The sequence below is a fragment of the Lemur catta genome, chromosome 23 (assembly GCF_020740605.2).
Source record: "Lemur catta isolate mLemCat1 chromosome 23, mLemCat1.pri, whole genome shotgun sequence".
NCBI lineage: Eukaryota > Metazoa > Chordata > Mammalia > Primates > Lemuridae > Lemur > Lemur catta.
In genome coordinates, this window is record NC_059150.1 from 4,350,161 (window position 1) to 4,413,139 (window position 62,979).

The window sequence follows — 62,979 nt, forward strand, 5'->3', positions numbered from 1 at the left end:
ACGTCCTCAGTGTTATTTATGGGAATTACACAACCCCCCCCCAGCAATATACTTCTTTACATCACAACAATTAAAACTAATCCTCTTATAAGGCATTTGAATTTATTTCTATTATCTAGACTGCCTCCAAGCTTAGGTTTGTATTTCTAACTTTTCCTCCCCTTCTTCCTCTGTATCACCCCACTTAACTCCTCTGCCATTGCAGACACACCATTTTCACACATCTCTTCAGGAATTTAAAATATTCCAAATTTCTGTGCTTGCTTCAGCAGCACACATGCTAAAATTGGAACAGTAGAGAGAAGATCAGCATGGTCCCTGTGCAAAGATGACTGGAAATTTGTGAGCATTTCATATTAAAAAAATATTCCCCAGTTCAGAGAGTCCCATGGTCATCTCTAGTTTTCAAGCAATCTGAAGGAGCCCAATAAACCTGCATTCTTTCACTATATATACTCTCCCCATCCTCCTCCACCACATTGCCATGAAATGATGCTATGAACTGAAGTAAGAACCACAGTCAGTCTGGACAAGGGAAGGACAAAAGATGGAGAGGCTCTGTGGAAATAATACCCTGTTCACCAGGTGGTGAAGAATCAAGGTAAACACTAAGATACCAGGGCCATGCTTCAGTATTCACTCTTGAGCCAGTGCCAAGACTATATAGGCAGTAGCTGGCTTTCAAATGACTGAATTACTTACAAATATTCACCTTGACATATAGTTGTCCAAGCTGAGTGCCTACATGAGCTCACCTTCTCTTCCAGTTGTCTTAGGTTGAAACTTCTCTCTCTGTTGATGGGGGCAACTGATCCTTAGGATAGAACCCCAAGTTTCCAGACAATCCCTATTTTACATCTCATATCAGAGTCCATTCAGGACAAAGGGCAGAAGGGATAATGGATAAACCCATGGAAGTTGCTCACTCTCCTCTTACCTCCTTGGGGCCGTGTTTCCAGTCCACATTCTACCTCCTCAATAGTTCCCCCTCCATTACCCAGGTCACACAGTTCATCTTGGCCCCCAGCCTGAAACAGACTGCCCAGGGTCACCAGGTTTGGGTTTTGGAGGGACCCAGTTCTTATTGTAGCAGAGGACTTGTTCCTGGTATTCAACATTAGAATTATTTGTTATAGCATTACACTTTGTGTACACATAAAGGTTTGTGTCATAAGTCACAAACTACTCAACATATATAACATTGTTTCTATTTGAGGCAAAATGCATTCTAAGGTTCAACTGACTTCAAGTGAATTTGCTGGGCATTTCTGCCACTTAACTCTAAATTATGATACTTAGACACACATTCCAGGAATTTAATTTTCCAAACACAAGAAAACTTTGGTCACAATTGAAAGGTTAACACTAGTAAAGTTAATATCTTTATTCCCTTACCCTCTGAAGACTAAGCCATGGTCACAGCCACATGGAGATACTCTCCCACCGACCTGTACAACTGTTTTCATTGTCTTTGTCAAAAAGCACTGGAAAAAAGTGCAGTACCTACTCTAATTTTTAACCCACTATTCCTGTGCCAGAAATATAATTCACTTTAACTTCTAATTCCATTTTCAGAAATCTGCATGAACTACTTTAAATTAGTCCCATTAAAATAATACAGCATTCAGCAGAGTTTATTTTAAATTCCCTTCACAATTATTTATTGAACTATTAAAATGTGGTAGACATTGGGCTAAGCACCAAGGGTAAACAGGATATTTATTCTTGGTCCCCATGCTTATGGAATTTAGCATCCTTAGAAGTGAGGAAGTAGAGTCATGGGTTTAATTTTTAAGTGTATATAGGTTTAGGAGATAATGGAAATGAAATGCTATCTGATTTTGAAGGGAAGAACAGATGTTTAGGAAAATGGGCTTTGTATAGAACTATTACATTCTTTTAAAAAACTTATTGTGAAAATATAACATATAATCAGAAAAGTACACAAAAAATATACAGCTCAATAATTTGTTACATAGCCACTATCAAAATTAAAATAAAACACAGAACATTACCAGCATTGCAGAAGCCCTCATGCCCCCTCCAAATCATTACCCCTGTGTTTATCATAAATCAAGTGTCCCTATGCATGGGTCTGTTTCTGAGTTATTTTGTTCCATTAGTCTACTTGTCTATCCTTTTGACAGGCTACACTGTCTATACAATAGAAAAATTTTCCCACTTGTTTTTCTCTATGACTATTTTGGCAATTGCTGGTCCTCTGCATTTTCATATAATTTTTAGAATCAGTTTGTTGAATTTCACACACATACACACACACACACACACACACACACACACACACACCCGTTGTGTGTGTTTGGGATTTACTGAATTTATGTATCAGTTTGGGGAAAGTCGACAACTTTACAGTATTAGTTAGGAGCTGACAAATTTTTTTCTTAAAGGATTAGGTAAGTATTTTAGGCTTATTATTTTTGCTAAGAGGCAAAATTGAAGATAGTGTATAGATACTTATATAACCATTTAAAAATGTAAAAGCTATTTTTAGCTTGAAGGCTCCTAAGCCTTAAAAGATCAGGTGCTAGATGAATGGATTTTTCCTGCAAGCTGTATTTTTCTGGCCCTGTGAATATGTTTTCTTTTAATTTCTCTCAGTAATGTCATTTAAGGTTTTGTGTTGTGGACTTATATATCTACTGTTAGAGTTATGCCTAGCTCCTAGTTTTCTAGTTCTCTCTTCAGCTGTGCCTATTCTGCTGTTAAAACCTTCCACCGAGGCAGGAGGATTTCCTGGGCAAAACAGTGAGACCCTTGTCTCAAAAACAAAACCAAACACAAAACCAAAACCCAGGACAGTGGCCCCTAACATGTTATTATAGTTCTCTGATGCCTTCACACAGATCTTTAAAATATTTCGTCCAGCCTTTTTAGTTGCCCGCCGTGAGATGGCCAGTCCAAGTGATCTATCCACCGTCACCAGGAACAGAACTCATTAGTTATATGGTAGCGTTACTTGAGTAGCATCATACAGGACATGGTAACATGTAAAATGTCAGTACACCATCATCTATCTTTGTTTCTGTTTTGTTTTTGTTTTTAAAAGACAATTTTGTAGAAAAAATTAGGCCTTGGCAAAATCAATTACCCTCCCTAATAAAAACCGCAGGTTTCTATACTCCTAGCAGCAAGCACTGGTTACCTACTGTAAACAGCAGTTAGCTGATTCACAAGTACTAACTGACAGCCTATTATGTGTGAGGGGAATGAACAAATGACATTTGCATTTTACAGCAGACTAGTCAATTAGCTGACAGACCTCAAGCTAAACCCTAAGGTTCGGGTTTCAGCTCTCCTCTGCTTTTTCAAATTATATGTTCTTCACAAGGACATGGAGCAATCTAATTTCCACTGTTTAAATGTCTTTATTTTTTTCACATCAAACTGGAAAGGCAGAATAGCAACTTGATATTTTTTGGCTACTTGGGCAACAATGTTTGGCAATTCTCAAAAAAAAAAATACAAAAAATGACCAATAAGTATATAAAAATTTCATTAGAAATAAAAAAAATGCAAATTAAAACAATGAGATACTGTATTTTCTATTAAAGTGGCAAATTTTTTTTTGTTCTGGTTTTTCAGGTATTCATTCATAGTAACAGCAAAAAAATTTTTTAATAAATACCCAGTGTTAGTAAGGGTTCAGAGAAACAAATGCTCTTTTGCACTGCTGGAGGAGGGTAAATTAGCACAGCTTTTTGAGGAATATGTGTCAGTGCAGCAAAGCTCTGAAAACGTGCATACCCTGTAATTCCACGTCTAATGATGTATGCCAAGGAAGTAATTAAAAACGCGGATACAGATTTAACTATAAGGTTGCACGGTATATCACTGTTCATAAGAAACCAGAGACAACCTAATAGTGCATTGTTTAAATAAATTATAGTACAGTGATACAATGGAATACTAATGACAGTGGTGTACATAGATGGTTATCTACTGACATAAGATTTCACCCTATTTTGTTAAATAAAAAAGCAAGTTGTATAAGAGTACAGTAGGATCTCACATTTGTTTTAAAAAACCATACATGTTTATATATACACATAGAAAAACACCGAGAAGGATATATACCACATTACCATTGGAAATCTCTGGATGGTGAAAGTATGAGTGATGAAAAAAAATTTATACCCATTTTTGAATCTGAACATGTACTATTTCTGTGATTAAAAAAAGAAAGAAAAGTTAAAGCCTAATTTTAAAAAATGCTTTGCTTAGGTTTTGGCTTGTGATGTGAGGGGCCATGTGCCCCTAGAGGCATCTACTTGGTTTTGTTCCTTCTAACCTGAGTGGATAATTCTCAGTTGTTTTTTTCTGCAAATACCATAATCACATACAACTGACCGTTTGTCTGGAAAACACAGTTCCCTCCTTTTCTATGGGAGCTTGCTCACGTTGACTGGGGAAGAAAGTCACCTTTCTACGGAAATAGGTTGACTGAAGACTATGCCCAAGGCCTGCACTTCACTGGGGAGCCCTCAGAAAGTTTTTGGGTAAAGGAAAATAGATGCAAGGAAAAGGACTTCATATGGTAAGGGCTCTATTTAGTCCTTATTTCGATTTTAGGCCTCCTGAATCTTAGCGGCAGGGCTAACGGGAAGATACTTGAAATCTGGTTAAACAGATTCCTTCTAAGACAGCGAGTCATTTCAGATAGAAACGACAGGATAATTGGAAATCATGTTGAAGGCTTAGATAAGTTTAGTCATATCAAACTGTTAGAGCAACCCCACAGCTACAGAAATAGAGGCATTTGGATCGACAGTTGCTATAGGTTCCAACTAAACCAAAACTCCATGAGGACCATGCCTAGTAGGTTCAGTAAATGAAGACAGTACCTATCAAAGAAGTCTTCCTAAGAACAAAGGAAGAATGTTATCTGTCCAGATGAGATAAGCCTGTAAACTCCCATATAATCTGGCAAAGGCTTTGATCCGACATATATCCTTCACCCTCCACTCTGATTCCAAAAGAGCCTGGGTAAACAGCTAGGGCTCAGTTTTCCTTGAGTGGCTGCCAGATGGGATTGAAAATCTGGTTCTCAACTTATAGGCTGTAGCAATGAGAAGCTAACACAAAAAGAAAGCACATCAAGATTTGAAGGGAAGAGGGACCACATTCATCTTCACAATAGAATGTCATCATCAACCTACAGCAGAGGCTCTCAAACATGGTGTTAGAGATGTGTCCAAAGTAATGTGTTTCTGATTAGTGGTTTAAATATCCAAGTTTGTAAGCGCTTTCCTTTTAGAAAAAAGATGACTGTAGATAACAAGGTTATACAACAAAGTCACTCTCACACATCTGTATGCTTTCTTGAATGAGAGAAAAAAAGGTAGAGTCTTAACTATCAGCATATGAACATCCTTTGTCATGGCTAAAAGGCTGAATACTGTTCTTCTAGAGCAAGGAAAAAGGGAGGCCCTGGGTAAAATAGAGCCTAGGCACAAGGCTAAGGCTGAGACTAGGCTTGTGGAGGCACTATAGTGGCCCAAAACCAGGGGGAAAAGGAGATTAGGAAATGGGATGCAAAATGAACCAAACACGAGGCATGGACTTGAAGCTTTAGGGAAGCAGGATAACCCTCTGCATGAAAAGTGGACATGTCGGTATTCATCATTTGTATTAGCACAGAGACGAAGGCAGCAGAACAGTTATACCAGGTTAAATGCCAGTCCTTGTGGGGGGTAGCTTTATATTTGGGGGTGGAGCTGAATCCCCTTCCCCTCAGTTACTCATGGGAAACCCGTTCCAAGGCCACATAGAAACTGTTCTTGTCATCTAGGCAATGCCAGCCAATCGGTCCAATTTCACAGTCCGCACAGACCAGAAACTTGATGTTGCCCACGTCCTTGGTGAAGCCCACATTCTCAAAGATGAACATGTCATTAACCAGCCAGTGTTCCTGGAGGAGATCGCCATCAGGATTGCTGCCATCAGCCAGTGCTGGCTTCTTTCTCATGGAGGGAAGGAAGAGCTGCAGTGGAGAGAACACAGAGAACATCAACGTTGAACTGGCCTGGTCATGTCTTCACCTGCATCGTACCCACACTTTACACCACTCACTAGCCGGAACGACGACAACTACAAAACAGAGCAGCCCTCTCATTAAGTTGTAGACTAGGATTCTTAAGAGACAAGAAAGAGGAGCATCAGCTGGGTACCGTCCTTACCATGGTCTACAGGGCCCTGCATGGTCCTAGTCTCCTTTCTGGCTCCTCATGCTTTAAACACACCGGGCTCTTCCCTTCCGCAAACAGCGTAAGTCTGCTCTGCCCTGAGATCTCGGCCCGGCCAGCTCCTCCTTGGCATTCAGCTCAAATGTAACCTTCTTAGGTCTTCTCTAACCAAACAATCTGAATTAGCTTTCCTTACTTGCCCACCGTATTTTTAAAAAAGAGCTTTACTGAGGTATAATTGACATATGAACTGCACATATTTAAAGTGTATAGTTTGATACACTTTGGTACATGTAACAAGATAATGAACATGTAACAGAAGGGTATGAAAAAGGGCAAAATGTTTTATGAGTTGTCTCTTTAAAACACCTCACCCTTTTTGAGGAATTAAAACCTGCATTCCTGCCTGAGACCAGTAACAGAGTGTCTTAAACTGTTCTCTCGTAACTTAAACCACAGGAGATGGCTCGACAGAATTATCCCGACGGAGGTCAGGAGATCATCTTCACCGGAGATGCTATAGTTAAACAGCAATAGCAGAAAGCTGAAAACCTCCTTTCAAAACCTTGTATTTCTGTTTATGGAGGGGATGATGGCTCTTTAAGATGAGAGTCTACCATCCTCCTCATTTGCCAGCAAACTGATAAACTTCTGTTTCATCTTCCCTCTTCGTGCAGCCTCAGGGACAAGTGCCGAACTTTTGGTAACAAACACATTCATCACCTCTAGGAGTTTCTTCATGCCACTCCCACTTGTTTACTTACCATTTCTTTTCTGAAATTATCTTATTCACTTATCGGCCTACTTACTTCTCACGTGTCTCCCTCCACTAGAATATCAGTTCCTGGAAAGCAGAGAGCTTAGCCTTCTCGTTCATTACTATATGTCTAGTGCTTTGAATAGAAACTGGTATATAGCAGGAACTCAAATATTCATTAAAAGAATTAACAGATAGGCCGGGTGTGGTGGCTCACGCTTGTAATCTTAGCACTCTGGGAGGCCGAGGTGGGCGGATCATTTGAGCTCAGGAGTTCGAGACCAGCCTGAGCAAGAGCGAGACCCCCGTCTCTACTAAAAAAATAGAAAGAAATTAGCTGGACAACTAAAAATATATAGAAAAACTTAGCTGGGCATGGTGGCGCATGCCTATAGTCCCAGCTACTCGGGAGGCTGAGGCAGGAGGATTGCTTGAGCCCAGGAGTTTGAGGTTGCTGTGAACTAGGCTGACACCACAGCACTCTAGCCTGGGCAACAGAGTGAAACTTTGTCTCAAAAAAAAAAAAACCAAAACCTTAAAAATATCAAACAAGAATTAAGAATTTAAAAATAGTTGAAGATGATGGATATCCTAATTATCCTCATCCGATCACTATGTGTTCTATGTATCAAAACATCAAAAAGAAAATTTAAAAATAAACTCCTGTACAGTCTCCTAATTTCTGCCAGTTCATAAAAGTGGACAAAACCTTGCCATGGGAAAGGAGTACGGGAATAACCTACACAAGGTCACCATACCTATATTAGGTTAATTTGCACTAAGCACAGTGCTACACACTGTCACACAAATTCTTCCCTGTCACCGTCTTCATTTTACAGAATGAGCAACCTGAAGCTCATGGAGGTTAAATCACTCTTCCAATGTTAATGAATGATTAGGTCAGGATTCAGTTACATGTATGTTTAGTTCCAAGATCCATGTTCTATCCACTACTTCATAATGCCACTAACTTGGTAAAACAAATTGAGAACTCCACTCCCAATCCTTGGAAGTCTTTTCAAGAGAACAGGTGGAGCTCCACGAATCTCAAGAAGCCTCACAAAACAAGAAAGATACTTTTTCTTTTTCCCCCCTCTTTTAGGAAAAGCGCTCTGTTTGGGAGAAATAAGTGCTTCTTGCTCCTATATGGGACATTACACTTCACCATCTGTTCAACCACACGAAATAAAATGATCTGTATATTTTTAGAAATAATTTTGAGTGATAGGATAAGCACATGGTTGAAATGACATTCTACTTAGCACTTTCCTGTCGGGTATGTTACACTTACAATAAAAGTTTACCAAAATAAAATTTTTCTCACTTGAGGTGATGGTGGTAGGAAGAGTATTAAAATTCCTAACTTGAAGAAAAAAAAATTAAGTTTTCCTTCGAAATTTATTTCCAGGACTTCCGATATCTATCCCACTTGCAATGTGACTCGTCTGGAAAACTCGCTTCCAGTGCCTTGGTAAAGCGTGTAGGTTACGGGCGCTATTATTTCGTCACGTCCTCTACACCAAAGTTGTTTCTGGGCTCCTTTGTGGAGCAGACAGACAGGCGCCTGCCAAAAATGAGACGGCGAACTAAGGGTGGTGGCTGGGGGCTTGGTGTGGGACAGTAATCAAATGACACTCACGCGCCCCCGGGCATCACCTGGGCGGCGGCTGAAACGCACACCTGCCGCTCTCGCCGGCCCGCACAGCCGCGGGGAGCAGCGGGCCGGGGGCGCCTCCCCGCCACACGCGCGCGCGGAGCTGCGGCCCCCAGCGCGGCGGCCCGGGCGACGGCCAGGGGACGCGCCGAGGAGCTTCCCGCGGCCCGGCCTGGGGCGGGGGGCCGCGCCGGCGGGGACGCGCCGAAGGGCTCCCGGGGTCCGGCCCCCGCCCGCTCGCCGCGGCCGGCCTCGGGGGCGGAGCTTCGCCGAGCGCGCCCCGGGGGCGGGGCCTGACGGCCACGCAGGGAGGGGCGCGGTCTCCGGAGATGGACGAGCCCGGACCCGGGCTCCTGCCAAGGCAGCCCCTCCGGGAGAGCGCGCGGGTGTAAAGGGCCCCTCGCCTGCCCCCCTACCTGTCGGCGGGAGAAGAGAGCAGTCCCTGGCTGCAGCACCCGGGAGCCGCAACGTTGGCACAGCACCGCCTTCCGGTTCCGGCCCTCGGCTGATACTAACTCGCTCAGCGGCTCCGCTTGTTCCATCGCCGCTACCGCCACAGCCTCCTCGGCCACGACCGCGCAGGCGCTGCCTCTGCTCGCTCTGTCTCCACTGCGCGGGCGCGGCAGGAGGACGACCACGCCCTCTCCGCGCGGGCGTCCGCTGCCCCCGCTCGGGACTCTACCGCGCAGGCGCCTTCGCTCATCGCCTAACCTGAGCGAGTAGGTGTCGGCTGGCTTTGTGACAAGGTCACTTCCTGGCGCCAGTGACAAATCTCCTCACCTAGCTGGTCACTAATATTAAGACCTAAACAAATACGTCATTAAGGTTGACGCTACTGTTTAGCTTTCTGAGATGTGAATTTAGTTTCCTAAATGAAAGGGGACATTACTGGGGGCAATGTGAAGGGACCCTGGGTCGGACTCCCCATCAGCAAGTCATGGCTACCTTAGCTTCTTCTATAAGGAAACTACTTAGAACGGCATGTACCTTTTTGGTACTGGAAAAAGATGCCTGGAAGCTTTAATTGCTGGTCTCTGTCCTGATCATGGTGATCATTTATGATGCGGCAAAACATTGTTTTGAAGCACTTTTAGCAATTTATTACATAGGCTGGGCGCGGTGGCGCACGCCTGTAATCCCAGCATTTTGGGGAGATGAAGCAGGAGTGCCTGAGGCCAGGAGTTTGAGGTTGCAGTGAGCTATGATCGTGCCACTGCACTCAGCCTGGGCGACAGAGCAAGACTCTGTCTCCTGAGAACAAAAACAAAACCTTACTAAATCATCACAAAACGACAGGAGGGCAGTCAAGATAAAAAAGGTAACTTTCCAGGGCCCATAAATCCAGGTGCAGCTTAAAGCCACTGCTCTTAGTTATTGTAGTTAGTACTTAACTATATAGTATTTATATACGAACAAAGGTGAGAACAAAGTTTAGGAATGGTTAGTAGACTAAATTTGTGGCTGAACCAGATTATGACAGGGGAAAGATGCAGTATCAGAGGTAGGTAGGTAAGATCAGAAAAGTAAATCACAGCTGGGCACAGTAGCACATGCCTGTAGTCTCAGCTACTCTGGAGCCTGACGCAGGCAGGATCCCTTGAGGTCATCAGTTCAAGACCAGCCTGGGTAACATAACAAGAAAAGTAGATCATAAAATAAAAATAAAATAATTGCAAAAATAAACTAATTTTTGAAAAGTAGATCACCATAGATCTAATGTCATGCTAAGGAATTTGACATTTTTAACAGCGGCCTAACTGCTCAATATTTACTGACTATCTGCTGTGAAGTAGTACTGTAATGATCCTATCTATGCTTTAGAAAGATAACTGATTGAACAAACTGGAGAGGCTGGATTGGAAGAGAGGGAAGAGTAGAGGTAAGGATATCTGGAGGCTATTACCTCATGAGTACAGCCAAGAGATAAAAGCTTGAATTATCTGGTAGCAGAAAGAATAAAGATAGGGGAATGGACTTGGAACAATTAAAGATAAAATTGTATAGAACTTAGAAATTGGATGTATTAGTATTGTGATGGGGGTGACACAAGGTAAATGATAGCTTTCCTAGAAACACAGAAGGAACCACCTAATTTGGTGCTTCCTAATCTCTGTGTATGTATGTGAACAGATGAAAGTGTGTAAGATTGGGAAAAGAGCGAAAAAAGAGCTATGAATGTAACATGTTAACTTTTCTGCAGAATATTCAGTTGTGGCTGCAGTATAGAAATTATTTGTGAATTTGGTCTGAAACTCGAAAGTCAGCACTGAAGACAGCCTAGGAGCCATCAGCCCTTTACCCCCACTTCTCTACCTCTCCCTGAACTTCCCCTGAATCTCTTCCTGAGATAGAATGAGCAAGTTTCATAGGCTATGGTTTAATTAGCAGACATCTACTAAAGAAAGGTTGGCAGGCACCTTTAGTGAAAATAACTTCCTCTTGCGGTTCCCGCTTCCTTTTGCTCTGGGAGCATCAGGATTTTTACAATTTTGCAGGCCTTTTGCATAGCTGTTTATATCATGTGCCACAAATTGAAGCAAATGGAAAAGGGACTGGGGGTGACTGAAATTCTAAAATTCAAGGGGGTGCTAAATGAGCTCAAGATAGTCTCTTGATTCTTCCCTTTGGTTTTTAAGTAACTCCAAGTGTGAGAGGGACCTATCAATATGACAAATTCAGGTAAACATTTTATTGATGAGAATCTCCATAGTGATAAATATGGAGGCCAAAGTAACTCCATTTTGCATGCTAATGCACCATGTTAACTTTGATTAACTCCAGTTCAGAGAATGCCTCTAAGATTTCCACTTTATCTACTGTTCCTTGTGTAAGAGCACAGACTTACTGTAAATCCTGTCCTAGGTCAAAACCACCTTGATGCTATCACACAAATTGCAGGCAATGATGTACACAGCATAGTCTTTTCCTGGAAGGTCAACTGTGTCCTGCACATTCCCACAGATCACACACACCCTTTTCTTATATAAGCCTTGGGTCTGGGAAGCAACAGCACAGAGATCTACCTGTCTTGTGTATGCCTAAGACCATGCTACTGCCCGTAAGTTCCCCAATAAATCACTCTTTACCGACAAAGTGGATTTGTCTGCCTCATTCTTTGGTTATTTGGCTCCTTCTGCATTTGGGGGTTACTTTGCATATATAGCCCTTTCACAAAACAGTAAAGTGCCTACCTCTTACCTATGTCTAGCAGAGAAACAGCACAACTAGTTGGTAAACACACAAGGTAAACATGTTGAAGAGATGGGATCTAAAGTTGATCCCTGTATCTTGTCCCTTAAAATGTCTGCTGAAGGCAGTGCTGGTTAGCCACAAACGCTCTTAAAGGCATTTGAGACAGTTGACTTTTAATATTTTCTTAAAAAAATACAAAGGAAATTAATTCTGTAGGTCAGTACAATTCAGGCAAAGAGGAAAAAATGGAATTTCAGAACAAAGAATTTCAGAACAAAGAATTTGGAACAAAGGGAAAGTGCATCCTTGTTTAGATTATCATATCCCCACACTCCCAATACCCATAAAACAAGAATTTCACTCCATGACACAGACAAGCCTTGACTGGTAGCTCAGAAATGCTGATAGCAGAGGTACTGGAACAAACAAAAGAATCTTGGTTGTCGTTGATTATTCTGTTCTGAGATGAATAAAATCCACTCTAAGGACAGGTAAGGGAAACTTATAGCAGGAAAAAGACTAAATGTACCAAACACAGCAGTAAAAACCACTCCTTAGCAGAAGTGTGCCCTTAAAGGAATGGGACAGTAATCAGGTAGCTGAACTACTAGGCTGCTGACACCCCAACCCATCCCCAAATAAATAATGTGGAAGTGTAACAGTAATAGTGTAGTAGTATTTGATTCAACACAGAAAGTCCTTCACCCATTCAAAGCAAACACCGCCATGGCTAGATGAGCCCTGGCAGGGAATAAGACGATTGTAAAATCACAGGTACTGCTAATTCATCCCCAGGTATACTGAACGCCCACATTTATGCCATCTCCTCTTATCCCAACAATTGTGTACTGTTATTTTCTCAGTCTCCAGTGCCAAGATGCTCAACACTCTACAAAGACCTTGGGGAAATAAAAAGTCCTTCAAATAATATACCTTTTTCAGTCTTCCAGGTTATACTTCAGTGGTGTTCGAGGTTCACTCACATTCCATTAAATTCAGTTTGCTTCACTTACTCCAACCTCAGTTCTGATATACCAACCCTGTTCCCCCCGAGGGAGAGTCACAGGAATCTCTCTCCTTGGTCCCCAAAATTTTGATAGGGCTCTCCCTTTTGTTTTCCTCCAGAATGCAACTGTGTTGCCCCTACCTAACTGTAGATTAGAATATTTGTTCCTAGGGAAAAAAAAAACAAACCACACACTTGGATTTTACCAAACTTATTCAAGTTCATATCTTTCTAATTATCTAGCCTGGATATTGCCCACATCTAGTAGGCCATACTCACCTTAGTTGTCTGCAATATATGAGGCATAACTTATGTATAGTTTCCCAAGCACATGGTAATTAGAAACGACAAGAAAGTGCTCTCTAAACCACAGGGAGAGGTGTCTGGTTTCTGACATCCATTCAGTGCGCATTCTCCTCCCTTAGATATCTGTTACCTACCCTTCTCGGGGACAACAACCAGCACAAAGGGGAGTGTGTGTCAAATAAGTACAATCATCACTGCACTGGTGCCTGTAATCACTCTGCGCACAGAGTGAGAAACAAACATTTCTGGAAAGGATCCTTGATTCTCCCGCAAACTGTCCTTTGGACTGGTCACAAGCTCTGGATGGTGTTCTGACAATGGTCACTTCTCTCGGAGAACACACACACCAGCATCACAGCGCTGGGTTCCCATGGATGTCACTACTTCCCAGCTGTCGATGATGGGGTCATAGCACTCAATACTACTCAGCAGGGAATTACCATCATATCTGAGTGAGAAAGAAGCAAAACAAAGAAATGAGCTTCCTATTCCTTTCCATACAAGTTCTTCATTAAAGATGCCATTGGAGACATGTCCCCCTACCCAAACCCTGTCTTCATCCAAAAATGAGAACAGGATCACATAAACTCTTGCCCTGGATACATGATGAGTCTGGCCAGGTTTCTAAATGCTCACCCTGCAATTGCATAGAGTCTTCCCCGAAGCACTGTGGCCCCTACGTAGCATCGTGGAGTGGTCATACTCGTGACAGTTGTCCAGGAATCGGTGCGAATGTTGTATGCTTCAACAGAAGAAAGGTGGGCTGTACCATCAAATCCCCCCACCACATAAATATGGTCATTCAGCAGCGCTACTCCTGCACCTGGGGAAAAAGAAGCTATTAGCAAATGAATGGTACTAAACCTAGGATCAGAATCCTTGAAACAAAACATGGGTTGCTAATGGCTAGCTGAATTCTAGGGTAGATGAGGAATATGACTGGGCCCAGATGGGCCTAAAATAATCTAGTCCAGCGCAGGTTATTCTATCTGTAAATCCTTTGGCTAGGACTTGAAATGATACAAGAAAACTAGAAATGGTTCTCTTATTTACTTTCTTTTTTTTTTTTCCTGCCCCATATAACTTGTAGGAAACTTCTTTACTTTCATTAACTCAGAAAGCCCAACCCTATTCATTAGGAGAAAAGAAGAAAGTAAAAAATCAAAGGCAGTAAACGTGGAAGGAGGAAAAGGAGTTGTGACTATGGTTCTGGAGCAATTTTTACCTAGAGAAAAGAAACTAGAATAGCACAGTGTTTTCTCCTTTCCTACATCCCAGCCTACTCCACCTCAAAAAGCTCTCAGTGAAGCTAAATAGCTCCTCTTCTGTTACTATGCACTCGAGATTTTATTTAACAAACATTTGTACATGTACTACATAGACAAAACTGTTCTACATATTCTAAAATGCAGGGAGAGCACAAAGACATGAAGGCTTTTGATCTCAAATTTATAATTTAGTTGAAAGTTTAAGCTGTCTTTATCCTAATATTTAGAGAAAAGAGAGGCAAACAGGAGAACGGGATCTGACTCATACGCCTGCAGTGAACCAGGAACTCTAAGTCTGATTTATTGATACCTTGTCCTGTGACTGCACCACCGTTACACATGTAAAGATTTGACAGCACTGTCTACTGCCCCCTCACTCAGATGTGTCTACTGTCCCCTCACTCAGATGTGGTCTTACCAGAACGCTTGGTGGCCATGGGTGTAACATTGGTCCAGTGTCCTGTATGGGGATCGTATTTCTCAACTGAATTTAAGATATTCAAGCCATCATATCCTCCTGAAAGACAAAGCAGAGACCATTCCAGAAAGAGTGGTAAATCCTCATGCCCATTCCCAGTTGGCCTTTCTTTGAGTGCCCTAGTTTTTTTTAGTTTCAATTCTCCCATAAGAGTTCCTTAATAACCCAAACAGAAATCTGACAGTACCCTCCTTTCTGCTTACAAGAAGAAGATAATCCCAGTTAATGGAAAATATATTGAAAGGAACCATGGTTTTTGTTGAAGAAAGTCTATGAACTTAATTATTTTTGATAAAAAAGGATTCCCACCCAGTCTATTGAGTTCTCTCCCATTCCAGCAACCCAGACTCAGTACCTAGACAGTAGATCACTCCACTGGCCACTACCAGTCCGGCGCCTTCCCGGGCCGTCTGCATATCTCCCAGCATGCTCCACTGGTCAATGTTTGGGTCGTATCGCTCCATACTGGTATGACGCCTGCTTCCATCAAAGCCTCCAGAGACATAGATCATATCTGCTCAGAATGGACAAATCACAAACTTAGATTTCTAAGAATTCTTTTGCCAACTTTGTAGTCAGTATTGAAACACGAATACCGATCAGCTTCTGTAACACTGACATTTCCGAAAGCAAAAAGGTATATGTGACCCTACAAATTTATCCTCAAATTTCATACTCCTGCCAGACAAGAGGAGAGATAAGAACCCTGATCAAGCCACAGTAAAGAGGGAAACATTCCCCTGCACACCAAGCCTACCTCCCAGGGTGGTGGCTCCAGCAAGGCCTCGTCGGACATTCATAGGGGCCACAGAATACCAGACCCCATCCTCGTCTGCTGTGTAATCCAGACATTCCACCGAACTGAGGCGGGAACGGCCATCATAGCCACCAATTACATAGATCCGGTCATGCAGGGACACTGAGGCTACATAACGTCTCTTACGAGTGATGCTCTATGGATTTGGAAAGAAGAGGTACACAGAATTTCAGTTAGACAAGTTTTGGGACTTACCTTTTGCTCTCCTTGCTGTTTTTATCTGCACACCTGTACTCTTCTTCACCTGTCACCATGAACCCTCCTTGAGTGGTTCATCCTCAAGTGGCCCCCAGCTGGCTGCCTCCTGAAGGAAACGCGTGGTGGTGCTCTTAAAGACACAAGCCTTCCGCACATTGGTCTCTTCCCAAGGCTTCCAAATGATTTAACGGCTTTCTGCTATCCGGCATCTGACTCCTTTCCTTTCCCTAAGGCACTAGGCTAAGTGACTGATATTATTCCATAAAGTAGAAAAGTATTCCTGCATTGCTAATAAAAGAGCCAGGATTCAAAGACCCTAAAGAGCAGGAGTGGATTTCCAGGTTTTCTCAGAAATTATTATTAGTCATTTAGCACTGAAATAGAGACATACGGAGGGGAGAAGGATATAAACTTCTGAGTTCAACTGACACTAGTTCAATTTAACACAATTCGACAATTTGACGAGTTCAGTCAAACATAGTGTGACCAATGAAGGATTCTGGGAGTTATACAGACAGCTTAGAAAGGCACCTAAATAGGCAGGGCGCGGTGGCTCACACTTGTAATCCCAGCACTTTGGGAGGCTGAGGTGGGAGGATTGCTTGAGGCCAGGAGTTTGAGACCCGCCTGAGCAACATAGCAAGACCCAGGCTCTACAAAAAAAAAAAAAATAGCCAAGCATGATGGCATGTACCTATAGACCCACCCATTTGGGAGGCTGAGGCAGGACAATCACTTGAGCTCAGGAGTTTAAGGTTGCAGTGAGCTATAATGATGCCACTGCACTCTAGCCTGGGTAACAGAGTGAGACCCTGTCTCAAAAAAAAAAAAAAGAGAAAGGCACCTACATAGTAGGGGGCAGCTGAATTTGACACAGGGCTATTGACATTTCTAAAGTCTAATCTAGACAGTCAAAAACTGTTTACTGAGTACCTACTGTATACACAACACTGTTGTAAGAAACATTATGCTGTTACTAGGCTTTTCTACTCTTAAGGGTGGATTAGTTATGATCTAGAGTACGGGACCAAGGACATTTAAGCTCCTTCCCAACGAATGGTTCCACCATTATTTACTGGCAAAAAGCTCCACTCCTGTGTCTTGGGGTCATATTTTTCCACCACGTCGATGGGAGACTGCTGGCTTCCGAAGCCCCCAACCACCAGAAGCACTTCATTGGCTCCTGAAGACAAAGGTAAAAAAAAAAAATAGGTTACTTCACCATTCCTGGCTGGGTAACTCACAGGGAAGTTTAAGTAGAAATAGTTTTAAGATATCTTGTTTTATGTTGTGGAGAGATTGATCTGAAACAGGAGATACATCATAAGGCTGCCTTATATAGGAAGTTATTTCTTCTTGAGGCTCTAGCTCTTGAGTCTCTGAAATTTAAATTTCTGGACAACATTAAAAGTGTAGAAGGCTAACCTGAACATACCAATGTACTGTTTCAACCTACGGAGATGACTTTGGCTAACACAGTAACAGACAGCTTCAGTGCAGGTTGGGGACACAGAAACAGAAAGAAATAGATTATGCTACAAAACGCAGGGAACTGACAGCATTTCCTGTTGGCTGAAAGTTTCTCAGTAAACATTCTGGTAACTGTATGTCTACAGCAGAACTTTTGACAGAGTGTCTACCAAAGTGAGTTTCAGTAATTAATTTCCCCATAACTGCCAACAGAGCTTTTGATAAGTATGAGACCACCAGTGTTTCACACTGAATGGATATAATTTTAGTCAAATCCGATGGCTTTATTTAGCCTGTTTAGCTTTTCCTAGTACAAAAATGATTTTCTTTTAGAAAATTTAAAAATAACTCAAGGACTAGTACAATCACCCATACCACATGCACCCCCCCCCCCCCATTAAAAAGATTTAAAAAGTATTTTTCTGGTGATCATAAAATATGTAAAATACATTTTTTTCTTATTCTTTTTTAAAACTTAGCTTAAGGCCAGGAGTGGTAGCTCAAGCCTGTAATCCTAGCACTCTGGGAGGCCAAGGCAGGAGGATCACTTGAGGTCAGGAGTTTGAGACCAGCTTGAGCAAGAGACCCGTCTCTACTAAAAATTTGTTTATCAAGCTTATGGTAATAACACAGAGGTATCTAAATAAAACGTAATATTCTTTTGCAATCCTGTCCCTGTGGGGTAATCTTGTTAAAGGTCTAATGTGGACCCTTGCATACCTTTGTTTATGCTCATATAAATATTATATACATACATCGGAGTTTTTGCCTCCTTTTAGTTAAGAAAGGTTTTTTCCTACTTATTACACCCAGTCTGTTTTCCCAGCTATGTGTATATATGTGACTTAATGCTTTTAATAGCTCCATAATATTAGCTTAATGCTTTTAATAGCTCCCGTAATAGCTTCACAGTATCATTGTACTATAATTCAGTCAACCATTCATTCCCCCTCAGATGGAATTCAGGTTGTATCCCTTTTTTTCTGACAATGCCAACAATTTATGGTAAACATTCTTCTGCATATATCTTTACATACCAGTGTTTATTTCCATACTATAGATTACCAGAAGTGGGACAAAAAGGGTATGCACATTTCAAACTTTAATAAATATTAATATCTTGTTTAATATTCATTTCTAGATTTGTTAGTGAAACACATTTTAAAATGTTTATTGGTCACTTATATTCCTCTTCTGTGTTACCTGTACATCTCTTTTGCCAATTTTCTATTGGGTTATTATTCTTTAGCCTGTTGGTTTAAATGGGTTCTTTTTATATTAGAAATATTAATCTTTTGTCATATATATTGAATATATTCTTTTCTAGTGCATATCTTTGATTTTCTATCTTTCACCATCAATTAAAAAAATTTTTTTGATGTAGTCAAGTAACATGAAGGATTGTTTTTCTACTTTTGGTTAAAAATGTTCCTACCCAGGAAGGAAAGGGAGAATTCGGTGGTGTTGTTTAATGGATACAGAGTTTCAGTTCTGCAAGATGAAAAGAGTTCTAGAGATTGGTTATACGACAATATAAATGTATTTAATACTATTCAACTGTACAGTTAAAAATGGTTAAGGTGGTAAATTTTATGTTACATATATTTTACAACTAAAATATGAAAAAATGGCTAAAGTTCCATCCAGAAGTTATAAAAATATTTTCCTGTAATTTCTTCTAATATTTTTTAAAATTGTCAACATTTAGTACTTGATTCTATCTTGTGCTGATATATATCTCTGTATATAGGATATGAAATACAGATCACATTTTGTCCTCCTGTATAAATTAATAGAACAGTACCATCTATAATGCCTTCTCTTAAGAGTTCCCATCTTTAAAAATGCAGTATCTTTGGGTGGTAAGATTATGATTTTTTTTTTTTGCTTCTCTGTATTTCTAAAATTTCTAAATTGAATATATAGTAATTATGCTATTACAAAAATATAGGGTATAAGTCACCATTCTACTTAAATCTATTAATAAGCAGCTTAATTATCAATTAACACCTCATTAGGGTGCAGCTTAATTATTATTAACACCTTAGCAAGCATGAGTCCACAGTCAGGTAAGAAAAGGAAATAATAAAACAAAATAACACTGCATATATACAGAGTAATTCACAACCTACAAAATGCTTTTACACATTACACCTAGGGTCTCAGGACAGTGAAGTAGGGAGAATAAGAAACGGGAAGTAAAGTATTATAATATCTGAGTACTTAGTATGTGCCAGCTTCAATGTAAAGCACCTTATATACATTATCTCATTTATTCCACCCAAAAACCCAGTGAGGCAGAAGCATAGGCTTTTTAGAGGCAGAAGCATAGGCTCAGATAAATTGATACCTTGTCCAACCAGTTGCCGGTGAGGCTGGGATTTGAACCTAGGTCTGTTTGCTAAAATAATAGCTAACATAGATAGCACTTATTATGTGCCAAGAACTATTCTAAGCCCTTAATTAAATTGGTTCCTTCAGTCTCCATAACAACCTTAGAGGTAGGTGCTATGATGATTCTCATTTTACAGATGAAGCAACTGACACACAGAGAGGTTAAGTTCCCTGCCCAAGTTAACACACCCAGTAAGTGGTAAACTGGGATATGCACCCACAGTCTGGCTCCAGAGTCCAGGCTCTTAACTGCACCTTACTGCCAAACCCCTGGGCTTTCTACCACGCTGGGCTCCTTTTCCTTCCTCTTTTCCTACCAAAATGGATAAAACATGTAAGGGAAAGGGGTGAGGAGGGTAGAGCATACCACTTACTACATGGCACTCAAAAGAATCACAGAATCAAAATATATTGAAATAAAATTGTAACATATTACATGACACTTCACAATTTATAACATGCTTTTATACTTTATCTCATTTAATGTTCAAATAATTGCATGACATAGATGAAGATGTCTTTGATTTACAGGAAAATTATTTGTCTGAGATGACACCATACAAGATCTAAAACAGGATCTTTGTACTTCTTACAGAATGTTCAACTAATTAAGCCACCTGTAAGAAGTAGTTGAAAAATATCCCCATTTGCCAAGATGCCTGCTTACCTAGACGAGCCCTTGTCCTGGGGCCCTGCATCTGACTCCGAAGTTCAGGCCTCAGATGAAACTTCTTCGCTTCATCAACTAGATCCCTGCACTGTAAACTACAGCGGATAAAAGGCTGAAATACAGCAGATAGTAGAGTGAGCCACAGGGTCTACCTCCAAAACTGTTAAGAGCACAAATGGCACATAAAGAATTAACTTCTCACTATAGAAAACCAGTGTCCAGAGTCCTGTGATTTCAGGAGTATTGCTTGTATTAGTAATAACTATGCTGTAGGTTTCCAGAAATGATTTTTAAAATGGATAATATATTACACAGATCACAAATCAAAAGATATATTGAGAAGTAATCCCCATCTACATTGGCGCTTACCTGTAATTACTTTGTATATCTTTCCAGAGATTATGCAAATACACGTACATAGTGACTAACAAGAATTTTAAGGGAAAACCAAAAGCCTTCTGTTATTTTCTGGCGTAACAGAAAGAAGTATACCTTGTCTGAATAATTTTCCCAAGGTTCACAGCACATAATCCCCATGTCTACTTCTGATAGTTCTGTACTGGACATCTTTCATTTGCGTCCCCAGAGTCACTCTGTGCCCTTCTGCACTCTGCTCTCTGGCTCAGAAGACTGAGCTACATGACTATGTCAGTGGGGCTCCCATGGCCTCTGGCCTCTGGTTGGGATCAGCCCAACCAAAGGTCAAGGCTCCTCTCAAGGCAGCGACTCTACATGACTCTTTCCTTTCAGGTTCTGGTAACCACTCCTTGACCTTGCTTCTTCAGGTTTAGAGGTTAACAGCTTGGCTATACTAGATCCAGATTATTTCGCTATCTTTTGTTGTTTCTCTATACTCACCATCTTTGTAAGCAGATCCTTTAATAATAAACCCTCCTCAAATTGTCCTATTTTGAGCATGTCATCTGTTTCCTGTTGGGACCCTAATTGAGTTAAGCTCTAATTACATACTACATCTATTAACCTGACATTTTCGGGATGAATTGGACAGGAATATAAATAATATTAGTAAATACTTACATACAAGACATAATTAATTCTAAAAGCATTTACATATTAACTTATTCAATACTGACAGCAACCTATGAGGTAGGTACTATCATCATCTCTGTTTTACAGATAAGAAGGCTGAGGTACAATTATATTAAGTCATCTATCTGCCTAAGGTTCACATAGGCAAATAGATGACTTAATGGTGAATTTGGGATTTCAGCCCCCCGAGTCTGGCTCCAGAGTCTGTGCTCTTAACCACAGTATAAACAACTATGGTTTGAAAGGCATATGGTATAAAAAAGAAAAAAGAAAAAAGAAAAACAACTGGACACAAAGGGTATGCTGACGTGTTGTAAGAAAGAAATTACAAATAGAAGAAAAAGAGTCTGAGATGTGACACTAACCAGCCTGCAACTTTTCTAATGTGAACAACTGAAGAACTGTGTTCAAAGTTACTCCCAGAGGTCTAGGAGTGGGCCAGCAGGAGGAACTCATTCACTGACCTGAGCTGTGCCTACATGTTATAATGCACTGTTCCCCTAAAGCATAGTCCAGGTAACACAGTGGTACATATGGCAAAAATTATGAAAACATATTACAAAGAACTTAAGTTGGAGAAACACTTTTATAAATAAACACAACATGATATGACCAAAGTTGAAAATAAAAGGCATCAAACTACTATCATGCTGGCTTCATTAGAGGTCAAAAAGAAAGAGGCTTGCTAAGCAAAGCATCTTTGGCTGTTTTTTAGGGCAATTTGGAACAATTTATGTCAATGGAGAAGGGGACAAAGTTTATCATCTGATGTTTATATAAAACACTTAGGGGCATGTAAAACAAAAAGACAACAAAACACAAAATTAAATTAAACCATAGCTTTTCATTTGCGTCAGGAGCCTGACTTGCCAAGCAATTAACTTTTCTTAGAAATATGACTGGGGGCTGGATGCAGTGGCTCACGACTGTAATCCCAGCACTTTGGTGAGGCCAAGGCTGGAGGATCGCTTGAACTCAGGAATTCAAGACCAGCCTGAGTAAGAGCAAGACTCTGTCTCTACTAAAAATAGAAAAATTAGCCGGGCTCAGTAGCACGCACCCATAGTCCCAGCTACTCGGGGAGGCTGAGGCAGGAGGATTGCTTGAGTCCATGAGTTTGGGGTGGCAGTTAGCTATGATGATGCCACTGTACTTTAGCCCAGGTGACAGAGCAAGACTCTGTCTCAAAAAAAAAAAAAAAAGTCTGGGGATTACCCAGTACCACCTTTTCTGGCATAAAGAGATGAACCAGAAGACTCTGTGTCGACATTAAAAATAATCAATTTTGAATACACAATACTAAGCTTACAAAAGCTAGTCAAGGTTTTGGATCCTGAGTGTCCTGTATGACTTACCTCAGCATCTATTACATCTGTGATATACCTGGGAGTCAGCAGGGGCATCCGCACATACTGTAGCAGGTCAGGCAAGGATTCTTCTCGCTCCTTCTTGGCATGCTTCACCCAGTTGATGACAGCCTCAAAGACTGGCTCTTCAGAATCTACCTGTAAATGTACAATTACACATCATGGATCTGCTTTTCCAATTAGCTAACAGTGTCAAAAAACAGCCATGCTTACTTTCTCTTTCCTATGCCCCATTGCCCAACACCATTATTTCTCATCTTCCAGAAATAGCTAGGCTCTTAGGAAAACAATCTTTTCACGCACAGCTAACTCAGATCAAGAAAAGAATTACAGTCAACTTAGGTTAAAAAAAAAAATCTAAGATAGTACCTAATATGTTGGTCTTGGCAAGGTCTATATTTTACCCACTTTTGGATCTGAAGCACCTGGCATAGTGATGCTCCATGGTAGGTATTCTCAATAAATGTTGGTGAAACGAGTGAATGGTTAATAGAAGTATTCTACATAAACCTACTTTACTTCCATTTTCTGCTTATTCCACACTCTGATTAATAGTGATTCTCAACCATTGGGATCCATATCTAATTGAAGAAAGTGGCAAAGACCCTTTTCATAAAGACGCAAATAAATCTGGCATATAATTTCGGGTATATAATTTCAGGGAGTTAATGTAACCTTTGGAGCCAACATGGACATTTGATTATGAAGCCCTGATACAGAAACACAGAAACTCTATCTTGCTTTGCGAGTTTTCTCTCTTTTTTTAATTTCTCCCTCATGTAAGAACTTTGCAAGTTTTACAATTGCCATAACAAAAGTCTTGAAGAAACCATAATACCAAGCCAAATCTGTACCTGAATTTCATCACACTTGATTAGCTTTTCCACCTCTCCTTGACTTAGAAGAATGAACTCTTCATGCTGTACCACTTCAGGAAAATGCTTCTGGCTAAAAACCTCAGCTGCTTGCATCAGGTCAACACAGTTGTGGGTTTCAGCAAAATCCCTGATTCCCAGACAATTAGAAGGGTCCAATTGACTTTCTAAGAACTCACAGCAGGCTTGCTTCACACCTAGGACAAACACAGGCAGTGAATACTTCAGGATACTTGGCCAGGTGTGAATGAGTCTATATTCTTGGATCTCAACATCTTCTCTACATGTTATCAGAGGAACTCTTGCTCAACACCTAAAAAAATATTTGAAATTTTATGCTTAAAGAATTTAAATCTTACTTTTATCTTAATGCTGTGTAACTTTCAGAAAAACCTTTACACCTGTCTCTGCTTCTTCTTTCTTTCTTTCTTTCTTTCTTTCTTTCTTTCTTTCTTTCTTTCTTTCTTTATTTATTGATTGATTGATTGATTGATTGAGACAGAGTCTCGCTCTGTTGCCCGGGCTAGAGTGCCGTGGCATCAGCCTAGCTCACAGCAACCCCAAACTCCTGGGCTCAAGCGATCCTTCTGCCTCAGCCTCCTGAGTAGCTGGGACTACAGGCGTGTGCCACCATGCCCGGCTAATTTCTTCTACATATATTTTTAGTTGTCCAGCTAATTTCTTTCTACTTTTAGTAGACACAGGGTCTCGCTCTTGCTCAGGCTGGTCTCGAGCTCCTGACCTCGGGTGATCCTCCCGCCTTGGCCTCCAGAGTGCTAGGATTACAGGCGTGAGCCACGGCACCCGGCATCTGCTTCATCTTTAAAATGAGTATAGCAAGATGAATCTCTTCCAGAGACACCGGCACAATTAAACAAAAATGCCCATAAAACTCTAGGAACCAAGCAACAAAAACAATTACAAATTGAGCACAATGTACCTATTTTCTACTCTACATGAAAACCTACTAAACAACTCCAGTGAAAGAAAAACAGAAGATACTAATAACAATCTCCTATTTCTCTAATTGAAAAGTTCAGAGTATAATCTTAATTTTTATGATTATACACTAATGCAAAGCTTCACACTGTTTAAATTATGTATTAAAAACTGAAAATATTTCAATCATGTGTATACAAGAACTGAAAATAATGAAAACATAACTCAATATTAAAAAAGATTGAGAACTGGGAGACCATCTCTAACCCTGTGAAAACGCTAAACTTTCATTTTTGTGCATCAATTCAATTCTTTTTTTTTTTTTTTTTTGAGAGAGAGTCTCACTCTGTTGCCTGGGCTAGAGTGAGTGCCGTGGCGTCAGCTTAGCTCACTGCAACCTCAAACTCCTGGGCTTAAGCGATCCTCCTGCCTCAGCCTCCTGAGTAGCTGGGACTACAGGCATGCGCCACCATGCCCGGCTAATTTTTTTTCTATATATATTTTTAGTTGGCCAGATAATTTGTTTCTATTTTTAGTAGAGATGGGGTCTCGCTCTTGCTCAGGCTGGTCTGGAACTCCTCTCCTCGAGTGATCCGCCCGCCTCAGCCTCCCAGAGTGCTAGGATTACAGGCGTGAGCCACCGCGCCCAGCCTCAATTCTTTAATTTCAAAAATTTAAAGATACAAAAGGGTTTTACCATGAAAAGTCCTCCACCCTACCTATTAATGTGGCCATTTAATGGCCAGGTAAATTAACAGTCTCCATGTAGGCAATTAATACTACCAGTTTCTTACATTTTCTTACAGGTGTATTCTATACATATACGTAAGAAAATGGTTAATTTTCCTTGCCTTCATGTTTTTTAAAAACAGAAAAGGTGTAAATGCTCTCTTTTAAAGACCCAGGGCCAGGTGTAGTGACACCCCTGTAATCTTAGTGCTTTGGGAGGCCAAGGCAGGAGTTTAAGGTTGCCCAGCCTGGGTGACAGAGTGAGACTCTCTCTCTCTTTTTCTTTAACAAACAAACAAACAAAAAGAACCAAAAACTTGTATTTCGAAAGGTTCCATTATATTGTTATTGACATCTAATCTTTTATTGCTCAAAGAGACAAAAGCCACAGGAAGTAAAGATGAGCACTCATAGTCTGCCTCCATAATTTTCATGATTAAGTTTACATCAGTAATTTTAAACATTTCCAGGGCGACTTTGACATGGACAATAGCAACTTTTAACGTCTATACCTTTCAGCTGAAGCAGACAGGCTGCAGGGAGCAGTTCTTGCACGTTCTCCACCGTCACATGTACTGTTTCTGTGTACACAAAGTCTAACAGGATTTCCATGGTAGAGGCAGTTAAGCCTTGGATATCAACATAAGGTTTCCCCTTCTCTGAAAGCTGAAATTCAAGGGGTAGGAAAGAATGGTGGTTATAATTGCACAAGATAAAGACAGAATCTCATATCTGAGAGCTTAAGGTGATATTAGTAATATTAATTGAATATATATCTTTTAAAAATTATGAACTATTTTGATTTGTATAAAGCAAATACAGCCTATATTTGTAGTTTTTCAAATGGAGTATGTAGTTTTCTGTACCCTAGGAGTATATAGTAGGTGACATCTTCCTGGAATAGCAATATTACCCGTGAATAATTTTAGAAATTGATTTCACATTTAAACATAGATGTATTACTGCATAGAATGCAAAAGTTCTATGAACATACCACTGGTGTCCATGAACTTTTAAGACAAAATACAAAATTCAGTGAAATTTCACACTTATAGAGGATCCTGTGGCTTACAGTGCCAGACTCTCTAGGATTGCCTAGTTCCTGTCATATGTCCTTAGAATTACATTTCATAATGATCAAAACAAACATGCAGGTCACCCTAATACACTTTCTTATATAATATCGTCTGAATACAACTGAACTGTTTGATAATTTTCCAAAATACTGAGTTGACTCTATTTTGGGACTACTGAATTGTTAGTGGTATATTTAGTCTAGAATATTTCCTTGAAGTTGTAAGTACTGATGAGGCCAGAGAGTCATAGGAAATTGTTTAGCTAAGAGTAGAAATCTTCAACTTTGCAGGACAATGAACTATCTGAAAACTGATTATCTTATGAAAATTTTACTAGATCTTAACCTTAGTTTAGAAATTCATATTACTCATAAAACACCAGTGCACCTTCATTATGAACTAAATGACTTTATCATCTTTGATTTCTCCAACAGCCCAGAGAATAATCAAAAAGCATTCTCTACCAAAGCCAAGCACAAAATCGATCCCTAACACTAAAAAAAAAATCACTAGAACATTATTTAGAAAAAGCACATTAGGGTTTTTTTTTTTTTTTTGAGGCAGAGTCTCATTCTGTTCCCCAGGCTAGAGTGCTATGGCATCAGCCTAGCTCATAGCAACCTCAAACTCCTGGGCTCAAGCGATCCTCCTGCCTCAGCCTCCTGAGTAGCTGGGATTACAGGTGTGCGCCACCACGCCTGGCTAATTTTTCTAATTTAGTACACATGAGGTCTCGCTCTTACTCAGGCTGGTCTCGAACTCCTAACCTCAAGTGATCCTCCTGCCTTGGCCTCCCAGAGTGCTAGGATTACAGTCGTGAGCCACCACGCCTGGCCGCACATTCAGTTTTAACATTTAACACAGTACAAGAATTTATAAACAATTACTATCCCAACACATTAAATACATTTAATACTAATGATATGGAAATATAAAAGTACATATATTCCGGAAGTTTCTCACTCAATAAATAAACTATATTCCCATCAAATAGTTTAAATATGGAAATGATTTCACTATATAAGAACTTAGAGCAATTACACATTTATATTTTGCTTTAGAATTTTTCAGCATGCTTCTTGTTTACTATTATTTCATCTGATTCTCACAGCAACCTGATAAGGTAGCTAAGGTCTGATATTATTGCCATTTAAGAGATAAAGGATCTAAGGATCAAAGAAGTTATGTAGCTTAACCAGGGTCACTTAACTAGTAAGAGACAGATAAAACCCAGGTCCTCTTGCCTTAGTCCTTTGATCTTTCAATTGGACATTTAAGGAGCATTTCAGGCCTAGAAGAGAACAAGGAAACCATCTTGTGGGCCATTTTATTTTACAGATCAACCCAGTTAAGTTAGATGGCTGCCAGGGTTCATACAGAATTACAAAGAGAACTAAGTCTAGAATCCAGGTCTTTGGACTCTCTACTTTTTTTTTTTGAGACAGAGTCTCACTCTGTTGCCCGGGCTAGAGTGCTGCGGCGTCAGCCTAGCTCACAGCAACCTCAAACTCCTGGGCTCAAGCAATCCTCCTGCCTCAGCCTCCCAAGTAGTTGGGATTACAGGCATGCACCACCATGCCCGGCTAATTTTTTGTATATATTTTTAGTTGTCCAGATAATTTCTTTCTATTTTTTAGTAGAGACAGGGGTCTCACTCTTGCTCAGGCTGGTCTCGAACTCCTGACCTCGAGTGATCCTCCCGCCTTGGCCTCCCAGAGTGCTAGGATTACAGGCGTGAGCCAACGCACCTGGCCTGGACTCTACTTTAAACCACTTACTTTAAGAGATAAAGACAAAACCATTTCACATTTTCTTGCCTGATGTTAGTTTTTAAAGAAAGAAATAATTATTGATGAGAAAAATGGAAATTTTTGAAGAACTCTATACTAATTTCTGAATGTGTAAAAAAAGAAGACAAATTTTTTTCTTTTTCTTTTTTTTGAGACAGGATCTTGCTCTGTCACCTAGGCTACAGTGCAGTGGCGTCATCATAGCTCACTCCAACCTCAAATCCTGGGCTCAAGCAATCTGCCTGCCTCAGCTTGCCAAGTAGCTGGGACTACAGGCATGTGCCACCACACCCAGCTAATTTTCCTAGTTTTTGTAGAGATGGGGTCTCCTTATGTTGCCCAGGGTGGTCTTAAATTCCTGGGCTCAAGCGATCCTCCCACCTGGGCCTCCCAAAATTCTGGGATTACAGGCATGAGCCACCATGCCTGCCCCAAATTTTTTCAAGTTGACAAAAATAGGATGCACAATATATAATTAGCAGTCAGCACTCCTAGCCCATTTCACACTCAGCAGCTGCTGGGTGACACTCTCCTTACTCAGTTAAATGCCAACTGTTTCTGATGCTCTTGGGCAGTTATAGTGGAGAAGAGTATAGGACAGGCATCTGCAATGTTATATGATACAAGATGATTTTAAAATTAACCTGGATTAGCTGGAATGACCTGTCAGGTTTTTATGTTTTTCCTGTTAGCCATGTGACTGAGCACTGGCTCGCAGCATCATAAACTACACTGGCTTTAAAATTAGATTGTAGAATATAAAATCCGTATTTCAGAGGCTAAGGAGACACAATAGCTAAAAATTGGGCTTTAGAGTCAGAAAATACAGTATTAAATCCTATCTCTACTAGTTATAAGCCATGTGATTTTGGGCAAAGTCATTTAATATCTGAGACTTTATTCCTTCATTTGTAAAATGAGATGGTAGTATCTACCCCAAGGGTGAGTGAGATATGCATACCAATCACTTAGCACAGTAGCCGGGCCACAAAAGGTAGTTATCATTATTATGCTACACCTCTCCTATTCTAATCCAGCAGCAACATCTTCACTAAGGTGATAGAATTAACTAAAGAAAATACTGGTGCTTAAAAACTTTTTAAAAAGTATTCTCATAATGAAATATTTCAGGCATATATACAAGTAAAAATTATAATAGTGGTATACCCACCACTATGTTTTACAAAAAAAAAAAAAAGTCAAGATACTTTATTTAAATCTGTTTTTCAATCAGAGTTGGGATCTTGAAAAACAAAAAGCTGCAGTGCTGTCTTCTATTTAGCATTCTAAGAGTACCTCACAATATAGTCAACAGCCTCACTCTACATTTCAAGTATTCTGGCAGGCAATTCCTAAGTAGTGCTTTTTAATACTGTGAGCACTAACTTTTTTCTTGTCAAGCCAACCTTTTCCTATAGAATTCCCTTTGTTAACTGCTTATACTCTGGAGTTGACATCTTTTTCCAAGTTACACCCTTTATACTTGTATAGCCATTCATGAAGTCCTCTTCTTCCCTTTATGTGAAATTACCGTAAAATCTACATTGGTAGAAGGAATACTGATTTCCTTCATATATTGTTAGGAAGAGTGGGATGAGGTCTGAATCCTACTCCTCTTTCCTTCTTTCTTCCCTATCTCCCTGGTATTCACTTAAAAAATTTTAAACTGCAAGGAGAAAAATTGGAAGACCAATTTAAAAAAGAATGAATAAAATCTAATAGCTGACATTTATGTGTTGACTACATGCTAGATACTATCTAAGCATTTTGTTATTTTCTCAAATAATCTTAAATAATCTTAATAATCTCAAATAATCACAATAACCATGTGTTATTGCATATTACTATTTAACTATCCCTTAGAGATGAAGAAACTAAAGCGCAGTCAAGTGATAGACCTTATTCAGAGCCTGCCTATTTAACCACCACACTATAAAACTTCACAATTATATCAAACTTCTACTATTTTATTCAGTGCAATTAGACAACCATGAAGTTACAAGTGTGAGCTTCATTTGTGTGGAGACAACTTACCACTTACCTCACTAGTGAACATGGCACAGAAGTAATCACTGCAGGCAGCCAGCACAATGCGATGGGCAGGGAAGTCTTTCTGCTCTACTTTTAATGTCACATCACAGAGGGTATTGCTCTTTCTGAGTGAGTTCATTGAGTTGAGGATGGATTTAGCATGAGTATTTGTCATTATGTCTTTGGGGGCCATAATGTCTCCCATTAAGCAATATGGAGAAAGAACACAAGGGGTCCTTGGATTCTGCAACTTTAAGAGAAAAAGAGAATGAGCACATTTGAAGAACTGGAGAAACTGAACATACTGAACTAGCTTTGCAAATTAAGGAACAAAGAAAAGGCTTCCTCAGACTCGAACATCCACAAATAGAGAACATTCCTATCCTTGGCATCACCACCACAATCTAGCCACTAACTATTCCAAGTAAAAGTTCTCTCTTCTTCCTCTGAATTCTTGTATCATTAAGTGCCCCATCACTTGAAATTTATTGTAATCAATGCTCTATTGTAAGTAGGAAAAAACCACATGTCTCCTATATATCTTAACAAGGTTGTTGTCTCAAATGATAAAATGATGAAAAGGTGTGATATCACTTATTTAATATTCCTAAGTAGATAAATATTAAAGTTTAGAGGGTAAGGATCCTGTTTTATATATTTTTGTATAGAACGTATACAATAAATGTATACAATAAATATTTAGTAAACTGAATATACGAAAAATCGTGTATTTACAGAAAGGTGAATCAGTGAAAATAAAACATTTTTCAAAAGCAGCATGCAAAGAATTATGTATGATTTCCAAATATATCTGGATTTCTTCTTAAAATGAAACTTCATATGAGGACCCTGTACCTATATTGAGCAGTGGAAACCATGCAAGCTATTAAAGCTCTTCAATAGGAAGGTCTTCCTAGTCCACATTAGTAAATGTTCATTCTTGTTAACAAATCAGTATTTGTCATAATTCTTCTATACTCAAAGAGCTTTATTAGGATATAAACCTATCAAAACTCCTCTACTACTAACTTTACTGCCATAGCCTATTACTTGTAAAGTTCACTTTTATGCATCCTTTAAATGGACTTATTAATAGATTACATATTTTTAAAAAATCAATGTAAGGAGTACTTTCTTGATTGCTGACATATTTTATTTATTTAGTTAGTTCAATCTCCATAGAGACTGTCAAAAATTGCCAAGGCCAACTACATTTCAAGTCATCATGGTGGGGTATCGGGAAAAGTTTTCAATTAGCAATAATCAAGCCTCGGATAAACCTCATTGGCTATGATACTGCCACTGCACAAAGCTACTACTGACACATTTTAGTCATACTATTTTTTCATTTTTATGTTTCAGGGGCAATTTCTGGGGAATTAAATGGAGGTAGTATAGAGAGTGTATCTTATTTGGAATCCTAAAGTTTTGAAATGATCCAAGGGGGGAAAAATCAGTGGTCCTCAAAAGTCCACAATTCACCTTTTTTTTTTTTTTTTAGAGATGGGGTCTTGCTATGATGCCCAGGCTGGACTCGATCTGCTGGGCTCAAGGGATCCTACCACCTCAGTCTCCGGAGTAGCTGGGATTACATGCACACACTACCACGCCCAGCTCAATTTTTTAATGGTAAAACCAAGATCCTACATTCTCATCTACTTCATTTATAGGTAGGGTATAATACATTCTGTAAGCACTCTAGATACTCACTCCAGTAACTCTGCAAGATCCATTTTACAGAAAAGAAGGGGATTCATCGAAACATCTGATGTTTTTCAAAAATGTTTCCCTTAAGTCAATTTCAACTCTGGGATATGAGAATGGTCTGAGCAAAAGTCCATTCACTGTGAAGATATCCTGGGGGCTTACCACACGGCTCAGCCTGTGACTGGGCTTCAGAGCTCAGTGTCAAAACTGACAGTGACCCTAATGCAGAGCGGTCTTTCTTCTTGGAGATGCCTGCCTAGGGGAAGTTTCAACACATCCTTCACCCTCACCTTTCTGAGGTGATCTATTCTAGAACTTCCGATATCATCTGAATAGAGAGGTTCCACCACGGAAGATGCGGAGCGGGGGAGGGGTAGCAAATTCTGGAAAGCCTAGATTCTAGAGGAGGAAACGAGGTCCTTCTCCCTGGCAGCACGGCACTCAGCGGGCGCCGGCGGGTGGAGGAATCCGAGGGGCGCGGTGCCGGGGGCAGATGGGAGGACGCTCGGGGCCAGACGCCCCCCAGCCTGTCTCCTCTCCCGGGCTTCTCTCGCATTCTGCCTCGGAGCGAGACGATGGATGGGGGAAGGGCCACGACCCGGAGCTCAGTAGGAAGGAAAGGGTGACTGCCACCACCTGCGCGCAACTCACCTCCGCTGCGGGCCACCCAGCCGCGCCGGCCCGTCCCCCGCCCGAGGGGATGCGGTGGGGCGCGGGGCCAGCAGGCGGCTCAGGAGGAGCCGAAGCGCCGCCGCCGCCCCGACCCGGAGGCTCCGGAGCCGTCACCGCGGTAGTCCGGGCTCTAGTCCCCACGGCCGCGCGACGTGATGACGCAATGCAGCGCCAAGACCGCCCCGCTCCCTCCCCGGGGCTGCGTCACGTGAGGACGCGGCGTCACGTGACCCACGCGTACCCGGCTGCCAGGCTTCGGGTCGCTGCTAGGAGGCCGGAAAGAAGAAGGTGGCGCAGAGCGGGGTCCGGCGGGAGAACGGGGGGACGTGCAGCGCTCCACGTCGGTGACTGGCCGAGACCGAGCCGCTCCCCGCGGGTCACCAGGCTGGGCCGACTGAGGGTTCCAAGGCTTAAGACGCTAAGGATACGATTGCAGGAGTGTGTTTTACCTGCGGGGTGTTCAGGAGCCCTCTCACATCGACAAAACCCACGGAGGCTTCACATTTCTTCAAGTTCATTGTCCACAGGGGCCTTTTCGGGCCGACCAGCGCCGTGGTGGGACTCCTCAGAGCCCCGCGATCCACAAACCTCAGCATTCTCTGCATCATAATGGGTCCATCATCACCATTGAGACGACATTATTTCTTTCACTCGAGGCAATTAAGTCTTCCAATGGAAGTTGGATGGACAGTGTGAGGGAGGTTGCAAAGACTCTTCTTAGAGAAGTCCCAGAAGTCCTTATCGCCACTGTTTTCTTCTGACTTTTCACCAGGTGATGGGTACTGAGGATTCAGTTTAGGAATTTTGCTTCTAATTCATTTTGGCGCATTTATCTTAGTGGCCAAGAAGGAAAAGAGGTTCATTGATCCGGCTTATGTGAATGTCCAAACTAATTGTTTAATTATACTATTTTCCTCAATGGGCCTTTGATTCTTAAGGATAAGAAAACCATAGGCAAGAGGGCAGCATTCCAATTTCACATAGCATTTCCATCTTCCATGTGTGTGGTCTCTTCCTGACCCACAAGTGTCGCTGATTTACACATTGTGGAGGGGAAGGCAGGATTGGTATAAATTCTGTCGGAGGCATTTTGGAAATATTTACCAAAATTATGAATGCACATATACTCTGAGCAATTTTTAAATCTGTCCTTCACATATACTCACACACATATAAAATGATGTATGTACAAGGTTGTTCACTGCAGCATTGTTTTTAGATTAGATTGAAAACAACCTTAAATGTCCATTAATAGGGGAATGATTCAATAGAGTATGGTATCTCCAAGCCAGGCACAGTGGCTCACGCCTGTAATCCTAACACGCTGGGAGGCCAAGGTGGGAGGATCACTTGAGCTCAGGAGTTTGAGACTAGCCTAAGCAAGAGGGAGACCCAGCCGGCTCTACTAAAAATAGAAAAAATTAGCGGGCTATGGTGGTACACACCTGTAGTCTCAGCTACTTGGGAGGCTGAGGCAGGAGGATAGCTTGAGCCCAGGTGTTTGAGGTTGCTATGAACTAGGCTGATGCCAGGGTACTCTAGCTGGGGACAACAGAGCCAGACTCTGTCTAAAAAAAAAAAAAAGTATGGTTTTTTTGTACAATCCAGTGCCATGCAGCTGTGAACAGTGTGTTTGGTCTGCTGTTATTTGTGTAAAAAGGTGGCAAGATATAAATATTCATATTTGCTTCTGTATGCATAAAATGTATTTGGAAATATACAAAATAAAGTTAACATTGGTTTCTTTGGGGAGTGGAACTGGTTGGTTGTAAGACAGGGCAGGAAGGAGGGTTTTTTTCCCTCTATTACTTTTTGAATTTTGCATCATATGAATTAAAAATATGTGCAATTTAAATAAAGAGTAAAAATAAATCCTTGTTTTCTGGATGTAAAATTACATGTTAGTGATATTACCTAATGCCTGGCTGCTAAATTAAGGACTTTTCCAAATGTGAGAGGGAATTTAATAAAAGAGGCTTTGTTTAGAATATGCTCACTCTTTTTTCAGTGAATAAAAGATGGAGAAGCTGCTAGCAAGAAAGTCAACACACAGAGAGAACTAATTCAGGCTTCTAACTTGAGATTCTCCAGGGGTACAGTGTTAGCATGTATTGGGTCTTTAAGTTGTGGCGATGCTATCCTTCCCATACAAGAATATTTCCAGTTAGACATCTGACCCAATACTTTTAACATCCGAAACTTATTCTGAGTTTCTTAGGACTATTCTGGAAGGTTGGGTCTGCATAAAGTGAGTGCATCATCTGTGCATCATCCTGCCTATGGTTTGGACACCTGGGATGATTCTGCATGTTCATAGCTACTGAAGTGAGGAAAAACAGGGAATTTGCCTTGGAACTCTAGATAAAGTACCTTAAGAGCGTAGGTCGAATCTATAAACCAGCCAGGCAAAATACATTGCATTTTTGCACTGCCAGAGTGCGGCAGACCCGAGAATTTACCTCTCAATTACTGAATGTAATCCAAGCAGAGCCCCCATGCTGCTTAGAAAGGCATTCTCTGAATTTGCACCCAGGCCAAGGTCACACCACCCAAGGGGTGGTCAAGGGTGGTCCCTGCCTCCTGACTGGGGACAGCTGATACACAGGCAGACACTTTCCAGGGGAGACAGGACTCCTTTGTCAAGGATCAAGGACTTCCCCCAAAGGGCTTTGCTGAACCTCCCTTAAATTATAAGGCAGCCTAGGACACTTCTCCTTATCCTCTCTTCCTCATTCCTTCATGGGGTCAGACTTGCATCAAGGTCTAATGGCTCTCCCACCCTTCTCTGGCCCCCTTCCTATCATCCCTTACATATGAGCATTTCCTCTAATAGAATCTTTGCACACTTAATTTTATCTTAGTAAATGCTTTCCTGAGGACCAGACTAACACAGGGCATTCAAGGATTTCTTTGGATCCTGTCCATCTGTAATAATTTGAGTTTACTAATGTTCCCAAAGTTCTGTTTCTTTAATTGGAAATGGATGACCTATGGAGGTAAGTTAGTCTCTCCCCTAATTTATTTGCTCTATAATACCTAGCACGTAACCTGTCCTAAAGGATTTAGGAAGTAAGGGAATGGACTAGAACTATGCAGATACAGAAAGGTAATATTAATAGTTAACTTGCTGCTAGTAAGGAGTTCAGATAAAAGCAAGAGAAGTTACTGAAAACAGAAGCAAAAGGAATTTTTAAATGATCTGAAACTTTAGAACATGGAGTTTAAGTGAGAATGATCTGGATTGAGATACTGGCTCTAATCCTGTCATCTTAGGGAAAATTATTAGTCCACTGGAAGCACCTGGATTTGCACGCGCTAGTATAGAACTGTAAGGAAACCTAGGGATCACTCCTGATCTAACTCCATCTGTTTTCTAGATGAGGAAATAAGCAGATCCATAGCAGGTGGTGAAACTTAGTGTGGTCCTCACACTTGACTGTTATGTGCGAGGCACTATAGAACAAGTAAATGACAGAAACATGGAGGGACTATTTTTAAAGAAAGGCCAAGAATAGAAGCTAAGGATCTGATTATGTGAGTGAACAAAAAAGTTAGGGGAGAGACTAACTTATTTTCTACTTATGCTTACTACCTACTCCACAGGGTTAAAGATATAAAATGACACACCAAAAGTACAAAGTAGGTGCTCAATAAATGTTCTCTCTCAGATCCTCTTCCCCTGGTCCTGACTAGTACTGAAAAATTAAGAAACACACACTAGGTTTCATCAGCTGCTATGGATCTCCTTACTTCCTCATCTAGAAAAAGAGATTAGATATGATTCCTAGGTTTCCTTCCCATTCTTTTAGTTTTTAAGACAAGTTCTTCCTCTGTCACCCAGGCAGGAGAGCGGTGGCACAGTCGTAGCTCACTGTAGCCTCAAATTCCTAGTCTCAAGCCATCCTTTTGCCTCAGCCTCCTGAGTAGCTAGGACTACAGGCACACACCACCATGTCCAGCTAATTTAAAAATTTCTTATAGAGACAGGGTCCCACCTTGGCCTCTCAAAGTGCTGGGATTACAGGCATGAGCTTCCGCACTTGGCCAGAACCAGCATTTTTTTTTTTTTTTAAAGCAAAGTAACCTAGGATAGGTATCAGATGCATCTCACATTGTGAAGTATTGTTTCATGAAATGTTTGAATGTTGCATATATTCTACGCATATCCACGCAAAGTGGTCCTGCCGATGTACACTTCCACTAGCAGCATCTGGTCTGTTTCACACCCACAGCAACACTCAAGATTAGGCTTTTTAATTTGTGCCAATGTGGTTAGAGTGAGATGCTTTATCATTTTGGTTTTAATTTACATTTCCCCAATTACCACTTGAGGCTGAGAAACTTCATTTATTGGCTTAGGTGTATTATTTTTTAAAAGGATCATTTGTTTTCCCAGTTGTACAGACTTGACCCTTGAAGTTAACACAACCTTATAACTCAAGAAGACTCCCCTTTAACTGCCTACATTAGCTGAGAAGTGATTACTGCTGACTTGGGCTATCCAGTGGCTGGAGCTCATGTCAGGTTGAGAATAATTCACAAAGGCACATGGTGGCATGGACTGACCCCTCAATGAGACAACCCTAGGCAAGGTGAGATACATCCTAAATTCTGGGATATATCCTAATACCTGTGAGAGTCTCCTAATTATTAAACACTACTAAGCCTATTGATTTCTCTAATAAGATGGTCTGTGCACTACGTAGGAAAAAATAAAGCTGTATTGAGGAGATGCTAGGTATTCAGTTAGCCTGTCACTGCCTATGATTCAAATTTGTGCCTCAGCAGAATCTGAAATCCTTAATCCTTTGGAGTTATGTGCAAATAATCAAGACCATACATGTTAAGTCTTTGAATGCCAAGTGTCTTCTGTACTTTCTTTTATTATCATCATAGTCTTTGCATCAAGATACATAGCAATGATAGCAGGTTTCTTTTTAAAGCTTAGTATTAAATATTAAATATCTTTCCCCATTTTAATTTTACATTACTCTGCCAAGAAAGAAAAAAATTAAAACTCAAGTTATTTGAAGCCTGGACACACTTCCATGATTAGCCAGGCTATGTAAAAGTTGGTGGCTTGATTCTTCCTGCTGTGTAAGCAGATCCAGGCCCTAGAAAGATGGGACCAAGTTATATAATTGTTTTTGAAAAGTGTGCTACAAAATGGCTGGCCTGTTACAAGCCAGGTTACAAAGTAAGGATGGGGGTAAGGGAGGGACATTGTCTTCCAGAAAAAAACCAGAATTTCTGAAGAGTCCCAGTCCATAATTTTTTCCCAAAATGGTGAAGGAAGGGGTAAAATCTCAACGTGAGTTTCAAAGTACTGTCTCTGTGCGGGGCCCGTAGTTGCCTTGCTGAGGAGGGGGACGGCTAAGTGTGACCATCCCCACCCTCCCCAGCTAGGGGAGTGGAAATGTTACGTTTATTGCCCAGTGGGGGTGAAAGTGGGCCGAAGCTTGGTTGGTACTGAATTCTCTAAGAGGTTTCTTCTAGAAACAGACAACTCAGACTCTTCCTCTCACTTCAGCAAAGAAGTTATTTTTAAAAGCACTTGGGAAGCTCCTCCTCCACCCTTCAGGTGGGAAGGCTCAGAGAAGGGAGTCATCAGTACAGCCACCTTCCAGGCCATAACGGAATTCCTGAAGGTTGGAGACCCCATAGAAGTGGACAAAGGCTGCTGCCACCACCAGGACATGGAAAATCTGATGAGACTGGAACTGCAGGAATAAAAAGAGAAGAGCCTTTAGGATAATGGCAATGAGGAATTAGAAATAAGTAGGAGAAAGTGTTTGCCTCTTCTAGTTTCTCCTTAAACAATTTTTTTAATATCATAAAAATGATGTATTTGTTAGAAAAAAATTTTAAGACACATTCCTTGTCAGAGATATACCAAAATGTTAATATTGGCTATTTTTCCCCAATGTGCCTATGTATTTGTACCCCCAAACACTACATGATCCAACTCTCTTACCACCTTTTACTCAGACCTTTAACTTTGGCCTGGTCACTCACCATCATGGGCCCTGCTGGAAGACTCATTTCTTACCCATATGTCAAATTTTCCAGGAAAGAAGCGCTCAGGAATTCGAGCAGCATAAAGGCCAGCTCCAGTGATGTACATCACAGCCATGAGGAAGAACCAGCCCATCTGGCCCACCGTGGTGGCCTTGACAAAGCCCTCAGCGATGGTAAAGTGCATGGTGGGCACAACACCACTCAAGCCAAGTCCCAGGAACACTCCTGAACAGAGCAGAGCAGACATAAGATCGTCACCCAAGGAAAAAGCCACTACACGGAAGGCACTGTTGCCTTACTCTAGAATCCAAATGTTTATGACAATTAGCCATTTTTTGGGGAACAGTACATGTTTAGGAAATTTAGCCACAAGATGGATAACAATTAGCAGATATTTCTCCTACATCTAGAATGGGAAGAAGGCTGTGTAAGTGCTTATAGAACTATTACCTTTTAAGGAACAAACATCTCATATTCCTCATTATCTGTTAAGGAGTCTAGGCAAAAATGGTATGTCCAAACCCTCCGGCGGCTAACTTGGGTACAGAACCTAGATGGCAAAGCTTTAGTTGGCTCCCGAGTCAGAGAAGAATTGGATAGGTTTCCCATTAAGATCATATAAGATTGATGTAACCAGGACTCTGACCTCCTGAGTAGGTAGATATACCCAGATTAGTAGTTGTCCTGTAGCTGCTGGGACATACAAATAAGGCAAGAGTGAGCAAAGAATGGGGACTTGTCCCAGCCCCACTACACTGTGCATAACAACCTTCTCCATCTTTGTAGCTGCCCTTGTTTACGCCTGGTGCATGGCACATGGTTGGTGCTTGACAAATATTTAATTTTTAAATTAAATTTAAAACAGCAGATAAGGCTATAGTGGCTGAAGACTAGTGGTAATTGGGGGTATTGCTCCAACTAATAAAGGCTTAAAATAAGAGGCCAGACAAAACAAAGATGTTTATGCTTATAGCTATTACATGACTTATCAGTGTTTATGCTCAAGGTATTTTACTCACCAAACCAGGTACTCCGTTCCTTTAATAAAATGCCTCTGGGTATTTTTTAATGTCTTGGTCTGAGTGCTTAGGACTCAGGTCACTAAAATGACTGTGCTTGCTATATTTTCAAACTGTCTTAAACCAAGTATTAGAGCTGTCATATCTATGCTTGCAGTTAACTGACCGGGTGGGTAATGATCTGATGTAACAGGATTCTAACGAAATAGTACAACACTAGGGGAGAATTGAGCTTTGAAAATTCTCGCTGTTTTGAAAGTTCTAAACACAGATCAGGGTTTGGGTGGGATTCCCAAACTGCAAACTGAAGGCCCAGGGTTGAGCCTATCAGGCCCAACATGCAAATACCTCTGAGGTTCACGTGTGTCGTCCTACCCACCTGCTCTTGTCTGCCGGTGCTTAGGAGTGGCAAACCGGTCCCACTGTGCCACAATGATGGCAGAAATGCCCAGGACACAAACGATGGAGAGGTAGATGAGCCGTGGCTGTGGGGAGCAGTAGAAGGAGTAATAGAGCCAGGGGACAAAGCTCCCCATAATCAGTAGAGCAATCCCTGAATAGTCCAGTCTAAAAAAACCACAAAAATGAAATAAATCAGTAGGTGAAATGAATTCTTAGGATTCATTTAACTAGTTGTTTCTTTTCGCCACCTGCGCCCACATTTAACCATCCCTAGTTTCCCCTCACTTCCCATACAATCCATCCTGTATTCTGGATTAAAATTCCACAAAGTTGAGCACTTCTATTTTATAATGGAAACGTCTCTAAGAATCCCTGCTCACAGAACTCTATCCCTTTTCCTTAGTGGTGAACAGCTATATGTCCCTAGCAGATACTTGAATTTAGAAGTTCCATCACAGCCCAGTTGGTTCCCTGCATCACACTCGGGAAGGGCTCTCAATATTCCCCCATCTAATAGGATGAGTTCTAAAAACAAAACGCCAGATTGGGAGTCTTATTAAGGGGTACTTTAGTTTGTTCTGCCTTAGTCGACTTTTTAAATGATGAAAATGTATTCTTGCAACTGGTGTTATTGGGAATAACAAACTAATCCACCACCACCACGGCCACTGCTACCAAAACCAAAAACAACAATAAAAACAAGTAAACAAACAGAAACCCAGACTCAGAGCTGGGGAATAGGGAAAACATCAGATGGGCACCTGGGCCTTCCGGCCACGCATGGACAGCGAAGATAAGCTTTCCTTGGCTGGTGGGTAGGGCGGTACTCCTTACCGCACCCTACCTGGGCTTGGGCCAATAGGAACAGTAAGCTAGTATTGGGTGCAAGCTCTTGGAAAGAGCCCACGGGCACCCCAGGTTTCACAAAAGATAGTACTGTTCAGGTAGCAGATATATTCCACAGTTGGCTTCCATCTGTTGAGGAGGCTGCAGTTAGTTCTTTCATGAAGTGTTTAGGGGAAATGCTTCGTCACCCTGCTATACCCACAGAGCAGAGAAGCTTCGCTCTGGCAGACTGGGAGATCTCTAGGAGTTCCAGGAGTTCCCAGCACCCAGCCAGCGCCGGACTCACGAGACGCGACAGCAGTGTGCAGTGTTTTCCCGCTGCTAGTCTTTCAACTCACTTGGAAAAAGTCCGAGAGACTTTCTCTGAATGACAATAGACAGTGTGGAAGAGCCAGGAGAAGCTGAGGCAGAGCACTGCACCCAAAAAGAACATCCCAAAAACCACCTTCTCCTGGAGAGGGGCCATGAAGTACATATTTGGTCTAAGCATGGTCAAGATTCCCAAAAACAGAAACAGCACAAAACCTGCAGGAGGGACAAGGGAAAAAAAAAAAAACAACAGAACCTGTGAGGAAGAAGGGAATGTATACACTTTGACAGCAGATGGTTTAAATCAGTTAACTACACTACAGGGTTTAGCTGTGTGAACTGCAGTCAAAAATTTCAGTACAAAATGGCACCAGTCATACAAATCCAGACAAAAAGACCATTTTCTGAAATGTTAGCATTTTGTCTTCACACTGGGAAATTATGAAGTAGAAGGAGTTGCCTTCATCTAAAACAGTTCTGCTAGGGATCACAGAGAATGTCGAGTCCCAACTGCTTCGGTTTCTAGGTCCTCCACCCTCAGTCTGAAATATCAGTGATCAAAGGTCAACCAAGGTCACTGGTAGTTTAAAGGCACAACTTCAGCTATCAATCACAGCAACTCTGTTCTTCTTCCATCCCATGGACAAAAGCTATACAATCTCTTGGCAGTTGAGAAGACAAAAGAATTGGATTTTTTCTCATCCAAATTACCAAGCAAATGGGTCCAGATGTTGCCAGTTTCTGTGTGGATGCGGAAGATGCTCTTGAAACAAGCCCGAAAGGACGGCATGGGCGGTCTATGGCCATGTAGCAGGTAGTCATTGTCCTTCAGCCAGTCGGGGAGCACATCATATGGGATGACCCTCCAGCGTCCCTCCCAGACCTAGAAGATATACACTCTCTCTAGGAAGCCTCTAGAGAATATCAGCTTCCCCAGGGACAAGCAGTGAAGGGGGACCAGTGTAGGAGGATGTCATTCAGGCATTAAATGGTCCCAGGGAATAGTGGGGAACCCGCTTGGACCAGGAGATATGCAAGACACAGCACAAATGGGGCTAGCAGAGTACTGACCCATATTTTGACCACTTTGTCCTTGTTTCATATTAGTTTATCTGTGTAAGCTTTAGGTTGTTTCTCAACCTTTGAAGAAAATATGGCACCTCCTCCTTTAGACTACTTGAAATTTCAGAATTAATATAGTGAATGAAAACAAACAAATTATAGATACGGTTTTAAAAAACATACAAATCCCTCCTTGCCCCTCTTCTTGGGGGGATTATGTTTGCCTCCTGCTCTACCATTTCCCCCAGTTAGAGTCTAACTTCTTACTAGGCTGGAACTAAGTCTTTTTAGAGCAGGGGTGTTTAATCTAGGATCCACGCACAATAGACAGAATCCAGGGAGAGCTGGAAACTTGGATGGAGAAAAGTATCTTTATTTTCATTTAGCTCTAATTAAATTTTGTATTTCCCCCAATGATAAATCTAGGCAACAAACCACAGTAATATTAGTAGAACTTGTGGCTTGGTCACCAATAGAAATCACAGATATTTTCATACATTAGTTTTGTAGATATCTCAAAATACTATTTCTACTTATCACTACTTAGAAATTATAAATTTTAATAAGATACATTAGAGCTTATCATTAATGTATACTTCATGTGTGAATACAGGAGCCCATTTGACTATCTCATATTTAAATATTTTGATGACTTCCAAAGGGATCCAGAGCACAAAAGTTAGGAAGCCCTGTTTTAGAATATATTTTGAACAATGCCTAACAGAGTACGCCGTAAAAATTCAGCCAGTTTTTGCCTTGATTTACCTCACCTTAGCCAGAAAACAAACCCACTCACAGGATTAAAAGCTCTTCAACCCAAGCAAGCTTGCCAGCTGGGAATATCCCAGACAAGCCCACTGCCCTGCCCTTTCCAGGACAGAAGCTCCTAGGCTGTACCTTGTACACAAACTCCTCCATCTTCTCCATGGCGTGGTGGGCTTGCAGGGGAAGCGTCAGTACCCGCACCTCCTCCTCCTCTTCCTGGGGCACTGGGCATGTTTGCTCTTCTTCAGCCTGTAAGAAAAACAAACAAACAAAACAACAAAAAACCCAGGGAGTCATTTCATAGATTGTACTATTCTAGATCAGAGAGAACCAGAAAAACCCCAGCTCGACACTTACTGCCCAGCCTCTTTCCTGCATAGGGTCTTGTGGCCTCTTCTCCAAAAGCATGATACTTACTGAGTTTACAACACTATAGTTAGAGATTTATTAATACTTTGCTGGAGTGAAAGTTCTATTCAGCACACAGTAGATAGACTCTTAGGAAGACTAGCCTTGGAGGAACACAAGATTAGCACACCAGCCCTAGGTGTTGTTTAAGACTAAATGACCCATCCTTTCTCTAGGACAGTGGTTGTCAACTTCCCCAATTTCCCAAACAGTTCTCTCTTCCAGGCCACTGAATTTTGAAAACAATGAAAAAGACACAAAGTTTCATCAGAGATTTCCTTAACAATAATTCTGTTCAGGGTTCTCTGTTCACTGACTCTGGGGACGCTATCACAACTGAAACTTTGTATCCATAGCAGCTCCCAGGAGTATCAGGGCCTCGGGGCTGGTTCCACAGAAAACAGCAGCGCTGACTCCTGGGTCCAGGAGTGCCCCCGGGAGAGCACTTGCCTATAAAGCAGAGAGACCTTTCTCTCTAACCCAAGGCTCCAAACCCTGGCAATGGAAAGCCTGGCCGTGCAGCCCCTTCTCTGGGATATTTGTCTCTTCTGTTGATGGTTCCTGGTAAATACATGGTCCCTCTTAAGATTGTGGCTTGCCTACCCCAAAATCCATTCTCTCTCTCTTCCTAAGTAACAAAGTCCTTGGTTTTGTTCAGGGTGGCAACGTTACTGCAATTTTACCCAGGCCACACTCTTCCTAGCCGCCATTGCAGCTGAACTTCACTATGTAACTAAATTCTGGCCTAAGTATTTCCTGCGAGTCTATTCAAAAGGGAAAGAGCAGACCTTTGTCCTGCTTCACCGTGGGCAGACTGTAGGTGTGATGGACAACACATTAAGAAAGAAGGAAGAGCAAGACAGGTGCTTGACAGCAGTGGGGCTGCCCCAACAGCCTTGGATTGCTCACTTCCAGAATTATCTTACTTGATGACAGACTTCTACCCTGTCAAAGCTACAGGAATTTTTGTTTGTTATATGAAGTCAAACCTAACCCTAATTGACAGTTTCCTTCCTTTACTGATTACTTATTCAGTCCTTCTGCTAAAGCACTGGGGTTCCAAACATTGAGTGAACTCCGAAAAGCTTACAGCGGGAAGAACAGACAAAAAGATACTTGTAATATAGCATAGTAAAGACTTGGACAGAGACATTACCAAGGTGCTATGGTTTCTCCTTTCGGCAGGAAGGTGAGGTCTTTAAAAAAGAAACTGACAGAGGTCTAAGGAGAGATGTTGGTCAAGGGAATGACTCCTGGGAAGACGACTTACTTTGGTTGGATTGGCGATTACTCGTTTGCCCTTCTCTTCTAGCAGGGGTCCCAGTTCCGCCAGTTCCACTGTGTCAGGTTCCCTGTTACTGGCAGGAGCCCCATTGCTCTGTGCCACCACAGATCCTTTGTGAGAAGACATCTGGCTGGTACCTCAAGGCCCTGCAGCTTCAGCTTGGGGAAAGGTTGGGGTCTCTCAGCCCCAGGGGGCAGAGATCTCCCTGTGATGGTAGTCACTAAAAGCAAACACAAACACGAAGGGTTGACACTTCATTCCTCTTACAGTTTCATTTCTATAATTCAATACTGATCAACCCATACCCTTTTGCAATTCTAAAACCAGTTAATTGCGTAAATGAAATCTATTCCTGTTCTCCCTCTTTAATGTCACCCTTTACCCAGAACCTTACTAATCTCACAGATAAGGCTGAAAATATAACACCTAATTGCTTGTCTTCAAAAGATCTGTGGTTACTGCACCAAACTGGTGCCACAGAGAAACAGCTACCCACCCTCAACTTCCTCCCACAGTTATGAACCCCACTGAATGAAGCGGGTCTTGCCTGCCATTCCCAAAGCTCATTCTGCCCAAGAAACGCCTCCCTCTGAGACTGAGGAACGAAACTGTGAAGCCAACACCTGGCTGCAATTACTACAAGATCACCCAGGCTTAGAAATAAATTAAATGCCAACTGAACTCAGTTGAGCTTTATCTACAAATGCTCTGACAGATGTGCTGTGCATACAAAAGGAACTTGGTTGTGGGTCGGATGCCTAGTGGTTAACTTCTTTGCAAGGTTTACTAATTCTATTATAGGATCATAGCCTGGCTTCAACACTTGGATAACAAGCTTTCATCACAATCTCTTCTTAAAGCGAGCAGTAACTTACCTGGAAGCAGGAAGTTGAAGACAGGGAGGAAGCCTTAGGTTTGCCACACACATACCTAATAACCGGCTCTGCAAGAGCTTGTCCCAACCACCACAGCCCATAATCTAAGCATCATTCAAATTAGTTTGTCAGAAACTAGAGACAAGCACATGGATCCTTTAGGAACACCAGAGAAACCCAGGATTCAGTTTTCTAGGAAAAAGCTCAGAAACACTTTAAGTTTTGCTGGGTTGGATTTTAGCAGCAGTCTTTACTCAGGTCTCAAATAATATTGAAACGAGAGGAAAAGTTTCTAAAGATTCCCACTATGTTATAAATTACTAGTTGTTTTTCCCCCAGGGACAAAGAACTTTATTACTCCTAGTAATAGCAGTAGCCAGAATATTAGCATTTTCTTGCATTGGTTACCCAAGCCCCAGTTACCACAGGGCGGTGCAAAAAGAGCCACGTACCACCTGCACAGGGAGTGGGCTGCATTAAGGGAGGGAAACTTATGCTTAGGAAGCCCAGATATTTTGTTAATATATTGGACAGCAAACATGACTTTGCTCCCAAAGGAGACACTATCATCCACGGCTGTTCACCACATATACTTTGACATCTGGTACCAGTTCTTTTTTATCTGAGACTAATCACAATTCCTTCTCAGGGATTATAAATCTGTCTGTCTGTCTCTCCTTCCCTTCCCTCTTTCCCTCCCTCCTGGAGCTGGACAACCTTCTTCTCCTGCCCTCGGACATCAAGAACTCCAGGGGTTCTGGGACTTGCACCGGCAGCCCCTTGACCTCAGTCTGAGCCAGCTACCGGCTTCCCTGGTTCTCTGGCTTGCAGATGGCATATCGTGGGACATAGCCTCCATAATCGCATGAGCCAATTGACCTAATAAATCCCGCCCCCCGTCTATATCTACCTGTCTGTGTGTCTGTCTATCTTATTGGTTCTCTCCGGAGAACCCTGACTAATACCTCAGGTGAGGGTAATCCTCAAGTTTCAGTCGTGAGTGACGCTATGCTGGACCCACAAGCACAGCTGAAAGCAACAGGCAAATCTAGTCCAAGAGAGCAAAAACAGTGACACGCTGTACAGCAGACCTTCCTATAGTGTCAACACACAGACAGTTCCTCCCCCTTCAATGTGCAAGACTGACAAGATGCCAGCACACAGTCATAGTCAACAATTGTGCTTAAGGAGAACAGGAAACGGGAGGCCCCTAGAAACCTCAAGAGATAGGCAACCCACGTGAGAAGAAACATTGGGAAATCTTTCTCAATAGGCTGGCCTCAAAACATAGTTCCTCAAAGTGAAGCACTACTGAATAAACAGCTTTACTAAGACATACTTTAGACTGTGAGCAAAAAACATCAATAGGTTTGGGCATTTTGGAGATGTCTGAAAAGAGCAGCACACTTAGCTTAGAATATTGCTGCCAGTAATTTAGAGCAGACCACCGGGGCAGAAACAAAACAAAAAACCTCAGGTTCTGGTATGCAATACATGGATCATAAAATAATACATATCCCTAATTTTGATCAGAACCTGTATTTCAAAATGAATGAATGAATGGGGCAGATTCCAGCCAGCAAATATATGAGTTAGCTCCTTGCTACTAGGGAAGGGCTTGTGTTCTTTTTCTTGTACTTGGGGGGCCTTCTCTTATTCTTTTTCCCAAAGCAAGCCAACACATTCACTGAATATGTAGCAAGTATATTCAGTACTGGCACCCCAAAAGCATTGTAACGTACTATTCGAAATACAAAGTTGAACAAGTTATGTCATTGTCTTCAGAGAGCCTATAATCAGATGACATAGGTAGTTTGTGATATGTACAAAATAAGTGACACAATGTCATAGCTCCAGGAGGGCAGTGGAGGGAGAGAATCCCTCAGCTAGAATGGTCACACACTAAATTCAGTTATTTTGAGTGCTATGTAACCAATTTCACTAGAGGCAATGAGAATAATATAGAGAAACTTTAAGTTGGGCAATTAGGGTCCAAAGATGTTATGCAGAATCCAGCTTGGCATTCCTACTATATAATTTCATCATTTGATCTGAAAAGTTTTTACGCCCTGAAGTCTGCTGGCCGTCAAGTCTTTTCCCTTTTCAGTTCAAATAATTTTCTATTAATTCTCCTGATTCCTTCCAGCTCCTCTACAACTAGCTCCTACTCCCACTCCCCATAACCTAGACCCAAAGTCACCAAACCTAAGAGATACCCCAGTTAACTCACAAACCAGCCATCAGCTACAACTCATCATACAAAATATATCATCATGCATTGAAGTACATACAATGGAGGTCAATGGAGATCATGTCATCATAGTGATCAATGTCCATTGTCCAGTTTGGTCTTCTAAACTGTAGCGACACAGAGACAGGAAAGGGAGAGAGAGGGATCGGAGGTCTGGCAAGAAAGAAGAGCAAATGATACTAGGACCTGAAAACATCACTTCTGTGGGGTGGACCACTCACAAACAACTGACACACTCACAGGCAAATGTTTTAGTCCATTATATAAAATCAGTACAAACCCCTAAGGTGTTGGACTCAGCAGAGCCAACTTTCAATGTCCTTATGTATTTTAGAGAAAACATTTTTTCCCTCAAACCTGCCACACCCAACATAGCAAATTATAATTGAGCCAAACTCCATTGACTGCATTTTTTATGGGATTTCTTCAACTCAAGCTAATAAACCTTTACCACTAAGCTTTCCAACTGGATAAACCTAGGATATTAGAGTAAAGCTGTAGAGCGGGGAGGTGTTTGTGCTCCTATAAATAAGATAATCCTGGGCCAAACTTGGGGAAAAGATTGATTCTTAATCACTAGCCAGTAAGCTGGAGAATAATTTTACTTAAAGTCTTGGAGACATTTATACTGTGAACCAGTTCCCAAGTTTTCCAGGCTATAGCACACTCTTCCCCTGGAGTCAAATGCACAAAGCTTCTTTCAGGAGTTTTTCAAATCTGGGATCCCTGGACCCTTAGAGATTCCGTGGGTTGGCTCTATCTATGGCGAACTTGATTCTCATTGTTCTAAAGCAAGGTCAGTCTAGCAGTATAGACAAAGAACACAGCTATCTTGTCCTGTATCTACTCTCTTTGTTAGGGAGGGTAGTTTCACAGCTTTGTTGGAGAAAAATGAGTCAAGGCAAAGGCACATGTTTGAAATTACCAAACTGCAGTAATGGAGCCTAAGCTCTCCTACCACCAAGTATTCCAGAGTCTGAAGTGGAAAAGCACAATCTAATTTTCTTTGTAGTTCTTCCCCAGTTAAAGCCATCCCAACAAAAGAGGTCTTTCCGATCTCGAATAGAGACAAGTAAACTTTCCTAATGCCATGAAAAATAAGAAAAGTAAATAGTACACAGGTGTATGAGGGATCTTCATGCCAACCTGTTTTTAATACCCATTTTTCAAGTGCATTACAGGTAGATATATGGTCAGTATATTGCACAATATAGCACCCACTTTATACTGTGTACCCCAGAAGCCCCAATGAAACAAAAGCAAACTAGGTGCATGCCTAAAAGCCAATTACATGAAACTGGTTTAGTTAGAAGGCACTTTGAAGGATTTTAAAAATCCACAATAGTTACAAACTTCATAAACATCATTCCTGCTCCTGACATTTCTGAGCAGGAAAAGGGAATCAACTTCAAGCATGGTGAGAAGAACAAAGTCTGGTGGTCCATTAAGGACAAATGGACCTTAAGGACAAATTTAGAAAAAAACCCTATCATAATTAACAAAGCTTTCAGCTATAAAGATGACTATTTAGTTCACAAGGAGATGTGTGATCACAAGGAGATGAGACAGGGCAACATAGCAAGCACATTAAAGGGTTTCAGTTTGGCCTTGCATTTCAGGAGCCAAAGGAAATTTCCTAGGGAAATAGAGAACAACTTTGCTGGCCTAGAAAGAAGGGGATATTCTATCCTTTATTAATCTGAGAATATTTATTATTTACAATGCGCATGGTACTGTGGCTACAGAGACAAGGCAAAGAGTAGAGTTAGAGGTTTGACATGGTTGCTGGCCTCTACTTTAAGAGGGAGAAACAACTTGTTTTCTAATAACATTACTGTTAGACTAAGTGCCACTAAGTGCTAGAGGAATTCAGAAGGAAAGCTCAATTTTAGCTGAAGCGATCAGGAACATTTTGTGGAAGATTTAAGAAAGGATCTTGATAGGCAGAGATGGGAGCAGGCATTCCAGAGAGAGTACATGGTGTGAACAAAGGCATGAAAGAACACAGCTCCCAGGGCAGTGAACAATCCGCCCTTCCACAAATGAATCTTGGAAAGACAAAATGAGGCCAGACTGAAGAAACTGAAAATAGCCTGAAAGCCTACTTAAGGTGGTGTCCTTTATCCATTAGTACTGGGGATCCAGGGGATTAATGTTGCTTCCTGTTACCTTTCTGAGATTCTCTTTTACTTGCAGGCAAAGTGGCTGCTTATTTATTTATTCCTTGAGAATCATGTAATTTCTTGACCACTGAGAAGAGAAGGCTTTCAGATTCTACTCTGCAGCTTGGTACAGTTTTGTGGAGGTCTACCCTAAGATGGACCTTCACAGGTAACATCAGTTTTTAAGACTGATTTCCCAAGTACCAACCATAAGGAACATAAAAGCTACTCCTGGAATAAAGAAATTTAGTATCTGCAAGCCAGGAGCCCTGACATTGCAAAGCTGAGTGCCACCCTGCCTAAATTTCTGGCAGTGTGCAGATAGGGTAACACCTCACGAACAGCAGTTGCAGCATCATGGGCTACCCAGCCACTATGGACAGAGAAAAGCAGTGAACAGACCTCACTATTACTTCATTTCAGAAAGGAACAAGCCACTATAGTCTTCATTGAAGACGGCAGCCGACATATTCCCCGCTGTGTTTTCTAGGTTACCTTCTAAACACTTGAGGGAACTACTGTGGTGAATCTAGTAAAATACCGTGGCCTCCAAGTGCTCCTTTGACATCCAACACTGTGTAAGCTGAAATGCGCCTTGTCAGGTTCCCATTCTCCCAGGAAACACCAGAAACTGAGCGAAAGCATTTACCAATTTTGTTTTCTTAAAATCGGAGGCTTTAAGAATATAATTCTCAAACATAAGATAGCACACATCCATCCTAGATTTCTCAGGGAATGAAATTTCAGTTTCCCCCAAGATAGTTTAGATTTTTACCCACATTTCAGCTATTAGGATTACCTTAAATCCGTGAAGTGTCCACCAACCTCCCCTCCGACCCCACGGAGGTGGGGGCACTGTCACGGTTCCACCTGCCAAAGACTGTCGGCCGAGAGACCCTGGGCTGCCCCGGCCGCCGAGCACGGCGTCCCCCGGGAAGGGGCGGTTCTGCGACCGGAGCCCGCGGCAGCCCTCCCCGCGCGCGGCGGCGTTGGGACGAGGCTTAGCTCGGGCCGTCCGGTCCCGACCCAGGGCTGGACACCCGCGGGGCTGAGGACACAGCACTCACCGGACCGCCGGACTCGGGGACAGCGGGACGCGAGCAGCCCACCGCGCCCAGACTGCCCCGGAGGCCGCCCCGGCGGCGGCGCGCGGTGGGAGGGGCCGGAAATGTTCGCGGCTCGGGCGCCGAGCGCCGGGAGGCCCGGCCGGCTCCAGGGCGGGGACCGGGACCCTCGGGTCGTCGGGGCGGGTCACCGCGCCCCCCCCGGCTGTCCCCGCCTCAGGCCCGGGCCGGGGCGCCCGGGGTCCCCGCGCCCAGACCGAGGGCCCGCCCCCCCCCCGGAGCCCGGGGAACTTACAGCCGGGGGGCAGGCTCTGCAGGGGGCCGCGGGCCCCGCGCTACATCCCGCGGCGCAGGAGGCGGCCTGCGGCCGAGCGGCCCGGGATCCTCAGCGCCCTCCCCGCGCCGGAAGGGGCGCGCGACGGCCCGCGTCACCTCCGCAGCCGCGTCACCTCCTCGCGGACTCTGCCTCGCGCCTCCAATCGCAGGCCGGGATCCCGGAGTCCCAGCGACAGGGACGGGCCCGCCCCTCGGCCGCGCCTCCCGCGCCCGGGCCCCGCCCCCGCCCCCGCCCCGCGCGGGTCGCAGACTCCGGCTGTCCCCAGGCTCTGCCCCGGCCGGTCCGACTCCAAACTCCCACCTCGTCGGGCACAGCCCGGAGCGCGTGATGGCGAAGGAGTTCCAGAGCATGAGACCGAACCCTGGGAAGGAATGCTGACTTTCCTACCGTGCACCTTGTCGTCTGGGCCGGGAATTCCCGGCATCTCCTGTCACCTGCGCCAGCGGTTTTGTCCCCAAAACACTGATCCGTCTTCTTCAACCGCATGGTCCCTCCCTCCCTTCCTTCCACAAATTATTCAGTGAGCGCCTACCACGTGCCAGGCGGTTTTGGCTCCTGTCGTTTCTTGTGGGAGACAGCGGAACTGTTCCTAACTAGTCTTGCTTTGAAAGTCCCCGGGTCCAGCCAGTGCTGCCACCTGCACCAGAGTGCGCATCTGGGAGACAGCGCAGGGCGGGGCAGCGCTCACCTGAACACACAACGCAGCAGGGCATTTGAGGGTCTGACAACTTTCTCAATTCTCCCGAGGACGGTGTGCAAATAGTGCCATTCTAAAGGGAGAGAAAGTAACTCTTTACAGTCTTACAGGATGCCTCAGGAGAGTGGAATTAATTCTCTTGGTGCCGGTTAAAAGCTTGGGCTCTGGAATCACATAGGCCCCGGTTTCTGTCCCTGGCCAGCCTATGATCTTGAGCACATTACTGAACTCCTCTAAATAATAATGATGTCATCTAAAAAAGGGAAAAAAATAAAACTGTAGGCCGGGCGCGGTGGCTCACGCCTGTAATCCTAGCACTCTGGGAGGCCGAGGCGGGTGGATCGCTCGAGGTCAGGAGTTCGAGACCAGCCTGAGCGAGACCCCGTCTCTACTAAAAATAGAAATAAAAATTATCTGGACAACTAAAAATATATATACAAAAAATTAGCCGGGCATGGTGGCGCATGCCTGTAGTCCCAGCTACTCCGGAGGCTGAGGCAGGAGGATCGCTTAAGCCCAGGAGTTTGAGGTTGCTGTGAGCGAGGCTGACGCCACGGCACTCACTCTAGCCCGGGCAACAGAGCAAGGCTCTGTCTCAAAATAAAAAATAAAACTGTTTCATTGGGTCTTTGTCAGGATTAAGTGAGATAATTCATGCAGGCTCTTGGCATGAGGCCTGGCCAATGTTAGTGCTTCATAAACATTAGCTATTATTGTGTTGCCCACAGTCTAAAACTCTGAGAAACTTCCCAGTGTCTACAAGATTGAGTTCAAATTTCTTCAGCATGGCATTACTGGCCCATTACAAGCTGGCTCTAATCTACTCTCAGGCCTCATCTTTCTCCATTTTCTCTCTGGCATGTTGGACCTTGGTGAACTTCTCCTAGTTCTCCAAATGTGAATTTTTCTCTTTCATTCCAAGTCCAGGTTTTTGCCCATGCTGATCCTTCTGTTGGATCGCCTTTCCCCAGTTGTCTGCTGCAAGATCCAAGTAATTTCCAATGTCCTGTTTTGGCTTTGGCCTAAGACAATCCTAAATTCACATTCAGGCTCTGCCAGCCACTGACCAACTAGCTGTACGACCTCTGGCAAATCCTTAATCTCCGACTCACAAGATTATCATAAGGATTAAATTATATGATGTAGATAGAGTACTTAGCACAGTACCTGGTACATGGTTGTTAACTAAAAAAATGTTCTCTTTCTCCTCTTCCTCCTTTTATAAATCTTTCTCAACCCTTTCCCATCTGCACCTTGTATGTATCTCTGCTATAGGGTTAGTCACACTGTGTCGTAACTATTTGTCACTTATGTGTCTTACATTATGAGTTTTTTGGGGGGTTCTAAGACCAGTCTTGGTCACACTTGTATCCTCAGGGCCTAGCACAGTGCTTGGCACATGATAGGTCCTTAGTAAATGTTTGCATGTTGAGTGGATGAGGCAGAAACTTGTGCAAGACAAGGAATGGTGAACTTCCGTAGGGGAAATTCTCTTTGCAGGGCTGCTTCACTAACTGAGCCCAAAAATCCTAAGCAAGATTTTCCTTTCTGGAGGTGACGTAGTTGACACTATGTCTTATGAAACACAGTACCAGACACATACTAGCTGATCAAGATATTCCTGATGGCATAAGACCAACAGAATTTACTGATGACTCTGCCCTATGGAGGGGTAAGTTCTGAGGGTCCCACAAGCCTTTCTCTCAGGGTTCCCAGAGACAGCAGTACTCAGTTCCATGTAGAAGAGCAATGCTGGTGTTCCTCCTGAGCCCAGTGCATTGTTTTGTCCCAATGAGACTAACAAAGAAGAGTGAAGAGGCTGCCTAGTCCTGCCTTGGGAGAAGGGAGTGGATTGGGTCATGCTCTCATAGCAGAAGAGAAGGGCGCTCAGGACAGATGGGCCTGGGGGAGGCCAACTGTGTCCAGGAACCAACAAGTCTGGCTGGTGATGTCAGGTTACTTTTTAAAGGAGAAGGCTTCTCTTCCAAACAGAAAGGCAACAGTTTGATTTATTTGCCAGGTTCCCTGAGGGATAAATATGGTGAAAAATGGGCCAAGAGGAAGAAGGGAAAGAGTGGCCAAATCAAGGGACCGCTGTGAGGGGTCCCTGGGCTCAGAAAACAACCCCTATAGCCTAACATGTGTTCTTCCCCCACAAAAAAGCCCCGAGGGAGTGGCAGAGCTGAGACAGCTGCTGAGATGATCACTGAGTCTGGTGGCAGCTCACATTTCAGCACAGGGTACAACTGCTCAAAGGCTCTTTGGAAGACCCGGGAGAATTCAGTGCTGGGAAACCCTCCCAAGGTCCTCGGGCCTTTGGAAATAAGGACCCCAGATATGACAACCCCATAGGTATCACACAGGGGCCACAGCTCTGTTTATTTGCATAGCCAGAGGTTCCTGCCACAAGCAGCAGCCTTAGATTACTGGTAGCCATTTCTCTCGAGCCTGGGCAGGGGCTGAGAGATGCAGACACAAAAATACATAGTTCAGATTCCTTTCTCAGAGGTCTGAAGGTCTGAAAAAACCATTTCCTCCTCTCCTGCCCCCTCTAGAAGTCTGCTCAACTCACACTCACATACCTAGAATTTGCCCATAGGTTAAACACTGAATAGTAAATAAAACCCATTGCACAGACTGTTCCTTGCATCACAGACACAAAGAAGGTGGGAGTGTGATGCTATCAAGGAACTAGTCTTGGAGCAAATATACCTGCTCCCTTCTTTTCTTACCCCGTGGAAGAGACAGCTTCATGAGCCTCACCTGGATCTTCTATCACAGGGAGATTTGGGGGGGCCTTCTAAAGAATGACTCAGTCTTGGCCTTCTTCTATGGCCACAGGAATGTTGTTCTTGCAGGTACCATCCAGATTTCAGCTCCAGAGTGAGACACAAAATGCTGATACTCTTAGGAAAGGATTCTACGGCTTATAGTGCTTGAGTACTGCCTGGGGACAATTGTAGGGAATGGGACCAGGGAAGCTGGGGGATGCTCAGTATGTAAATCGCATCTTTTGTGAGTAGCCCAGTTTGTCCAAGTTGGGATGGCAGGCCAGCTGCACCATTGGGGGTGGCCCACAAAGCAGCAGCAGCACATCATCTCCTGGGGCGGGCAGGTGCTCCCGGATCATGTCGGCAGTCACAAAGCCCTTGCTGTAGGCCCAACCTGAAGTATGAGGGAGAGGAGAGAACTGATGCTCCAGACAGATGCTGGCAAGGGGGTGTGGTGCCATGAGGATGGGCTGTGGGGAAGGCCCTGAAAGGTTCCCGAGAAGGTATCAAGTTGTAGCAGCAGCTGGCTGGGAGTTTGGCAGTGTCAGGGAGGGTTGGTGTCACTGAAACCAGAACTCACAGAGGGGCAAGGCCTTGCTTTTGACGCAGAGGGGATAGTGAGATGTCCAGAAATGGGGAGAATACCTTCCGGTGGATGATCCAGAGTGAACCAGAGCTTAAAGCGGTTGGGATGTTGGGCCTGCAGTTCCTCCAAGTCCTCCCGCAAGATGATGTCCTTTTCAGTCTGAAATGCAAAGGGGAAGGGAAGTCTTTAGGGACCTTCTTAGGCCCATGTAAAAAACTTTTTTGCTGTAACAATTTTACTACCAAGACAGAAAAAAAAATGTAAAGAAATGCTAAAGTTCTAGGGAATAAGCAAGACTTGCAATGCTTTTAGGGAGTTAGGATGAGGGTTGGGAGAGGGGAACAGTCTTTATCTACATATTTGGAAGGAATAAAAGATGGAATATTTACCCAAGAAGATCCAAGTTTCTATGCTCAAGACTAGATGTCTTAAATGTACTCTTCTTTCCTTGGGGGCTAGGGAAGGAATTTACCTCAATGCTCTGTCCTTTTCCCTCCTTGTTGTAGTAGAGGGTCTTGTACTTTGCAGAGGGGACCTTGGGCAGAGGCTAAAACAGGCACCAGGCCAGTCCTGCCCATTGGTACCACTCTCTCAGCCCTTCCCATACAGCAACTTTGAAGTCCCAGGACTGAGAAAAGCAAACAAACCTGGTTGGCAAAAAGCAGAAAACACTGGGTTGGATCTTCAGGGACTTTCAGGATGGCTTGGATCAGCTGCAGCATTGGGGTGATTCCTGCATGAAGATACCCCACAGTGAGATGGGATGGTGGCCACACCTTCTTCCCTGTCCCAGCTCCTTAGCTGACCCATCTGTATTCTACTCATTCAGCACTCCACTCTATTTTCCTTTACTATCCTAATACTCTCAACTCCCCCTGCATATGCTTCAGCGCCTACATTTCTGGATGTCTTCAATATTCACATAAGTTTGTATTGTGGAACTCCATCTAGAGAACCAACCTGAGTCTCTTCCTCTGACTGTCCACTGGAGCCCAGGACTAAAATGTCATAGATGACTACAAGTACCTCCTGATTCAACGACGAGGGTCTGGAACACTCTACTTGCAGAGGTTAAGTGCATGTACTTTGGAATCAGGCAGAGCCAGGCATTAATCCTGTTTCTGGCCATTACCAGCTAAATAGCCAGGTGGAAAACATTTAACCTCTCTGAACCTCCATTTTCTCATCTGTAAAAGGGAAAGGCTAGTACCTACTTCATAGATACACATATAAGCATCTAATTTTGTCTAATACATCATAGTATATTAGACTACACAGTGCCCAATATTAGACTATACAGTGTCTAATACCTAGTAGCGTTCAGCGGTAATTTTCTTTCTTGCTGACTAAGCATTCCTACCTGCTTCTCTCTACTCTCACCTAAAAATATTAGATCCATTCAATGGGAAGAGAATCAATACTTGATTTGTTTCTCCCATTCTATCAGTTAAAATTTTTTTTCGGTTTCTACCTGCTTATGATTTTGTTTTTCAGATACTGGGGATCTCTAGGCATTGCTGGGAATCCCCTGATGAATAGCTTAGCTATTATTATCGAATCTTCTGAGGGTCACTTAGGAGTTTGCATGGCAACAATCAACAGTGGGTAGGAGCGCCTGGTCCCTCAATGTAATGCACCTGTTCCGCCGGCAATCATTCCCAGTCTCTTCGCCACGCGGGGTTCTGGTGGAGATTTCTTATTGGGCTGAATGTTAAACTGCCCTGAGAAGTCAAGTGAAGAGAGGGGTAGAAGAACAAAGTCAATACAGACAACGAAGAAAACAAATGCAGAATTGAAAATATGCCCAAGCCCAGTTTAGCAGCTGCTGTGAAATCTGATCCTGGAACTTGGGTGGAGGTTTGAGTTGCACCAGCGAAGACAATAATACACTCGAGGGACAATGGGGCCAGGGCTATGTGTCTACCAGTCAGTTCAGGGCCACACAGTACATAGCAGTTGTCTCCGGCAAAGGGTCACTCCCTGGTGAGGGCGACAGGCACGGGGCCGGGTGTGACTCTATTTTCCCAAGAGTCACGCAGCAGTGCTGGGGCCTTGCTAATGCACTCAGCTGTTCCCCTGGGAAGGGCTGAAAGCTATCTCTGGCTCTCTCCACAGCTCAGCCAGAGGAGTGAATCTTTGCGGGGGGGATGAGAGGCATATGTTTACTTTAGTAATCTCCACAGCTGTCATGGCACAAGAGTTCATGTGGATAGGGAAAGGGAACTGTTCCCTGTGGCAAATGGGGCTGAGAAATATACCTTTCTGTAGTGCTAGTGTTATGTTTAGATGGAACGGCAGCCCCAGCCCTTACACACACGGACACGCACAGCCATACTGTGCCAAGAGGACTGTGGGAGCTGGAGAAGTGGGAGCCGGGCTCAGGAAGACAGGTCATTACCTTTCCCAGCGTAAGTGAGCAGCCCACTTGGCCCCCGAAACTCTACCACGTCCCCAATCTTCAGGCTATTCAGGTACTGAGACATCTTTCCTCCTTCAGGAAATTTGGGGTGCACACCCTTTAGGTAGACCTGATTAGACAGAAAGAAAACGACCTTATTTGGAATGTCACTGGGTTCTGAGCCCCATGTTGACTGAACCTCCCTGAGGCTGGGGCAGGGATCACACATGTTCTATCTTTTCCTAGTCCACATACTTTCCTCATACCCACAAAGACATGTGATCTCCTGCTATCAAACAAATCTTGGAAGTTTCTACAAATCCCAGAAAGAGTGGGGTAAGCAGCCCCTGTGGTTCTTTCTGACCCCCTTACCTTGATGACAAGATCCACGTAACCTTGATCCTCATCACTGGTGACAGGAGTGTATGGCCTGATGACCAGGCTGCCATCAATTCGCGCAGAGAGGTAGATATGTTTGCCTGGGGACCATGTGGAGAGCTACACAAGGGCTGCTTGTGGATGTGCTGCAGCCCTGTCAACTCTCAAAATACTCAGAGGTGTTTGCGAGAACATCATGGCTTGCTTCCTGCTGGGGTTCTAAGGAGCTACCAGGCAGGGACGATTCACCCCTTTGAGCCCTCTGCTGGATCTCTCACAAGCCCCCCGCTGGGGAAACTCTTATCAGTTACTGCCAGGACCTTGGCAGCAGCAAGTGAGTCAAGGGTCCCGGCAGTGGGAAAAAGTTAGTGTTTGCTCAGGGGGAATTGAGAGCAAATCCTGCAGGAAAGAGGGAAGACAGTTGAGTGTTAAAGATGGGTGGGGAGGAGGCACAGAAGCCACACCCTAGAGGGGCCACGGGCACTTCACAGCCTGGAGGATCCAGAGCCAAGTGGGGGGAGGGGAACAGTGTGTGGAGGCACTAGACTGAAGTAGTGTGTTTCACGAGACCCCAGAAAGGGAGTCACCCTTTTTGGATACGAGGGGAAGGAGCCCACTCCACACTTTCCTTACCCACAGGCAGCCCCAGAATGTGGTGGGCGGTGGGCAGGGCAAAGCGGAACCTCTTGGTGTTGTGGCTCACAGTCTGGAGGATGGATGACACAAATGTTTTACCAAGCGCGGCTGGCTGCCAAGTCCCTTGGGTCATCTCAACAACCATGGATGCTGTCCCCTTCATGCTAGGAGAACTCTAGTCCCCTCCTCTTCCCTGGCCCCTTCTCCCACAACTTACCGTCTTGTCCAGCAGTCGCAGCAGGTACTTTTCACTGGGGTCCAGGAGAGTGACCTGAGGCCGGCGAGACCTCCGAACCAAGTAGGAGCCCAGAGCCAGGCCGAGCAGGCTGAGCAGCCCCACCCCCAGGGAGGCCAGCAGGGCAGAGCTCTGTGGGCAGAGGAGGCAGCGTGACCGCCACGCCGGGGAAGAGCCCAGGGCTTGGGTGGGGACCGACCAGCCGCCCCAAGGGTGGCGATCCCGAGCTCCAGCGCGCAGGCATGTCAAGGGCGGAGGGGTAACCTGAGCAGGGTCCCGAGCCGGAACGTGCGGCACCGGGACCCCGGCATCCCGGGCGGGTCAGAGCCCTGCGGGGCGGGGTCGGCGCTGAGAGCCCCTGGTCTGGAGCTGAGTGCCCAGAACCGGACAGGGCGGGGTCCTCTGGTGCAGGATGCGGAATGAGGGTCTCACCGGCTGGATTGCCATGACGGAGCGCGGTGTCCTCCACCATCCGACAGTCTGACAGATCCCACAATGCGCCGCGGGGCGGGCCGGGGGCGGGGCCTGGAAGGAGGCGGGGACGATCAGAGGCGGGCCCGGAGGGCGGGGCCTGGAGGGAGGCGGGCTCGGAGGGCGGAGCCTGGCGGGAGGCGGGCCCGGCTGCCTTTGCACCCCACCAATCCCTGTGCAACTCGGTGGCCCGTGGGCCTGGGATCTCCAGTACTTATCTAGGATCTTTTGAGACCCTCAGCTCCAGCTCTTCCTTCCCAGCCTTCTGGTCCCTGCCACTTCGACCCGCTTATCCCCCGGAATGGGATGGGAGTTCTGTCTCATGCAGAACCATGCTAAACTGGGGGCTTGGAAATCTCTGAGTCTGCCAATGCTAAACAGAGAGCATAAGGTTGAGTCAGAGACAGGCTCAAAATAGAGCAGGAGGGCCTGAAATTAATTATTGTGCGGTCATCTTAGGTTTTCACCAGAATGAGTTGCAGAAAGAGAATTTGAACAGCCTGGCAAAGTCTCTTTCAGGAATGAACAGAGGCATGGCAACTTCATCTCCTTGTCTCTCTTGACAAAAGACTGGTTTGTTCACAGCGCCAGGCCATCAGGCCATCAGGATCTCTCAGGTGCTTTCTCTGGGTCCAAGCCAAGTTTCACGTCCTGATCTGGGTTCTCATGCCCTCGGGGTCAAAAACCTAGGCTTTCGACAGGCACGGTGGCTCACATCTATAATCTCAGCACTTTGGAGGCTGGGGCAGGAGGATAGCTTGAGGCCAGGAGTTCAAGACAAACCTGGGCATCATAGTGAGACCTCATCTCTAGAAAACAACAACAACAACAACAATAATAATAATATTAACAATAAAAGAGCACGGAGGCTCACTTGGGGTTTTAGGACTGAGCTCTGTTGGCAGCAGAAGCACAGGACTGACAGAGTCAGGAATAGATGGGGTGAGCCACTGGAACCACAGATTTGCCAGGATGACCATACTTCCTCATGCACGAGTTTCCCAACAAGACTGACACTCGTTCTTTGCTTCACAGTGATAGATGAGATCTCCACAGATGTCATTGTCAGCAACTTAAATGAATACTATCTGGGCAGCAGGGACATTGGAGCCCCAGTTTTCAGTTGTAGTCGGTAAACTCTGTGGATCTGCAGTCCCCAACCCCTGGTCTCCAGACCGGACAGGACCATGTGGCAAGAGGTGAGTGGCAGGCCACGAGTGAAGCCTGTGTTTACATCTGTATTTATAGCTGCTCCCTGTGGCTTGCTTCACCGTCTCCTATCAGATCAGCGGTGGCATTAAATTCTCATAGGAGCATGAATCCTGCTGTAAAGCGCACATGCGAGGGATCTGTTAATTGGTTGCATGCTCCTTATGAAAATCTAATGCCTGATGATCTGAGGTGGAGCTGAGGCGGTGATGCTAGCACTGGGGAGCAGCAGCAAATACAGGTTATTATTAGCAGAGAGATTTGACTGCACAACGAATGTAATGTGCTTGAATCATCCCGAAACCACCATCACCCCCAGGGAAAAACTGTCTTTTGTGAAACCAGTTCCTGGTGCCAAAAAGTTTGGGGACCGCTGCTATGGATGATCCAAAAGATACTTTATTTTCCTTTTCTTCTGGGCTGGCTGAAAATGTCACTCAAACCTGGGTACTTCTTCCTCTTAATTTCCGAAGCAGCCTGTACACTGTCTTTAGGGAAGTCAAGGTGTGCCAGGGGTGAGGTAAAGTGCCAATCCATGCAGAGAGGGTGGAAAAGGGGAAGGGAGGGATCCTTCTCCTTTTCTGTTCTGTGAGACTGAGATTATGTTCCAGTGCTTCTGACACTCCTACTACTGGCTTAGTTGAGAAGCCACACTACTGATCCTTGTCACTGCTCAGCTCTGGTGGGAGAGCTTCTAGGCTCTCCTCCCTCGAGTAGATAGATGAATGGCAGGAGAAGGAGAGGTATGGAACCAAAGGAGAGTATGACCCGGGCCTGTCTCAGTGATTGTGTCTCCTGACCCCAAAGTGGCACACTTTAACTAGCGTGTGTGTATCACTGGGAAGCACAAGACAGAATGTTTGAGACTGGGCTCATCCTGGAAGTTTTAACTGTGGGTCTCAGTAGACGAATGCGAATGCTGTAGGAGTGCTGGGCCAGGGCTGCTGCCTTGAGCTGGAGATTGAACCAATGACCTCAGACATCTTCCTGTCCCAGACGCTGTGGTTCTGTGATTGTGATGTCAGACCAGAAGAGGAACTGAGTCCTCACCATGACTCAAACAGTAATCTGTCATTTACTCCTTATTCAGAGGAAAAGATAGGCATTTCTGTATTTTTATCCAGTCCAATCTTTTAAGTTTAGGATTTCTTCCTGGATAAATTACAGAATAAAGGCTAAAACATATACTGTAGGGTGAGGGGAAAGTAGAATTTCAAAGATATATTTTATAATTCTGAATTAGGGTATAAAATACTGTGGTCCTCATTTTATTATTTATTTATTTAGAGACAGGTCTCACTATGTTGTCCAGGCTGGCTTCAAACTCCTGGGCTCAAGTGATCCTCCTGCCTCAGCCTCTTGAGTAGTTGGGATTATAGGCATGCGCCACCACACCCAGCTAATTTTTTTTTTTTAATTTTTAGTAGAGCCGGGGTCTTGCTGTTGCTCAGGTTAGTCTCAAACTCCTGACCTCAAGTGATCCTTCTTCCTTGGCCTCCCAGAGTGCAGGATTATAGGCATGAGCCACCACACCCAACCTGCTCAACATCTTTTTTTTTTAAATCATAGTTGTTCTTTAATAAATTTCTTTGCATAGTAGATGCTAGTGTAAATTAAAAATTTCTTGGGGGCAGAGTAATTTTCAACCAAACATCAACCTTAACCACAATGCACAGGAATTGCTGGCTATCCTGTGAAATCTGGATCTAGATTCTTTTCTTTTTTATTATTTCAGCATATTGTGGGGGTACAAAAGTTTAGGTTATGTATATTGCCCTTGCCTCCCCCCGCCCCCTCCGAGTCAGAGCTTCAAACGTGTCCATCCCCTATGTTGAAATGATCCAGGGCTCAATCCCTGGTAATATCATGGTTTATATGCTGACAAATCTCAAGTTTTATAACCAGGAGGTCATTAGAAATCTTGACAAGAAAAATTTTGATTGAGTAGTAGGGGAAAAATCCTGATTGGAGAGTGTTGAAGAAAGAAGTCCATAGATTTGTAAAGGTATAGTCCTTCAAGGATTGTGTTTTTACATTACAAATCCCAAGTAAAACCTTATATTTGACCAAACACACAAATCCAAATGTATAGAAATTGTAAAAAGTTAAAAGAAATCCTCTTAGAAATACTTTTAGACTTTACACT

General features: G+C 43.3%; 4 protein-coding genes and 2 non-coding genes across 9 annotated transcripts; 1 reads left to right on the forward strand and 5 right to left on the reverse strand.

Annotated features, from left to right (window-relative positions):
• Window positions 1-256: 256 nt before the first annotated feature.
• LOC123627167 lies at window positions 257-361 on the forward strand. Its single transcript, XR_006731169.1, has one exon. It is a non-coding gene; the product is annotated as a U6 spliceosomal RNA (small nuclear RNA).
• A 3,005-nt stretch (window positions 362-3,366) lies between these two features.
• On the reverse strand, window positions 3,367-9,290 carry RABIF (RAB interacting factor). The gene is made up of 2 exons (XM_045536263.1): window positions 9,031-9,290; window positions 3,367-6,001 (listed from the first exon to the last, which is right to left on the reverse strand). The coding sequence occupies exons 1-2, from the start codon at window positions 9,154-9,156 to the stop codon at window positions 5,756-5,758; spliced, it is 372 nt and encodes a 123-aa protein (XP_045392219.1). The 5' UTR covers window positions 9,157-9,290; the 3' UTR covers window positions 3,367-5,755.
• A 2,672-nt stretch (window positions 9,291-11,962) lies between these two features.
• On the reverse strand, window positions 11,963-33,255 carry KLHL12 (kelch like family member 12). Of its 2 annotated transcripts, none has more exons than XM_045536264.1 (12): window positions 33,099-33,255; window positions 30,281-30,520; window positions 25,886-26,039; window positions 23,685-23,902; window positions 22,819-22,968; window positions 20,411-20,525; window positions 16,956-17,062; window positions 15,622-15,817; window positions 15,220-15,378; window positions 14,805-14,903; window positions 13,755-13,941; window positions 11,963-13,566 (listed from the first exon to the last, which is right to left on the reverse strand). In XM_045536264.1, exons 1-12 carry the CDS (start codon window positions 33,252-33,254, stop codon window positions 13,440-13,442), a joined length of 1,908 nt encoding a protein of 635 aa, XP_045392220.1. In that variant the 5' UTR covers window position 33,255; the 3' UTR covers window positions 11,963-13,439. The 2 variants fall into 2 exon arrangements, with proteins under 2 accessions (XP_045392220.1, XP_045392221.1); XM_045536265.1 differs by lacking the exon at window positions 33,099-33,255 and adding an exon at window positions 32,629-32,813.
• Window positions 31,444-31,584, reverse strand: LOC123627153. The gene has a single exon (XR_006731157.1). It is a non-coding gene; the product is annotated as a U4 spliceosomal RNA (small nuclear RNA).
• Window positions 33,256-37,497: 4,242 nt separating the features above from the next.
• ADIPOR1 (adiponectin receptor 1) lies at window positions 37,498-51,620 on the reverse strand. Of its 3 annotated transcripts, none has more exons than XM_045536266.1 (8): window positions 51,411-51,620; window positions 44,749-44,983; window positions 43,203-43,319; window positions 41,955-42,126; window positions 41,273-41,459; window positions 40,066-40,253; window positions 38,699-38,892; window positions 37,498-38,369 (listed from the first exon to the last, which is right to left on the reverse strand). In XM_045536266.1, the coding sequence occupies exons 2-8, from the start codon at window positions 44,887-44,889 to the stop codon at window positions 38,241-38,243; spliced, it is 1,128 nt and encodes a 375-aa protein (XP_045392222.1). In that variant the 5' UTR covers window positions 44,890-44,983; window positions 51,411-51,620; the 3' UTR covers window positions 37,498-38,240. The 3 variants fall into 3 exon arrangements, with proteins under 3 accessions (XP_045392222.1, XP_045392223.1, XP_045392224.1); XM_045536267.1 differs by lacking the exon at window positions 51,411-51,620 and adding an exon at window positions 51,119-51,174; XM_045536268.1 differs by lacking the exon at window positions 51,411-51,620 and adding an exon at window positions 50,851-50,971.
• A 2,878-nt stretch (window positions 51,621-54,498) lies between these two features.
• Window positions 54,499-59,672, reverse strand: LOC123626968 (NADH-cytochrome b5 reductase 1). The gene is made up of 9 exons (XM_045536269.1): window positions 59,586-59,672; window positions 59,136-59,285; window positions 58,916-58,988; window positions 58,277-58,383; window positions 57,905-58,034; window positions 57,144-57,227; window positions 56,154-56,239; window positions 55,566-55,665; window positions 54,499-55,314 (listed from the first exon to the last, which is right to left on the reverse strand). The coding sequence occupies exons 1-9, from the start codon at window positions 59,598-59,600 to the stop codon at window positions 55,142-55,144; spliced, it is 918 nt and encodes a 305-aa protein (XP_045392225.1). The 5' UTR covers window positions 59,601-59,672; the 3' UTR covers window positions 54,499-55,141.
• Window positions 59,673-62,979: the final 3,307 nt, after the last annotated feature.

Bases quoted from the DNA above. Each gene is read 5' to 3' on its own strand.
- RABIF (XM_045536263.1), bottom strand. From the start codon at position 9,156: ATGGAACAAGCGGAGCCGCTGAGCGAGTTAGTATCAGCCGAGGGCCGG. The intron at 6,002-9,030 runs GTAGGGGGGCAG...TCTCCACTGCAG, and splicing joins CTCTCTTCTCCCGCCGACAG to CTCTTCCTTCCCTCCATGAG.
- KLHL12 (XM_045536264.1), bottom strand. From the start codon at position 33,254: ATGCAGAGAATGCTGAGGTTTGTGGATCGCGGGGCTCTGAGGAGTCCC. The intron at 17,063-20,410 runs GTAAGCAGGCAT...CTTTGTCTTCAG, and splicing joins CAGGACAAGGGCTCGTCTAG to GAGCCAATGAAGTGCTTCTG. The intron at 13,567-13,754 runs GTGAGCATTTAG...TTTCTCACTCAG, and splicing joins AGACTCTATGCAATTGCAGG to ATATGATGGTAATTCCCTGC.
- ADIPOR1 (XM_045536266.1), bottom strand. From the start codon at position 44,889: ATGTCTTCTCACAAAGGATCTGTGGTGGCACAGAGCAATGGGGCTCCT. The intron at 43,320-44,748 runs GTAAGTCGTCTT...TTTTTCTTACAG, and splicing joins TAATCGCCAATCCAACCAAA to GCTGAAGAAGAGCAAACATG. The intron at 42,127-43,202 runs GTACAGCCTAGG...TATATCTTCTAG, and splicing joins TGGAGGAGTTTGTGTACAAG to GTCTGGGAGGGACGCTGGAG.
- LOC123626968 (XM_045536269.1), bottom strand. The intron at 58,035-58,276 runs GTAAGGGGGTCA...CTGTCTAATCAG, and splicing joins ACGTGGATCTTGTCATCAAG to GTCTACCTAAAGGGTGTGCA. The intron at 57,228-57,904 runs GTAATGACCTGT...TTGACTTCTCAG, and splicing joins GCTCACTTACGCTGGGAAAG to GGCAGTTTAACATTCAGCCC.